Source organism: Primulina tabacum, chromosome 3, assembly GCF_025594145.1.
Source record: "Primulina tabacum isolate GXHZ01 chromosome 3, ASM2559414v2, whole genome shotgun sequence".
In the NCBI taxonomy this organism is placed as follows: Eukaryota; Viridiplantae; Streptophyta; class Magnoliopsida; order Lamiales; family Gesneriaceae; genus Primulina; species Primulina tabacum.
The window spans coordinates 15,209,837-15,280,072 of NC_134552.1; the positions used below are offsets into that span (position 1 = coordinate 15,209,837).

Consider the following 70,236-nt stretch of genomic DNA (forward strand, 5'->3'; position numbering starts at 1 on the left):
GTTTTACTGATTTATTTTCATGAGATGACTTAAAATGAAATATTTTTCATGAATCGACTCAAATTGAATATCTATTTCATAAAATTGATTTACGAAATATCTCATTTCAATTTTTGTGAAATTCTACCTATATAACATGAAAGTTGACTTTTTGGTACTATTGGTCGTTTGGCTCCGATTTCTTCAATTACTTGAGGGGCAAACAATAATGACAACCATCTTGGAAACTTATTTTCAAATCTGACTTGTACACAAGAAATTGGAGTTCGACATTTTACGGTGGTCGCCTCCTTGTCTCTAAATTATTTTCACACACACGGGTGTATATAGATGTCAAAATAAGTTATATCACACACACGTCTCGCCATATAATATTTACGACAATTGATATCATATTCAAATAATATATTTAAGCTAAATTTCATCACAAAAGTTAATTCAAAAAAAAATAATTATCCAGATTTATATATAAAACTCTCAAAAACTTTGTTAAAAAAAATTGAGTTTTGTACTCATTTAAAATCGATAAAATAATTCGACCAAGTTACGGGACGAACTTAATTATTTCTCGATTACCAAAATTAGGGTGAATGAAAAATTAATTGAGTTCAAATTTTATTTATCGATAACCAAAATTAGGGTGGATGAGAAATTAATTGAGTTCAAATTTTATTTATCGATAACCAAAATTAGGGTGGATGAGAAATTAATTGAGTTCGAATTTTATCCAGTAAAAAGATTGAATCGAAATATATATATATATATATATATATATATGTATATATATATATATAACGACTGAATTTCATTAATTCTCTTTGATTTTGCATTGAAATAGTTCATTATTTTGTGAAAAGGTAGGTGTGTGTGTGTGGGTTTTTTTTTTTTTTTTTTTGTGAAATGATGTATCATTTCATGAAATGACATGTCTTTTGATTCAAGGCTTCTCATCTATTATAAATAGGACCTCCCTCATTTGCATTCAACGGACAAAATTCTCTTCTTCTCATTTCTCTCTAATTTAGTTCTATATGAGGTCTACTAGTTTTGAAATGTTTAAACATTTGCGCTTAAATCCAAGTTTTGCAAGATTTAAAATCTTGGAATTGGATTTTTAATTTAACGCTTAGAATTCGAAATTAGAAAGTTTGTATTTCATATTGATAGCATTCTAAACATTTCAAGTTCGTGTGACTTTAAAATTTGTAGTGCTACTATTTTAAAGACATATTAGTTATATCTTGATAAACGAATTGTCAACAACCGTGAGCATTGAGGCGGTGCAATATCGTTTAAGGAAAAATAATTAAACTCTTGCCTCGACTATTTTCTTGTAGCTTTTTTGGTTCATTCATTTATATCCTTAGATTTCTCAATAAAAAATAAAAAAATATCTACCAACAAACTTAATACACACGATATACGACATCTAACATATATTAATATGATAATACTATAAAAAGTAAATTGAATGATTTGGAAATCTAATATGCTAAAATTTAGAGGTGTTAGATGAGACAGTATGATACATATGGTTTTAAACTTGTCTACATTCAAAAGTTTTTAGATTTCAGATTTGTACTTTCGTGGTCAAATTAAACACGGTTATCCATATTCCATCCATACATATTAATTATTTGACACTCTTATTGTCTGTTTGTCGTCAGTTTGACATGAAACTGGATTATAATGTCAGGAATTAAAATCCGTTTGACGTGAGATCGGGCTTCGGCCCAAATGATCTCATCCTCTTTCTCTTGTGAGTGGTTCGAGTTCTGGTTCTCCCCACTCCATAGTTTAAGAAATATTAAAAAAAAAAGTTTGATGTAATCGGTTTTGATATTGCGTCGAATACATTAGGCCATCTCCAACCCATAAATCTATTTTGGTGCAGTTTCTGCACCAAATATAACATTCATCTCCAACCCATTTACTTCAAATCTTACACTAAAAAGTATATTCCTAAAATATTCTTTTTGTTTACTATTTATTTATAAATTTAACAATATAATTATAATTAATGTTAACATTAGTATTATAATTATAATTTTATTTTTATTAATAGCTAAATTTATTTATTTGATTCTTATATATATTAACTCTAATATTTATAGTACGAATTAATACAAATGCTTCATTATTAAAATTGACATAATTTTAATACAGATAGTTTATTTTTAGAACTTAATATGAATCCAAATTCAAACATCTGAACAACTATATTTCTCCCACAAATGATCAATTAAAGCATTTCGTAGTGCATAGTGAGCATCTTTGTCTTTGATCCTTTTATATTGAGCGAGAAATTCTTGAAATCTGATATTCTCATCGATAATCATTTCTACATCCGGAGTTGGTGCTTCTCTCATATCTTCAATGGGTGCGCTAAGGTCACGTTCATCTTCGATAATCATATTGTGCATTATAATACATGATGTCATTATATCATGTAAATGATGTTTCTTCCAAGAACGTGCTGGAGATGCCACAATCGCAAATCGAGATTGGAGAACACCAAATGCACGCTCCACGTCTTTTCTACAGGATTTTTGTTTCATTGCAAAATATTTCTTTTTTGGACCGTGTGGATCGTGGATAGATTGTACAATAGTTGACCATTTAGGATAAATATCATCAGCTAAGTAATATCCTGTATCATATTTTTTTCCTCCAATTGTATAATGAGCTCGAGGGGCAATACCTTGTGCGATGTTGGAAAATAGATTGGACGATCCCAAAACATTTATGTTATTATTGGATCCGGCCATACCAAAATATGCATGCCATATCCAAAGGTCGTAGTCAGCTACTCCTTCTAAAATTATTGTTGGAGAACCACTACGACCTGCATATTGACCCGCCCAAGCCGTTGGACAATTTTTTCACTTCCAATGCATGCAATCAAGACTTCCCAACATTCCAGGGAATCCGCGTTGTTTACCAATATAAAGTAACCTGGTAACATCATTGGCAGTAGGAGATCTCAAGTATCGCTCAGCGAAAAATTCCACCACGGCTCGACAAAATCGTTGCATGCATTGAATTGCAGTGGACTCTCCAATTTTGATATATTCATCCGTAGCATCCGCGGGTAATGCATAAGCTAAAATTCGCAAAGCAACAGTTGTTTTTTGAATAGTCGATAGCCCGAGACGCCCCACACTATCACTTCTTTGTGTGAAGTAAATATCATGATTCTTTACTTCATCAACTATACGAAGAAACAGATTTCGAGACATTCGAAATCTCCGTCGGAACATTGCTTCGTTATATCTTGGGTTATCGGCAAAGTAATCGTTGAACAGATTACGGTCGGCAATTTTTCGATCACGGTGAATTACTATATGACCTGGTATTGAACCTCCGTGTGTGACTTCTTGCTCTTGGTGGATAATGTAGGAGCAACCAACTGTTGATCTTGTGCTACAATATTCAATATTGCATTTCGTGTATTATCCAAATTCTCAAAATCATCCATCCAATTAGTAGGTGTTTCATCTTCATTATCAGACAATGAAGATGAACTAGAGGATGATGCGTGAAATTGGAAATGAGAATTCATTTTCAAGTTTGTGAGAGCGTAGAATGTGGTGTGAGAATCTAGGATATTGCGTCGCATTATATAATAATTTATCAAAAAATATGACCGTTGGATGAGATTGCCTTATCTACAATCTGTCCGTTGAATTAGGTTGTGTTATCTACAACCTCATCAGTATTATGACCGTTGGATGAGATTACATCTAATCTTGCCCGTTGGATTAGATTACAATCTTATCATCATCTTGACCGTTAGATGAGATTGCCTTATCTAGAATATGGCCGTTGGATTGGATTGTGCTATCTACAACCTTATCAGTATTATGACCGTTGGATGAGATTACATCTGATCTTGCCCGTTGGATGAGATTACAATCTTATCTTCTTTCTACTATAAGTAAAATATATCCGATTCATGAGATCATCACAGCTTTAATTTTCATTCCAATCAAATCTTTATTCCAAGCAATTCAATGGCTTCAAATTCTAGAACTGCTTCTTACAATGTCGAAGAAGACAGAGTCTTATGTCATATGTATCTTGATATATCCCAAAATCCTATAATAGGTATCAATCAATCCAAAGATCAGTTTTGGACTCGTATCGAAGAAGCTTACAACATTAGCAAACCAAACAATCTACAAGTACGTAACAAAAGATCATTGCAGTGTCGCATGAGAAATATACTCCGTGAAGTTGGAAAACTAAGGGGATGCATTCGTCAAATTGAAACTCTCCGCCCAAGTGGCGCATCAGAAGAAGATATTGTAAGTATTTCTTATTCAACTATTTATTAAATTACAAGTTTAATTTCTTATAAGATAATAGTTGGATATTTCGTACAGTTAAATCGAGCAAAAGATTTGTTCATGCAAGATGCTGATTTTAGTAAAGGCTTCAAATATGATCATGTGTGGTATATTATGAAAGATATGAAGAAATTCTCGAGTGACATCAATCCAATGAGCGCACTAGCAAGAATGCATGTCAGAAGTTTGGACTCGTCACAGTCAGATAGCCAGACACCAAATACTCCAATACCAGATTCTCCTGGATTACCTCCGTTTTCAATTAATTTAATTAACGATGAAAATGCAGGCGACAATTCATCCCAGCGACCTCTTGGTGTTAAAAAATCTAAACTAAAGAAAAAAAGGGACGACAATGTGTTGGAATTGATATCTACAATGAAAGAAGGGCATCGCGATCTTATAAATGTATTACAAAAAGGATCCACTGAAATTCAACAAAGTTATGAGATGAAACTCCTAGCATTGCAAAATGAGCAGCTCAAATTAGCAAATCAACAAAAAAAAAATTGAAACTAGACAACAACAAATAGCATTGGCAACCCTTCAAGAGGAGAATAAAGTTTTGTACATGGATTTAAGCACGATAGATGATCCAAAAATGCGTGAAATTGTTCGAAAGGAACGGGCCAAAATTTTGAAAGAAAGAAATGAAGAACATGGACAACACGAAAATGATACATTTGGGAAATATTTTGGTGATTTTGGAGGATCGGGATCTAATTTAGGAGATTATTGATCATCTACATTATTTCTCATTTTTATGTTTTTATTTGCATTGTTATCTTTGTAATTTTCTATTATGTATTATCTTCGAATTTGTATTCCAATTATGTATTATCTTTGTATTTTGTATTTCAATTGGGTATTGTAATTTTAATTTCAAAATTTTGCTGTTGGTTTTTCTGATATTTTATCAATTATATATTTACGATAGTTCAAAAAGTCAAAAATAAAATAAAAAACTAGAAATATTTTTATAAATTTTCTAATATAATTATAATTAATTTTTTTGTGTTTAAATTTTTATTATGAATTATATTTTATATCAACACGATTTAATTTTACTCATCAATTATATAATATTGTTATTAAAAATATTTAATACATATTTATATTAAATAAAAAACATTAAAAAATAAAAAAAATAAAAAAGGCCCAAACCCAACGCCATTTTGGCGCTAAGTTTCTCCTCTGCGCCAAATTTGGCGCAGAGGAGGGAGGTTAGAGATGGTCTTAGTAAATGGATCAAGTACGATTTTTCACAATAGAATCAAGTGGAACAGTTTAAAATTTAAAATAATAATTAAAAAAATGCCTTGAACCGTTTGGAACGATCGGAACCGGGCCATCTATTACCATTAAGCATGGCTACCTGTGCATAATCGTTATATTTTAAGAAATCACAATAAAGTTTCAATTTTGATATGTTTTATATTACATCGTTTACTACATTTCCCTACTCGATTCAAAAGAAGAATATCGACTCCAATCTCAAAAGACCACTATTTCATTGAAGTATGTTTAACCGCCGCACTGATCTTTCGACTTTTACAAGAGTTCAAATCCACATCTTTTTATGAAATAAGAAAAATTTATGTAATTTTTTTCAAGTAGTGGTGACATAAAATATAAGCATGATCTAAGATGTGAGATGAAAAGAAAATAAAGCATAGATAATATTAAAGCCATGTAAGAGAAAACAACTTAGGAATGAATGTGCACGCTTGTTAGAAAAATATATATTAATGTAAAGAGTAGGTCGTTTGTGAGACGATCTCATGAATCTTTATATGTGAAACGGGTCAATTCTACCGATATTCACAATAAAAAAGTAATACTCTTAGCATAAAAAGTAACATTTTTTCTTGGATGACCCAAATAAGAGATCCGTATCACAAAATACGACCCATGAGATCGTCTTGTCTTACACAAGTTTTTGCATAATGATAAAAGATCTCTATAATAAATTTTTTATTTAAAAATCAAATGGAAATAAAAAAAAAACTAAAATTAAATAATCGAATATTTTTTAATAATAATATAATATAAATATTACAGGTTTGTAATTAACACAAGGAGTGATGCCATTTTCACTTTTTGTATATTAATTCCAATGGATAAAAACAACCAAAAATATTATACTTTGGAAAATTTTCCATATCATGAATAACAAGAACTTGTAATCATCTGTTCCTTTTTTTCCCCTATTTATTATAAGATTGGTTCTAATTTATTTATTTTCGCATAAATAACTACTATAATAATTTCTCGATAAATATGTAATTTTTTTTAAAAATTTATTATTCCTTAGAATTTTATCCAAACGCGGCCTTCGTGTTCCCCTATATATATGACCAATACCAACCGGTGACATCTCTAAATATACCCAGCTGAAAAACTACCCAGAAATTTTCAATTAGTTATAACCTTTCGACAATGGCCGGAATCTCTCAAGATTGGGAGCCAGTAGTGATCCGGAAGAAGGCGCCTACCGCCGCCGCACGTAAAGATGAGAAAGCCGTCAACGCCGCCCGACGCTCGGGAGCTGAAATAGAAACCATCAAGAAGTGTGCGTATTCGTTATTTATGATATTGTATGATATATATCTTCGAATATATATGGTTTATTTATGATCTTTTATATTTTATTTTTTGTCTTAGGGTAAATTTATATCGTTCGCCATATGAAATGTGGATGCTACAATAATTTCCCATCTCGTATTATTTTGATTTGGTAAAATTAGTTGTATTTTAGGGTTTTATTTTGCGTGTCGGATTTTGAGTATTATCGCGGTAATTTTATTCATGCCTGTGCTGAAGTAGATTCGCATGACCAATTATATACATATTATTCAATTGAACGACTTATCTCTTCCGGGAAAAATATATACCGATGTTTTTTTCTCAAATTGAGGCAATGCACTGATGCTACCCTGATAGTCCTGCAAGTCTTTCTTTAGCCACGACCTGTGTTTCGTGTGCTTCTTGAAGCCAACCAGAATGTTAATTTTTTAAATAATTACAACTCTTGTTCAAATTGGAATTCGTTCTTGATTGAGGTTTAAGGGTTGTGTATGCAACCTCCTTTTCATTTTCATTTCTTACTGCGAGATTATTATGTTTCTGTTATACTTGTTGTATCTTATGCAGCTTTCTATCGAAGTCTAGATTTTTCATTTAGTATAGGTTTTTTGTGACATGTGAAACCAAATATGAGCATGCCCTTGATTAAAATAGGGTGTAATTTTCCCTCAACACTTCCTGTTTGTCTGATTTTTCCTAGACAATTTATTCTCTGATTCTAACTGTATATTAAACTGCAGCAACTGCGGGAACAAACAAGGCTGCTTCAAGCGGCACCTCTTTGAACACTAGGAAGCTTGATGAGGAAACAGAAAATTTGTCTCGTGAGTCTAACTTAGTTGCTTCTTGTTATCAACTTGTTGAATTAGTTCAATCTTTATGTTCACTTCATGAGTTTCGTAGTTCATTCTTGATACTAAAAGATTCATGTTGTTTGCATATGGAACATTTCCCATCACACGAGCTAAGGCGTGAAATGTAATGGATGCTTGAGTCATTGGGCCTGAAATTAACTTATGGAGTTGATTTTCCTCTCTGGGTTCTGCTTGTTTTTAAGATGAATGATTGAATGGACATAGCCTCACTTGAAGCTACTCTACTTCAACCTAAAATGAAACTAACAAAATAAGGAAACTGGAAACAGGGCCTCACACTCGTTTTGGTGATAAATGGGTTGTATTGTTTTATTTTGCTTTAAACCTACCTTTTGTCATGCCCTCGCTTCCATACAGCGTTCAATAATCTTTAGGAGTCGTCTTTCGGTTAATTTCCAGCTTGGGAAGCTAGAGAGTGAAAGTAAATAAGAGAGAGGATTTATAGAAAACAAAATACGTAAGTTGCTAGTGGCCTCAATGTGAAAACCAAAACAAAATCATAGGCACACACCAATTTGTAAACACAGATTAATAGGCCACACTTATCAAGTTGTTAGTGGCTTCAGTGGCTTCAATGTGAAAACCTAAACAAAATTATAGGCTTACCTTTTTTTATGCCCTCGTTTCTTCCATGCAGGATTTCATAATCTTTAGGAGTCATCTTTCGGTTAATTTCCAGCTGGGGAATGTAACTCTTCCGACATAATATTCCTATTATTGCCTTAATATCCCTATTATTGCCTTAGTGGCCTCAATGTGAAAACCAAAACAAAATAGACAGATTTTTTGGAAATCTCACTTATCAAGTCTTATTATAGGCCACATACCCATTTGTAAACACAGATTAATCCACATTATTGAAAAACATAGACTTTGCACATCAATGGATCTCCCCAAATTCCAAAACATGTAAGCATCCACTTGTTCTACCTCCTTTTGTTTTTGTTTGTGTGCCAAGCTGCTGTCACCTGTGACTAGACCCCCCTTCAATTTTTTCCTGTTTCACCCTCTTATCATGCTGGCCCAGCCTTATCTCCCGCTTTTGCAATGAACCTAAATCTTATAAACCTGAACTTAAACAGCGGAAAGTTGTAAAGAATTGAAAATTCAAATGTGATATACCCTCCGATCTGCAACATTTTGTATTGGATAACAACCCAGATCCTTCTCCTTGTTTGTACTCTATTTATTTGCTTGCTATCCCTATTGCTCATTGTCGATTGGAAACCAAAAGCCTCTTTTCTTTTTATTCCTTCAGCGTTTTGAGTCATTTTAGTTTGGGACTTGTTAATACTATGGGTTTCCTTGAATAATGTGCAGAAGTGGATTGTACAATGCACAAAATTCTGGTTTCTTCTTTATTCCAGTGAATGATACTTTTAACTAAACAGTGTTTTGAATATCTAATTTTTCATGATAATCAGTAAATGATTCATTGCAACTTGAGTTATCAACATTAAAGCTCGTCTTCTTCTACTTTTACTTTGCAATAGATGACAGGGTTCCCACCGAATTGAAAAAGGCTATCATGCAAGCTCGAATAGATAAGAAACTGACACAGTCTCAACTTGCTCAGGTTCGTTATTTCTGGCTTTCCAGTTTCCTCCCATCTTTCATGTTCGTGTCAGCCTATAATTGGTAACTGAAGTTTTCATTACTGGCTTCATTCTGCTGCAGTTAATAAATGAGAAACCCCAAGTCATTCAGGAATATGAATCTGGGAAGGCAATCCCAAATCAGCAGATAATTTCTAAACTCGAGCGGGCTCTTGGTGCAAAACTAAGAGGAAAGAAATAAAAAGCAACAGGGGAATCTTTTGCACTTTCGTTGTTGACTTGATCCCAAAAATGATGTGCCCATGAACGCGTCTTTTACTCATATTTTGGCCACTGTAATTGCTATTAACTCAGATTGTCCGAAGCCTGGTATGGGTTCTCATGAAGCATGAATGTTATGTATTGAATCAATAAAATCGTCCAAATATGTCATCTGTGCATCTTTTCAAATCATCTCAATAAAAGGACTTGATCTCGAGTTTTAGATACCGCGTTGTAAGCACCTACATCCCAAATATTAAAAATTAGACAAAAACTTGTGTGAGATGGTCTCACGAGTAGTATTTTGTGAGATAAATATCTTATTTGGGTCATCAATGAAAAAATATTACTTTTTATGTTAAGAATAATACTTTTTATTAGGGGTGGGTACGGTACGGTATACCGTACCGAACTACAGTACCGTATACCGTACCGAAAATATCGGTATGGAATTTTTTCATATCAATACCGATACCGGAAATTCGGTATACCGCACATTCGGTATACCGAATTTTCGGTATGAAAAAAGTTCATACCGGTACCGTACTGACACCGAAAATTTTGTCTGTATACCGAAAATATTTCGGTATACCGACATTTTTTTCGGTATACCGAATTTAAATTTAAAAAAAATAATAATATAAAACTATTTTCGGTATATACCGAAATACCGAAAAAAAAAATATTATGTACCGATATCGATACCGAAAATTTCGGTACGGTATGATACCGTACCGAAATTTTCGGTATACCGATTTTTTCGGTAAGTTCGGTATTTTTTCGGTACGGTTTTTCGGTATTTAGGTATTTCGGTATTTTTTCCCACCCCTACTTTTTATTGTAAATATTGATAGGGTTGACCTGTCTCACAGATAAAAATTTACGAGATCGTCTCATAAAAGACTTATTCTAAAAATTAAACCAACTCAAAATGAAGAGAGTCGTAACAGTTTCCTGGTCAAAGGAAAAATGTTAATATTATTATATCTCAAGTAAGATATATTAATAAAATAATTGCCAAATATTATATGTATACTTTAAATTTATCAACATTTTAAAATACAATAATCGTGCGCACGTATTTTGAATTAATGTACTCCAATAACTCGTATTCAAAATAAGAAGGGCCACTGAGTGCTCGCACGACGCTCCATTTGGTCGGGACATTGTCCCATTGGCTGGCATGCATCCCACCAAAAAACAATGACTCAAAAGTCAAAATAACGATAGATTTTTGTGCCTAAAATGCCAATTTTTGACTCATCTTTCTCGACTGTGGAGTGAAATTTTAATCATAAAAACGTGAAAACGACGAAGAAAACAGCTTACACGATTCTTATCAAAGAGTGGATCGATCACCTTCAAAGTTCACGGGCTTTAGCAGGTCCTCGATTTTTAGTTATTGTTTTTAGTGAGAGAAAAACTAACAAAAATACAATAGTGAATAGGACATATAGTAGAGCCCTAAAATATAGAAATTGATGCTTTTGGCGCTCATATACGTAATCCCACAAAGATTATAAAACAAGTGAAATTCTTTATTTCTTGTTTTTTTAGCAGAGATAATGGATTTAAAAATGATATTTTTCTCTATGTTGTGGTGGGTTTTTTGCGAAACCTGCCCATTTGTTTTTTTATTTTTATTTTTGTAAAGAGCGCACAATACATGAGAGGGGACTAGACTAAAATTTTAATAGGAAGTGGTAACAAAAACTTCCATAAATTCTATTTCAAAAAAAAAAAAAAAAATCCATAAATTCTAAGGTAGGGAAACCAGTGCTATCTATTTTCCAATGACTTCTAATAGATGTAGCAAACTATGCTATCACATTTCCTTTGCACAAATGTGAGTACAACTAATTGAATATTCCAATAATATAGACTTGTTTTGACTTCTAACATGACATAGATTATAATGTAAACGTCCAAGTGTAATGATCTATTAAGAAACAATGAAGTTTTACGAGTTTTTAGAGTAGATAAACATTTAGTTAGTGATCATGAGTTCGATTCTTCCTATCAACACTTTCTCGGGCGAGCCTGTTGCACCAGACTTGACGTTCGGTTTACTTGATTAGCATGATTTGCAATGTATTGCGTTAATCCGGAGGTTTATCCAGTGCACACCAAAGAGTAACGGCTGTGAGTTCTCACATCAAATAAAAATTAATTCAGAAACCATGAATCAATCTCCATTTATAAAGAAAAAAATTCATTCTGAGAAATATAATAATAAGAAAACTAAAAGAATGGGAATCCTATATGATCTCATAATAGAGTTTGAGGTGATTCTTATACAACTTTGGTACGAAATTATTGCAAACAACTATAAATTTCGAAATAATAACTAAAGTTCGATACCATCAAAAGAAACTACACAACTAAATTAAATAGCAAGAAAAGGATTTCTGTTTTTTTTTTTTTTTACAATTGGACCTCAAGACACAATATTTCATCTTATCATATTTTGAATCTTGATTTCATATGAGATACAAGTCATCGATGGATTTGCGGATTTTTGTCGGCTGGAGTAAAATCGAAAGTACTAATTTAGCCAAAAAAGGAGGGTTTTAATGATCAAGATAGTGACCCTTTGATGGGTAGAAACGGGGGAATTGGTCAGACAAACAATAAGCTTAATCTCAGTCAAAGTACTATGTGTCTTTTCAGTCTCTCAACATCACATATATTAGTTTAAGTAGGCCAAAATTCATGACTAGACATTCACTTTTGCCAACATAAAAAACCAAAAACTCAGGAGAAAAAAATACAGTCATCACAAGCAAAAGGGTACTAGGTTGCCCTAGCTTCATTTGTTTGCTTTGTGGGATACCTCTCTATTTATACCCATGCCTTGAATCATCAAGTATATACCAAGAATACAATGTGCCACATGAGCTTGAAGTTCTTCATGTGCTTTATATTGATATCGACGATAACGAGGGGTCGATCGGAAGCTAGGATTATTAACAGTAAGAGTATGATTGTTTCGGAATCTTTTCGAGCTATGTTTCGAAGAAAGATGATTCTCGAGAAGTACCATGATATTGATGCAGGCGACGGCTACGTAAATGGTCGATACAAGCCAAGGCGGGCTAGTCCCGGAGGTCCTGATCCTCAGCATCACTTCATCAACGTCCCAATGCATTGAAAGTTTGAATAAATCAAAGAAATGAAGCAAACCGTCTCGCGGATGGAAAATTAAATTTAATGTATGCATTGAAGTTGTAAATTTATCTTTGAATTGCATAAATTATCAATTCTTCGTGATAATTTTAGCTTTTTATCGATTCCCATTTCCGTGCATAATTCGAGTGGAAACTCTAGTTTGTAAGATTTTGGATGAAATATAATTTGGCCTTCAAATTTCCATCTTAAAAATATAATGGGATGTTAGAAAACACAATTTTATTTGTGATTTGGTTTTTCGATTTATTAATTTATAAATAAACGAGCAACATAAAAAAATATGGAAAAAACTTGTGTGAGACGGTATCACGGGTCGTAGTTTGTGAGATGAATCTCTTATTTGGGTTATCCATGAAAAAATATTATTTTTTATGCTAAGAATATTACTTTTTATTGTGAATATCGGTAGGGTTGACCCGTCTCACAGATAAATATTCGTGAGACTGTCTCACAAGAGACCTACTCAAAAAATATTATGTGTTAATATTATATAATTCAATTTCAACAATTTAAAAACATTTTTTTTGACTATTTACGACAAAAATACATTTTTTTTGTTTATAGTAATAATAAAATAACATTTCAAAACTCCCGAGTAAATACATAAAACACCATCAATTTTAATAGGCCAAATATGATTGTATGAACACAAAAACTCCCGTGAAATGATTTTACGTATCAATTTTATGAGATAGATATCCAACCTGACTATATTACTTTTCACTTTAAGTATTGAGCGGGTTGAATAAACTTTTTACACTATATTTGAGTACATGATTTTATAGGGAATGTTAAAAGAAATCAAAAACAAATTGATAAAGAAAAAAGATATAATGCATTTTTATTTCTTAAAACATATAAAATTTAACTAGATAACATAGAAAAGTCAGAGATAATCAAAGTATTATTATCATATAATATATAAAGCTATAAAATATATTAATCCGTGCACATTTTCTTTTTAACCATACAAAGCTAGAAGCATTTGATATTACACAACATTATCCTAAAATCTCTTTAAACTTCATAGTGACTCATTTGCTACAAAAGGATTAGCACTTTTAATGATGGTTTACTACTTAAGATCATATTATGACTAAGTATTCCACTTCATAATTATCTAATAATCACAGAATCTTTGACTTTATCATAATTAAATTAGAATGATTCTGTTACGCATGAGTTCCTAGTTGGAAGATGACCTGGCCAGCGTAAATTAATTTATCCAAGCCACATTTTTTTGTTATGGTTGAGTTCCAGGTTTCTTATAATCGAGTCTTCAACCCGATATCTTATTTTATGTGATACCCCATGGATGGGCCCATTACCCTTGGCCCATCCCTAGCCCAAACGGAAGACAAGCCCATCAAGGGCCCATGTATTCTCCTATAAATACCAGGTTGGAGCGTATGATTATTGGATTCATTATATTGTTTTCAGCAGCGCCCTTAGCTGCTCCCCCCATATATCCTCAGTCTCTGACTTGAGCGTCGGAGGGGCTACGCCAGGATACTCTCCTGGCCCCCTCCTAACGGTCTTATTTGTGATTTCAGGCCCAGGGTAATTTTGAAGCCCGTGTCTGGATTAGTGACGCTTGCGTGGATCGGACCCTAAATTTCCCGTGAGTATCGCTTGGCGCCGTCTGTGGGAATATCTGAGTTGAGACGTAGAGATGGTAGGGAAGCGAGGGAGTGGAAGAGCCACCTCAGCATCATCGCGTCCTCGGAGGGGACCTGAACCATCTCGCGCTGAGGTGGGACAGGAACAACCGCATCTTGAGACGAGACATGAACAACCTCGTCAAGAGGCCAGAACTGAGCAGCCCATCCACGAGACGAGGGTCGAGCAAACCCGTCCCAATGAGAATGTGGGAAACTTGACCCTGGAACAGTTGGGCCAATTTATCACCCGAACAGTGGATGAGGCCATGAAAAGGAATCAAGAGTCTATGTTTGTAGAGGAACAGGCCGCCCATCAGGAGCGGGAGGAAAATATTGAGGTCCATCATAGCAGGGTTGAAGAGACGCAACCCCTCCAGAGTGGGGAGATTAGTGAGATGGGAGAGATGTGGAAAGAGATAAGGAGGTTGAGGGAGCAGGTGGGAAGCAGGGCGCCGGTACCTAAGAGAGGAAGCCCTTTTTCACTAGCCATCTTGGAGGAAGGGCTTCCTCCGAATTTCCGACAATCAAACGTTGGAGAGTATGACGGACATACAGACCCTGAGGAACACTTGGGGAGATTTGAGAATGCGGCTCTGTTACACCAATACTCGGACGGAGTCAGGTGCAGGGTGTTTCTGGGCACGTTGGTGAGGTCAGCCCAGCAATGGTTTAATACCCTGCAGCCCAACTCCATACAATCGTTCGAGGATTTCTCTGCAGCCTTCTTGCACCGATTTGCCAGCAGCAAGAGGCATCAAAAGAACTATTTGAGTCTGTTTGTGATGAAACAGCAAGAGGCTGAAACTTTGCGGGAGTTTGTCCAGCGCTTCAACACTGCAGCGCTAGAAATACCAGCGGCTACCCCTGACATCATGATAAGTGCCTTTACACAAGGACTAAGGGGAGGAGAGTTTTTTACGTCGTTGGTCAAGAAGCCTCCGTCGAGCTATGATGATTTGTTGGCTCGAGCTGAGAAATATGTAAACTTGGAGGATGCTCAACGATACAGGAGGATGGAAAACCGGCCCGGAGGAAGTAGGGTGGAGGGAGCCGAGAGAGGTGGAAAGAAGAGGGGTGCAGGGGAAAGAGAGGAAGACAGAACTAGTAGTAGAAGACAATTCTCATCCCATGTTCCCCTAGATAGGAGTCGGGACGAGGTGATGGAGGTGAGGGAGCCCGCGGGGAGGTGGGAGAAGTCGCGAAGGGTTGGGTGCAGTGCTAGATTGCCTTCACGGGATAGACGAGAAGGATCCTCATTAAGGAGTCGACAAAGGTCTCGCTCGCCCCCTAGGCGTGGTCAAGGCCCTCCATGGATAAATCAGAGGATGGGTGAGCAGAGAGGGGAAGGTGGATGTCAAGATGTCCCTCAGGAGCTCGTGAAACCGAGGAGGGGAATGAATGAGGATAACCACCCTACGAGAGGAATGATTCATATGATCTCGGGGGGTGCTACTGATGGAGACTCTGGGAGAGCTCGGAAGGCACATGGGAGAAGGTTGAAGAACTTTGAGATATCTAGGGGTGCAGACTTACCACAAGACCCCGTCATCAGCTTTGGGCCGGAAGACCTCCGAGGCGTTGTGACTCCACATAACGATGCCTTGGTGGTGACGGCCACCATTGCCAATTATGATGTGGCGAGAATATTTATTGATAATGGAAGCTCCGTGAATGTCTTGTTCAAGAGCACGTTGGATCAAATGAAGATGGGAGAATTTGAGTTTGAGCCGGTATCCACCCCGCTGTATGGGTTTGCAGGACACGCCATCCCGCCTTTGGGTCAGATTGTTCTTCCCCTATCCTTGGGGACTGATCCTCGGCGAGTAACAAAGATGATAGTCTTCACTGTGGTAGATACCCCATCAGCATATAATGGAATCATAGGGCGACCATCCCTGAAGGATTTCAGAGCCGTAGCTTCCACTTATCATCAGAAGCTTAAGTTTCCTGGGGAAAAAGGAGTTGGAGTCTTGTGCGGGGACCAAAATGCTGCGCGTCGATGTTATGGGGGGGTAGTGAGGGAGGAGGGGAAAAGAGCGCGTGTAGAGGTTCACATGATTAAGAGAGGAGGAAGTGAGTGACTTTGTCCCAGGGAGGTATAAAAGGAGCATAAAAGTTGGAGAAAGCGCAGGACAAGGCTTCAAAGAGACCCTGAAGTGCTTACCACCTCAGAAAATATTACTCTTGAATTTATTGTTGATGTATTTCATCTTTGCATTTTCCCATGTAATCAGTTGGAATTCAATAAAACCAAGTTCTTATATTAAGTTCATGGATGTTGTTGTATTGTGAGGATGAAATAAATTTTCTTTTCCTGTTAAGGCATCGCCTAGCAGAGGAGCAGAGTTGGGGTGGAAGAAAGATTTTATTTTCCTGCTAATGCATCGCCTAGCAGAGGAGCAGAGTTGGGGTGGAAGAAAGATTTTATTTTCCTGCTAAGGCATCGCCTAGCAGAGGAGCAGAGTTGGGGTAGAAGAGAATTTTTATTCTCCTGCTAGGACATCGCCTAGTAGAGGAGTTAGAGGGCGGGGGTGGTGAGTTTTTATTTTCCTGCTAAGGCCCGGCTTAGCAGAGGAGTTAGAGAGTGGAGGTGTTGAATTTTTATTTTCCTGCTAAGGCTCGGCTTAGCAGAGGAGTTAGAGGATGAAGGTGGTGAATTTTTATTTTCCTGCTAAGGCCCGGCTTAGCAGAGGAGTTAGAGTGTGGAGGTGTTGAATTTTTATTTTCCTGCTAAGGCCCGGCTTAGCAGAGGAGTTAGAGGATGAAGGTGGTGAATTTTTATTTTCCTGCTAAGGCCCGGCTTAGCAGAGGAGTTAGAGTGTGGAGGTGTTGAATTTTTATTTTCCTGCTAAGGCCCGGCTTAGCAGAGGAGTTAGAGTGTGGAGGTGTTGAATTTTTATTTTTCTGCTAAGGCCCGGCTTAGCAGAGGAGTTAGAGGCTGAAGGTAGTGAATTTTTATTTTCCTGCTAAGGCCCGTCTTAGCAGAGGAGTTAGAGTGTGGAGGTGTTGAATTTTTATTTTCCTGCTAAGGCCCGGCTTAGCAGAGGAGTTAGAGTGTGGAGGTGTTGAATTTTTATTTTCCTGCTAAGGCCTGGCTTAGCAGAGGAGTTAGAGTGTGGAGGTGTTGAATTTTTATTTTCCTGCTAAGGCCCGGCTTAGCAGAGGAGTTAGAGGATGAAGGTGGTGAATTTTTATTTTCCTGCTAAGGCCCGGCTCAGCAGAGGAGTTAGAGTGTGGAGGTGTTGAATTTTTATTTTCCTGCTAAGGCCCGGCTTAGAAGAGGAGTTAGAGGATGAAGGTGGTGAATTTTTATTTTCCTGCTAAGGCATCGCCTAGCAGAGGAGCAGAGTTTGGGAGAAATTAAATTTTATTTTTCCTACTGAGGCATCGCCTAGTAGAGGAGCAGAGTTTGGGAAAAAAAAATTTATTTGGTTTGTCGATAACGAAAGATGTTTGCCGCTGCGAAAATTACGGGGATCGACCATTCGCAAGGGAATATATCAATTTCTCAACGTATTGGACGAGGCGAAGGCGTGGCCGAGGGCTTGAGGGCGAGCCTGTGGCGCGAGGGCAAGCGAGTGGCGGGCAGGCAGGCTCTCGGCGAGCTGGCTCGGCTGGGCTAGCTCGGCAGGGCGAGCGGGAGGATGGCGAAGCGCGGCGCACGGGGCTGGGCGCTTGGATGCGTGGGGCTGGGCGAGCTTGAATGGGGCGGTGACCCGAGGACAGCACATCTAATCGAACTTTGAACCTACGATTCAGTTCGACTCGGGAGGGGGAGACTGGTGATACCCCATGGATGGGCCCATTACCCTTGGCCCATCCCTAGCCCAAACGAAAGACAAGCCCATCAAGGGCCCATGTATTCTCCTATAAATACCAGGTTGGAGCGTATGATTATTGGATTCATTATATTATTTTCAGCGGCGCCCTTAGCTGCTCCCCCCATATATCCTCAGTCTTTGACTTGAGCGTCGGAGGGGCTACGCCAGGATACTCTCCTGGCCCCCTCCTAACGGTCTTATTTGTGATTTCAGGCCCAGGGTAATTTTGAAGCCCGTGTCTGGATTAGTGACGCTTGCGTGGATCGGACCCTAAATTTCCCGTGAGTATCACTATGAAAAGTTGCTACTTGTTTGGCGTGTATAGTGACCAAAATTTGTTACTTTTGTTTTTTGTTTTTGTTTTTTTATTGGCAAAAACTTGTGTGAGACGGTCTCACGAATTGTATTTTGTGAGACAGATCTTTTATTTGAGTCATATATCCATGAAAAATATTACTTTTTATGCTAAGTGTATTACTTTTTATTGTGAAAATCAGTAGGTTTGACCCGTCTCATAGATAAATATTCGTGAGACCGTCTCACAAGAGACGTACTCTTTTTTATTTTATATTTCAACATTTCAAATAAGAGTAGTCCCTCAACATCACATAAGGAATTATGAAATGGTATCAAACTTTCACGGCGACTGAGCAATAAAAATCGACTATTTCAAGAAAGACCGAAAGACCGTTAACATCCGTCGCATTAAGCTTTAATTCTAAACTAAGTTTCTCATTAGATCACTCTTGATGTACTTCTGGCCGGCGCTACTATGAGAAAAGGCTTCAGCATAGATGATGGGGAGGGAGAATGAAAACGTAAACAGACCGGTGAAAGAGGCTTTGAACAGTCTTTTTATGTGAGGATTGGTTCAAACTTATGAATTCGAAAAGACAACCAATTTGTAACCGGCTTCATCCTCATTCTGGTAGGCTCCCCTGATATGCGTTGGTGAAAAGAAGCCCCCATGCCCCCGATAATTTTTAAAAAGTTAGATTTCTTGTGGGAATATCTATCACAGATCTTTATTCGTGAAACGAGTCAATTCTGTTAATATTTACAATAAAAGCAATATTTTTTACATAAAAAGTAATATTTTTATGAGTGACTCAAATATGATATTATAAATATAATCAATTCAAATGACCGTATAAATCTTTTTTGCTATCTACAACTATGATATTACTCTTATTTGAATAAAAAATCAAATTAGTTAAAAAAATATTGTACACATACGCAACACATGTATATACACAAAATAAAAGTTTGGCTTAGTTGATAGGTTGTTAATATTAATATTATTAAGACAAAAAATTGTGTGAGACGGTCTCACGGGTCGTATTTTGTGAGACAGATCTCTTATTTGAGTCATTTATGAAAAAAATATTACTTTTTATACTAAGAGTATTACTTTTCATTATGAAAATCGGTAGTCTTGACCCGTCTCACAAACAAGAGACCTACTCTATTATTAATTACGTTTATATAAAAAATGTAATTTTGATTACACGTATTATGAATATAATAAAAAAATAGGAATTTATGAAAACATGCAACAAGATGAAGAAAGGATGTAGAATAAATGCAGCAGGTAAAAAAAAAAGATGAAACATTAACACGATGTAGAGGTTTGAATCTCTAGCACAGAATAAGTTGAAAGGATTGCTTTTAATTTTCTTGCTGGAGCCGAATGTATGTACTTTCTCTAGCACATATATCTGTTTGATGATTTCCCGAAACATCTTACAAACCGTGAGAAATCATCATTTGTCCATAGATTTTAGCCACCCCCAAAAGCTTCACTTTTCTGTCAGCTAAAATGGTCGATGTTAGAGTAGGTGTCCGGCAAGCCAACTTGTGGCTAGGGTTTTATTGACTCTAATGTAAAACAATCTTTATTTGAATAATATTTTATGATCATATTATGACATTTACTTTATCTGTATACCCATGCAAGCTGCATAGATAAAGTCATTGAATATACAATAAGTACCATGAGGTCTGCCTTTCAACGTAAGATCATGAAACTCATTAGGAAGTGTACTGTATATTCTAAATTGGTTCCTAGTCGATTCAGCCGCCTAAAATAAGGATAAAGGTCGCTCGAGCTTGAGACTAGCATATGTGATGAAAACGTCATGTTTCATTGACAAGGGCATGGAGAGGTCCATTCATACAGATGGGTGATCATATGATGATGGACGGAACAACCCTCCCTCGTACTTTCCAAGTGGTTTTCATTTATCGAGTGGAATAGTCCGTGGTTATAGTTGTACACCATTAGTCCTTTGACCCGGGACAACATGGAGGCTCTGCGTACTAGCCTGCACTTTGACTCGTTTACCGATTCCACTAAGGGTCATAAGGTGGCGAGGTTGGGTGTAGTTTCGAAATACGTAGGAGCCAATATATTGTAGTCGGGAATTCACCGCTCACCTACGGGTGAAGATATCCTATGTGATCTGATGAATTAATAGTGCAAGAAGTCTCTGGCCAGAGCATGAAATGTTCTTTAGGGAAGGTGGTTCTCTAGTTGCATATCAGATGCCATTATTATACATTGTTATCGAATTAATTAGCAACTCTCGATATACCAATGGTTGTAGATTCGATCGAGATATACTTGGTTGAAGGGACCGTACTGTACATTAACCATAGCATAAGGTTCTTGCAGGCACTATCAGTGATACCTAGAGGATCATGGGGCGATGCTACTAGACGCTCTTACCATGATCCGATGGGTGCAATCAGAATTGAGTTCTGACATTCTTGATCAAAGGGTTGATGAAAAGAATGGAGCTAATTAGGGTAAGCTCGAATAAGAACAAATGTTGTTCTGAATCACAAAGAAGTTGTGAACCCACAACTAGCTGTATCCCTGAACCATTGAGGGTCACACAAATACTGATTGTTATCTACCCGAATATAATTATTAAATTCAAGGAGTTGAGTTTAATAATTAAATTCAAAGAGTTGAATTTAATAATCAGAAATTTAATATGATTAAATTTCAAGTCTTATAATAGTGATTATAAGATAGCACGAAAAATCGAATAAAAATTATTATTATTTTTAAATATTGCATTTGTTGAATATTTGATGTGATATATGATATCAAATTTATATTCAAATATTCAAAATAATATTATAAATATATATAGACACATATGTCGACACATACATGTTAATATATATATATATATATATGTAAATATATTATATATATTTTTTTAATTAAAAAAAATAAATAAATAAATAAAAGGAGACATGCATTTATGAGGAAATGCACAAGAACGTGAATGCATTGAATTGATAGGGTCACTTGTAATAATAATGTTTGTGGAAAAATTGGAGTAACCGAGAATATATAATAGCAGAGAATAGTTCTCTAAAAGAGTTATCTTTTATCTTTTGGTTCTCGGCTATTTTTACTAAAAACTTTTATTCATATTTCGGGCTTCTTAATTTGTTCGGAGAAAATCAGATAGTTGACTAGTGCCAACTATTTTGAGGTAGATTCATATAGTTGGTGTACCGGATTTTGGCGGTTCGTGGTAGCGGCAAAGTCAAACCGTGCGGTCTGATTTGGACAAGATTGTCGTCACCACGATCTAGGTCGTGTGGTAATCTCTATTTGTGTATTTAATTTAATTTACACGTATCACTAAAATATGAATCAAAGGCAATCGATCGTCCCCGGAAGATTGTAGATCTGAAAATATTTTAATTTCCGCTGCGTTTTAGATTTGGTTTCCGGGACAACCCAACAGTCGAACCATCGGACGCCAAAATGCTATACATCTCCTCCAAAACCCAGAAAAAATCCGTTTCCTGGAAGCAAAATCTCTACAAGCTCACGCCATTACACTGGGTCCAATGCCAATGGAAAATGTGATCTAAAGTCTACACAATTCACATTTGGCGGTTTATATATTATCGTGTCATTCGTTGGATGTCTTGGAAGGGATGCAGTTGCAGGAGAAGACTGGGTTACTTTGTGATGAACCTTTTTCTGGAACATCGTTACTGGGAATGTATGGGAGGAATGAATCTCTACATGAAGCTATTGCTATATTTGAATTCATGCCTCAAAGAACTTAGTGATCTGGAATAATATGATATCTGTATTTGGACAGATGGGTTTCTCTGAATATTGCATGTTTATGTTATCTGAGATGATGAGGAGTCAGATGGAATTGTCTCCGAACACTTTCGTCAATGTTTTATCTTGTTTTCAAGATGGTGACATGGACATGAGACAGCTAATACATGGGATCGTGATGAAGCATGGATTCAATACTGTTGTTTCTGTTTCTAATTATCTGATTAGTATGTATGCAAAGTGTGCCGACACGTGCTTGGCAGAGAAATGTTTGAGGAGGCTTCTGTTAGGGATATTGTTTCCTGGAACAGTACTATAATTGGGGCAATGGAAAGTTTTGTGGTGGACCGAGCAAAGCACTGGATATCTTCATTGAAATGTGCACTACTGGATTATTGCCGAATGAGACGACTTTTGTGAATGTTGTTAGGCCATGTTTAAGACTGCAGGCTACTTCATTCGGGGAATTCATCCATGCCAAGATGATAGAGAGAAGATTTGTATCTAGCGTGTATGCTGGTACTTCTTTGGTTGATTTTTACGCCAAATGTGATAAATTGGAAGAGGCACACATTTGTTTTGATGGAATAAAGGAGAAGAATTTGGTTTCGTGGAACTCACTTATCCTGGGATATTATAACAGAGGTTCTTTTGTCGCGGTTAGGCTGCTTCGAGAAATGATTCATACTGGCCATCGCCCTAATGAGTCGTCGTTTTCTATCATTGTTAAATCATTATCGCCGTTAGAGCTGCTTCAACTTCACTCGGCCGGTGATGATCATGCATTAAGCCTCTCTAATCAGCTTATATGCCAAGAATGGTCTGGTATCTGATGCCTTTAACTTTTTTTGAGCATGACAACACTACACTTCCTGTTACTTCATCAAATGCAATTACATGGATTTACAACCGAACTGGCCAGTATGATAAAACTCAAGAGTTATATGCTATAATGCAGGATCCTGACACCATGTCTTGGAATACTTTGATCGCTTCTTGTTCCAGGAATGGAGATTATAAAGAGGCTTTTGAACTTTTTCACCATATGCGTAATTCCCAAGTCTTTCCTGACAACTACACTTACGTTAGCCTCTTCAATGTTTGCACCAAATTGTGCAACATTGTTCTTGGCAGTTCTCTGCATGGCCTTATATATCATGAAGACTGATTTTACAATATGTGACACATTTCTCTGCAACGTCATGGTCAATATGTATGGGAAATGTGGGAGCCTCGAGAGCTTCGTTATGATCTTTAACGATATGGTGGAGAGGAACATCATTTCTTGGACAGCTCTTATATCTTGCACAGCATGGTCACACAAATGAAGCATTAGAAAGATTCGAAGACATGGAGAGAAACGGTTTCAAGCCCAACAAGGTTGCTTCTCTCGCTGTCTTCTCAGCTTGTAGACACGTTAGATTTGTGAAAGAAGGGATGGCATTTTTTAACGAAATGAAATCGAAGTATGGTGTTGAACCAGAAATGGATCACTATCTCCTGAATGTCGATCTACTGGCCAAACATGGGCATCTGAAAGAAGCTGAGCAACCGATTCCGGGGATGCCTATCCTTCCGAGTGCCCTGATATGGCGTTAGCTTTCTTGAAGGATGCAAGAAACAAACTAACATGGGAGGTCTTGTTGTTGGAGTATATCCTTTTAAGTGTACACCCAATATTGAGTAGGTCTCTTATGAGACGATCTCATGAATTTTTTATCTGTGAGACGGTCAACCCTACCGATATTCACAATAAAAAGTAATACTATTAACATAAACAGTAATATTTTTTTATGGATAATCCAAATAAGACATCCGTCTCACAAAATACGACTCGTAAGATCGTCTCACACAAGTTTTTGCCTTCAACATTTTCCATTTTTTTTACGACCGACTTTTCGTTTTATATTATATTATGAATAACTAAATATCTTGCTAAGTTGCAATTTTTAATATTGTTGTTAATATTTTATAAAATATAATCATTTGACTGAAGTCAAAATTTAATGTTGAATTGAGTTGAACTATAAAAAATGACTAATATTTGACTTAATTCAATTTGTTTGTTGTCCTTATCTATCAACACAACGGTTAAAACAAAATCCCATTATTCTTGGTCGAGTTTGTAATTATATAAACAAAATTTCTTCTTATTTACAAAAAATATATATTATTTCAACCCTAAAAACCCTTTAGACATTCTTCGCTCAAGAGTGTTGGGGGTAGGACTTAATTGGTAGCACGTGAAGGATCTGAAGTAATCCACACTTTACAACCTTTTATGGCTTTAATTAATTACATGTATGCAAGATTTTATTTATTTTTTTAATATGTTTTTGTTGAGAAAGATTCACCTATTTTTATTGGTGAAACGAGTCAACCATATTTATATTGTTAATTTTTATCATGAATTATACCAATAAAATTGACTCCTGAGATCGTTATATAATAATTTTTATGTTTATTTTTTTAGTTGCGAGAGAGCGATAATTCCAAAATCAGATTCTGGTAAGTAATTTTTAGTTGGAGGATCCTGACAATCAAAATCCGAGTAAAATTTGGACAAACTCTAAGCTCGAAATGGCCATAGTGATCCGTTCGGAACCGAACTATGCACAAGATCGGATCATATCAAAATCCGAATAATCCGATCCCAATATCTTGGGGTAAGTGAAGAAAAATCCAGTAAAACCTTTTACAGATGAACCCGGTCCAGTGGAAGCAAAACCGGAAACCACGGCTGGAAAGTGGCAATTTGTTTACACGCGCCACCCTGCGCAACTGATGAAAAAATCACTATTCAGTGTAAGAACCATGACAGCTCCAACAGCACATCAATCTCGATCGTCAAAATTATCTTCACAACTAAAATGACGCAATCCTAGCCCTTAAAAAAAAGCCTGTCGCGTGAACTTCTTTTCAACTCCTCCTATCCCACCACCACCACCTCACTTCTCTCTCCAAAGATAAGAGTGGAAATTTAGATTTCAGACAAGGATTGTATTTCTTTGCAAGGTATGATTTCAGACCTAATTTCTTTGTATTGTTCTTACTTGTTTCTTGCGTGTGTATTTAGTACGTAGCGACTTAGTTGGGAGAGAGATGAAGTGTGCCTGTATGAGATATACGTGCTGAGTTGAAGAATTTGATAGTGTTCTGGGGAAAGCGGATTTTGACAAAATGTTGAGTGGGGGAGATGAAGGGTCTAAAGAGGAGGAAAAGTTGGGTGAGCGTAAGGTTTACTCGAGAAAGTCGTTTAAAGGGTTGAAAAATAATAAAACCAGTAGTAATTCAACTAGAGAACAGCCAAAAGCTCTAGCTGTGGTTCCTGAAGGGTTGAATTCACTGAAAAGATTAGGCAACTCTAGTTTCGATGCGGGATCAGACAATTTTTCAGGGGCTGAATAGGGATGGGTTGCCTGGGAAGGGTGGGGTTTTGAGGCAGGAAGATAGGGTTTGGATAAGTCTGTCTATCAAGTCGAAATCTGAGGCACTTGAGCTGAGGAGAAAACTGGAGGGTGAAAGGGATATGATACGGAGTTTAATGAGGAAGATCGAGGCGAATACGGGAGAAAAGGATACACGCGTCTATGGTATTAGTGGTGGAAATAAAGTAACGGAGGGTGTGGGACCAACTCGCACGTCCAAGCCGTTGAAACACTTGAGTGTGTCGGTAATTGAGAATAGCAAAGGGGGAAGCGAGAGTGTAGAGAAAGAGAAGAGGACGCCCAAGGCAAATCAAATGTATAGAAATTCAGAGTTCTTGCTCGCAAAGGATAGGTTTCCTCCACCAGAAAATAACAAGAAATTGATGTCTAGTGGGAAGAAAGGAGGAACTAGCGATACGGGGCACAAATCTGTGTCCGCAAAGTTTCCGAAGCAAATACTTAAAAGTTGTAATGCGCTGTTAGAAAGATTGATGAAGCACAAGCATGGTTGGGTGTTTAATACCCCGGTTGACGCAGCTGGCCTTGGTTTGCACGACTATTTTGAAATTATAAAAAAACCCATGGACCTTGGTACCGTGAAAACCAGGCTAACTCAGAGTTGGTACAAGTCTCCTGTAGAATTTGCCGAGGATGTAAGACTTACATTTCAAAATGCGATGACAGTATAACCCAAAAGGACAAGATGTTTATGTGATGGCTGAACAGTTGGCCCAGTTGTTTGAGGACAAATGGGTTCTCATAGAGGCGGATTACATGCGTGAGTTGAAGCTTGCTGTGGATTTTGATGTGGGGTCTCCTGCACCTATCCCGCAAAAGGTTTCTCAACAGTCAAAACTAGCACCCGATAAGAGAAGAACTCTAGATAGATCAGAATCAATTACCTATTCTGCTGAGCCTAAACGAAAACGTGTGAACGCTGCTCAATCTGTTAAGGTTACAACTCCAAAGAAACCTAAGGCAAAAGATCCGAATAAAAGGGAGATGACATATGATGAAAAGCAAAAACTTAGCATAAATTTGCAGGGTCTACCTTCTGAGAAGCTTGAGAATGTTGTTCACATTATAAGGAAGAGGAATCCCTCGGTTTCACAGCAAGACGACGAGATCGAAGTTGACATAGACTGTGTTGATACTGAAACACTTTGGGAGCTTGATAGGTTTATTACCAATTACAAGAAGAGTTTGAGCAAAAACAAGAGACAGGCTGAATCTTTAACTCAATCGATCGTTGGTCCAGAGCGAAACACCCAAGAAAAGGTAACTTACTCGTATCTTGCAAGTGTTAGCATATCTTATTTTGGATGTTATTAATGAATATTTATTTTTCTCTTTTTTCCTAGATACCTGCTTCCGTTGTTACAGAAACACTAAAAGAAAGTAGAAAAGGTAAAAAATTTACCGTGTAAACATTATTTCGTATACATATAGTTGATTATTGTGCAATTGTTATTTTATTTCTTATCTTATTGACAAGTAGATGAAAAGAAAGTAGCCACACCTCCAGCTCAACTAGAAGAGCTTGGAGGAAATGATAAAAATCAAGGTGCAAGTAGCTCTAGTGCCAGTTCAGGATCTTCATCCAGTGGTATTCTTTGACATTTACCTTTTTTCTTTCTTAAATAAATTTGTCGACCAGTTATGGTTAATTTAGAATAGTTTTTTCACAATTATTATGGAAGCCTAGTGCACCTTGCTTATGAATATTATGCTTTACAGACTCTGATGGCGAAAGTTCTTCCGGATCTGACAGTGGTCGGTCGCCAACGTAGTGAGCCGAGGTAGAATAGTTTCTTATTTAGATCCTGTGAGAAGTCACTCTCTTTGACTTGGTGCTTATCTTCTGCTAGAAGACAAATTGTTTCCATTAGTTTCTTGATTTTGAGAACTCAAAGCGTGGTCTATGTTGTGCCTTAGCATGTCAGAATTTTTACTAATTAGCATCAACGTGCCTATGTGAATGTTACGACCCCGAAATGATTTAGCAAAGAAATAAACAAGGAGACAAGCAAATAAGAAGGAAATCAACGTAATAGAGTTTAATATATATGATGTGCTATATTTTCCCAGAGTTGGCTCTGTTCAAGGAATTTTACTTCCTTCAATTCCCTAGAAAAAGTTAGTTTAACAAGAGAAAACAAAATAATCGACAACCCCAACTCTAACCAACTCCTTTCTTTTTATAGTTCCTTTTTCCCATTTCCCAAGCTACGACTTCTAAAATTCTCTTCAGTACTAGCCGCTGATTTTGGCCCAATACCTTTAGGTCCGTAACAGTGAACAAGTGGAGTTTTCCCACCATTTTCATGCTTAGCAAGTTATGGGCTGCAGCGGGCAAATACCATAAATGTCATCTTGTTTTCATTATGATACATCGTCCATGTGGACTAAACTAACAAAATCTTTTATTCCATGCAAAATATGATTTAGCAGTAATTGATCATTCAATATCGGCACCATGCCTGCACTTTCAGATTTCACCAGATAGAACTTATGCCTTTGGCTCCTAACTAGTCAATTCTAGATCACAAATCCAAATTGCGTTGCCGTTTTTCTATGAGATTGGTTAAAAGGATGCATTATTGATCAATCAATCATATTATCTTTTTCAAAAGAAACCGGGAAGCTATTTGGCAAGTTTTATCTGTTTCTTTCTGGAATGTATCCTCTTGATAGGCTAAATTGGTTTTGGTATGGGGAAATGATGGTTTTAGGACAAAAACACCATGATAGAATTGTGAAGAGTGGAAAATCAGACGTGTTTTTCAGGCATGCAAGAGACGCAACATATCACACAATTCCTGTTAATGTTACTTTGAACTCAAAGTACACCCAATCCCGGTCTTATATAATTATTTTATCGTGTCCAATGGTAACTTGTCTGGTGATCTAATGGGCCTATATGTTTTAAAAGGTCCCTAATTTAATGCAATGCATTCGAGTTTAACATCTCTGCCGAATAATTTGCACAAATCATGGAATAGTTTGCCCGTTTGTTTGCTGTGGAGATGAAGAAAGGAGGAAGGGAAAAAGGAGAGAAAAAGGCGACAAAATAGTTAGCCCGTTTGTTTGCTGTGGGCTACACTTTGTGATGCACAACGATCACGTGTTTTATTTGAGTTGGGTCATTGCGACCGTCTATAGTATGTTCTGTCCTACACGAATGCGTGGTGTGTAAATAGCAGTGTGTAGCATAAATTATGAACTCTACCCCATTATAATTGTATATTTCTCAGGCTTGAGATTCTTACGTACTTTCCTTGTTGAATGATTAATCTTGTTTCACGTCAACTTGCAGATCTCATGAATCTCAACAATGACAATGGGGAGCTTCAACTTCTAGCAACAGTAAGTGTATGATTGATTCAAAATTTGCAGTCCTCCACTTGGAGTATTCATGCTTCATTTTGATTTACCGAATTAGTGCAATGCATGGTTAGATGACTGTCATAGACGTCAAGATTAGATCTGTATATTAACCGTAGTTGTAAGATTTGCTCGTCGAGTAGTTTTGTACATTGCTGACAAAAGAACTAGTCAGTTTGGATAGTTTTCCCTGGTCCCTAAATGTCAGTCGATGTAACAAACTAGTAATGGCGTCATCTGTATAAAATGTGTCCAGGATGGTGTCATTCTTTAAGCTTTCTGAATGTGGCTATATCTTATTTCATCCTATCAACAAACTTGTTGTTCCCTTTTTAAGTATTTGTGATTCATAGATCCTGAGGTTTGTAGTAAGTAATATTTTTGGCATAAAAAATATTACTTTTTTCACGAGTGACTGAAATAGAATATTTGTCACATAAGACGTTGAGTATATATTCTCTTGATTCAAGGGCAAGGGATTACATATTTAGGGTTCAAATCTTATGATCAAAGAAGACATGTAATGGGAAAATATACCTAATAATATATCTGTTATGAGCCGATCAAAATAGTTTGAACCCAATGTAAGTTCGGTCTAGTCTAGAACAAACAAACAATCGATCTACAAAATCACAAAAAGATTCATATGGACTATTCGATACATGAGATTTTACATGCACTTGAATCGTTACATCGAGTTGAATTTGAGCAATCCAACAATCCTATGCATAATCGTGATCATATTTATCGGGTGACAAACCTACTAATCCTCACAAGATTTGCATGCAACATCTTCCGAGGTACGGGTATCAGAATTCTTGCACAAACGAAACTAAGGAATGTAATGGAATTCGAAACACAATGGTTTTTTTCAAATACCAGCTCAGATATATTTATAATATACCGAAAATGATTTCTCCAAGCACGTTGAACGATTACACATCACACCAATTAAACACATACAAACCGTTATTAACATTGCATTATCCAGCAGCTTGAAAATCTCCAAAATCATCATCTGGTGTATCTTCTGGACTTCGTTTTTCAATCGATTCTGATTCTTTCGATGAATTCTTCTCCGACTCAGATTCTTTCACTTCAGGGGATTCCTCTAGGCTAAGTTTTGAAGGCAATCGCAAGGGAGCTGTTTCTGCCGCACGAACAGGTGAGAGTGGAGAAGGTGGAGGTGGAGGCAGTTTGAGACTTGATGTTTCTTTGTTGTTATTCTTATCCTCCACCGAGAGATTATTCAAACCTTGCTCGAAAAACTTGGATTTTATGCTGCAACTACCTTTCTGCCGTATCGCGAGAAAAATATATATAGTAACATATTACGGGGGTGTAAATGAAACCATAGATAATTTCAGAAAAGTTTGAAATTGTAGGATATTCATACATTCTTTAATTGAAGCACCAAAGTCTCCCCCTCTTTTAAACTGTAGTCAACTGAGGAAGTATTCTGGTATTGCTGCTCCATCTCTTCCGCGGTTTTCTTCTTATTGAGGTAACTTCAAAAGTTGAAGTTGAATAGTTATGCCACAGTTTCATCAGGTCAGGCAGGACCAAATACAAGAGCTAATTGAAGAAGGAAAATTTAAATACACAGCTTTCTAAAACATCAATATATCATGAATAGTCCACGTAATTTTTGAATTATTCAAATTTTGCATTCCTAACATCGAAACTCCGATATTTGAACATTTTCGACGACAAGCCATGAGATCTGATATGACATTTGTCATAAATCTAAAAAGAGTGTTTATGATGTCTATTTAATGACCGGCAATGTCACAGCTATACAGACTCCAAGATGTGTTTTCGGTAATTTGGCAAAACCTCATGGGATGTTGATAAAGTTGCCCTAAATAGAATTCATGAGATATCCTTTGTATCCAAATTTCTTCTATTGCTATATGAAAACAAAACACATAATACAAACAGGGGACATGAGTAACAAGGAGGTACTTCATATGGTCATGAAGGGCAGCTTGGAAGTCATAAGCTTCAGTTCTTTCTCTAAATCCGATACCAATGAAAGCATGGCGAAGTCGTCCACCTGCGAAAACTCAAATTCTCAGTCGGCATCATTGCCGTTTACACACAAAACATGCACACAGTAGATACAAAACCATGCCAAAATCCAACATGTGAATTCAAGAGGTAAAGTAATGCCCTATTCTGCAGTAATAATGGAGCCCAAAAGAAAAACAAATTGTTGCATATTCACATTTTTACGGGTACATCCTATTGATATGCAAGGTAACACAAATTAAACAATGATTACACTACTTTGAAGGTCACCTGAATCCTCATAACATATTAAGTTTGTCGTCCAAAGAAGTTGATAAACCCGAAAATTTGTTCTAGAATTAATAGTTAAGCCTGCACAACTGAGTTGTTAATAGGCAGTTCCCTCCCAACTCCAAAATGAAAAAACAAAACACCAAATTTCATGTACCCTTTTTTCAAAAGAGAGAAACATCGACACCTTAAAAATCACGGACTAAACACTTGGGTCTATCGTGGTGCATAATTGTGAAGGCACCCCTGTACATGTCAAGAACATTACATGAAAACAAAATGGACATGGGAGAAAATGTTGAGGTTGCACTGATATCTGTTCTTGCATGTCTCTGATACACCACCGACTCTTGGACACATCAATTTCAAAATTATAGGAACACGAACTGGGATAATTTATTAACAATAAGAATTTGTATTTAAAAGTAATACTTTAGCATAAATATAATAATTCTTAAAAGTTGGAGTCACGTATGAAAGTATGCTTAATATTAAGTTAGGAGAAGAAAAGGACACCTATAAAGCATAGCAGAAGGATGGGATCACATTCAGGAAAACCATGATAAGGTAAATATCTTGCACAGGACAACCTGAAAAGTGGTTGGCTCGTGCAATATTTGCAAGCAAATATTCTTCAGTCCCAAGACAACAATCGACATTGAGAATCTAGTAACTTAAATTATATTTGTATTAATTAAGATTAGCATAGTTCATTTGTCAATCCAATAAGAATCCTGATAACTTCTTGAACAGTTTCTTGAAATGTGATCCAATATCTAAGATAGTAAATATGCTTAAGAAGGAGAAAGAAGAATCCAAGATTACCAATATTCTCTTCTACCCGAAGAACAAAATATCTGCAAAAAACCAAATTCAAAGAAAGAGTTTAGAGCAGTGATAGCGGAAGAAACAAGCAAACAAGTTAAAATTGAATGACTACATCAATACCATTGAAATCCAAAAGACGAAACTCCAAAATATATATAAGTATACAACAACTGCTTTCTCAAACAGGTGATCTGAATGCATGGTATGTATCCCACCTGCTGCTATCAATAACAGACTCCACTGGATGTGGTTCCCCATCTCTCAAAAAGGCCTGAGCATACAAGTCCCCTACCATGCAAATAATAGTCATTAAAAGATGCAAGATCTAGAAAAGCATGAAAATTTATAAATTTTGGGTAAAAATTTTCAGACTTCAAGAAAATCCACCTGTTGCTTTATCTGCTAGACGAATAATGCATTCTTCTCCTTTACTTATAACTTTCAAAGTGCCTTCCCATGCCCATTTGTTGACATTCCATTCATCCGCCCTAAGTGAAAGAAGATTTTATTTTATAAATTCTTGACCTCATCAAATGACACCAAAAAAATTAAATATTGCTGTGTCTACAATGTAATGTATGAATCTTGTCGATAGGAAAATTTCGTAGAGTAGAACAAAAATATCATTTTTTATTAGAGATAGCACATAATTAATTTTTTATTGAACTAGGGCCCATAGAGTGGGGTGGGGCAGCATGGTATACCCTAACAGTATATTGCATCAGCTCGGGAATAAAATGTGATATGCTGGAGGTAGAATAGGCCAATATCTCCTGGATACAAGCAATTTAAAGTTTCCCACACTGACTAAACAAACACACATAAGATTTCAAAAAATACATCTAATGAAAATTGGAAAGGAAAATAGCAACTATGAAGAAACATTCAAAATTTTAGTCATCCAAAAGTTTTAACGACCAAGGTCCAAGACTTTCAAAAGTTATATCAGAATCAATCGGATATAAGTAAGCAATCTCCTCGTTCTTTGGTATTCATTTACTAATATACTGCAGTCGTGGAGTTCTGTAAATTATGATAGAATTGGCTAAGCGCAACAATAAATAGCCTTGTAGGGTTCTGGATTTTTTAACTGCATCAAGAACCAATGATCAGGAAATGTGATCATACAGTAACGTCAAGATGCAAATCTAACCAAAAAATGTGAATGTAGGAGAGAACCTGTAAGAAGCGGCACTTTTACGTGGAGGTATCTGAAAATTTATCGAAAAGCAAAATGTTAAGTTTGATGCCAAAGTAACTTCCAAAGCAACAAATGAATGCCAAAGGTGAACCTCAAATGTCGAGTAAGGAAAAAATTGTGATTAAGGTCATTTATCTGTAGCCCATGAACATCTAACTACCAGATTTAACATGCAAAAGGTCATAAAAGAGAGAGGACCTACAAGTGGATGAACTGTGATCCCAATAAAAGTCTCAAAGGAGGAATTAACAAAATAGATTTATCATTTGATCCAGTGTGCATTATTGTGTCCCCACTGCTACGAAACTAGCTTAAGGGTGACATATATAATGAAGTATACTTCAAGAAGCAAAAATGCCAAACTGACATCAAGAAATGTTCCAATCTCTAGACAAATTATGTAACAAATCTCCACTGATTGTATGGATTCCACTTTCCAGACAAATCCTTTAACCTTGTTGCATAATAAGAACCGTTAACCTCACCACCTGTCAACCAGCACATACCACTGACAGCTAGATTGTGTCTTAAAATAAAATATATCACACTTCAAGGGAAAGCAGGTGCAAGTTTTAACACATAAATTCTGTCTAGCTACAAGTACACATCCTATATAAGAATTTAAGTGAATGAGAATAATCAAACATGATGCGGAGTGGTAAGATTTTTCACACAATAAAAAATAAGTACTAAAACATCTTCCTTCTTCTCAATTAATTGTTTTTCTTTGATAAAACTAAACAAGCATAGGTTCACTGAATTATATTAGCTATAATTTATTAAGTTGACTAAATGAAAAAAACCAAAGGATATTTTAAGGAGAATGTAGCAATGGTTGCCACAAAAGAAAAAAAGAAAGAAGACAAATTTGAAGGAGAAAGGGCATCATTAAGATAAGTTAGTTGTCAAGTAAAATACAGGCCTTAAACTGAACCACAGTGTTGCAAAATCGATCAAATCAGTAATCAATGCAAAGCCAGTGAATTAAACTTGCTGGTGATTCGACTTCAAGAAGATAAATTCAGAGTGGATACTCAAAATGAGATGATAACATCACGATCCAAAATCAATTTCATCATTTTCTAGGTTCCTCGTGGCCTCTAAAAAAGTTTTTTGAATTCCTTCTCCTAGTCAACTCAGCATTTCACGCATGGTTCATCATACAAAAATAAACCAGGTATTCAGTATGCCAAGATCATCAACATCACAGGCCAAAAATGATAATTTCTACTCATTTTCCAGTAGCTTAATTGCGCGATAAATATGTAAATAAAATAACAACCGTGATAGGCAAATATTTTAGGTCAGGTCGTCAGTCTTATAACCAGAAAACTAAAAACAAAACAAAATCAATCCATATGCGTTACCCAAAACTCCAAAAGAGCTATAATCTAAAAAATATCAAAAACCATTTCACAAAATCACTCAAAAAGAAATCAAACTTTAGCCTACGTATTGATATCAGTGTTCACAATTAAGCATCAAAGGAGTGAAATGGATATGGAAAAAGGATTCACCAAGTAAACATAGCATTCCGAAACTTGAAACAGAACCAGCTCGATAACTTCTTCCGCAGCTGACGCCGCCACGGCCGTTTCTTCTGTTTTCTTTTCTTTCTCCATGTGATATATTCCGATCGATTGACAATATTAAAAATCGGAACCAAATCAATACAAACAAGTCAATAAAAATAACCTAATTGAATCGAATTTTGCTGAAGACAGTGTACTCTGGATCAGTCTTCTTTGATCTAGAAATGGAGAAGCCAATTGGGGAGAAAATGGTATATTCTTATTCTTCTTCTCAGAATGAGCAAAACGACGTCATTTTAATTTCACTCCCAAGCAGGACCATTTTTTTTATTTGTTCTGAAATGTTATAACATCTAAATATTCTGGTAACTAATTCTATTTTAGTTTTTATATAGTACATTTGTCTTTTAAATATGATGACGATGCTGCATGATATATTAAGAGCCGAATTCGAGCTGAAATCGAACTTAAAAAGGTCGATGGAAATAATAAGATAATAAATCGAATTCGAGCCGAACTTAAAACTTTAACCAGAAATTTGTTTTCACACTCGTGTATTAAAATTTGAATGTATATTCGAGTGGACTAAATTTGTTCATAGCTACAAGTTTATCCAATTTATCGCTTATACAATTTTTCTCGCTTCTAAAGAGAATGAAACATCACAATGATGCAAACCGAGGAAAGTCACAGGCACAAATATAATGGAACTGAATGAATTAGCCTGGTTTATTACAATGATAACATTTCTCAACAAAATTATCTGGACAATTTGAATACTAAAAATCTTCATGATATTCAATATGGCACAGTAGCAGTCACGGTAACGTGTCGAGGATCTGTCAAAACCGAGTGCGCATTCACAAAACCAACTTGTTTCAGTGCTGCGTCGATATCAGTAAGATAATATTCGTCGAGAAAAGGCTCTGTGCTCTTCATCAATGTGAACAGAACAGGTGGTAGCTCCTACATTTCATGCAAAATTAAAGAAACAAGTTTTACATTAAACTATGGAAAACTTGAGGAGATATTGTGGATGTTTGCATCATTGCGTTTTAACTTTTCTGATGATTTTGAATTGTTTTGGAAAATGTAATGGTCATGCAAAGTATGCAAGAGCTCGTTCTCCATAAATATGAGTTCTCTTGTGTTACAGATGGGGTGCACGTCGACTAGTTTAAGACTTTTGGAGTTGTATGTATAGACTTAAGAAATCATTCCCCTTGAACTAACTTTGGGATGAAGTTAGTCTCAAGTCCATGATCTTATAAACACCTTGTTTCAGAAACTTATCACCAAACCTAAACTTATATCAAGGTATACCATGAAAATTAACAACACCTTGCTTCAGAAACTTATCACCAAAACTAAACTTGTATCAAGGTATACCATGAAATCAACACTAGAGTTACCTGAAGAATCTTCGATTTAGGCTGCAAAAGCGAGAAAAAGGAAAAAGGTAAAGTATATTGTAAGCGATGTTGTCCTAGAACAAAGGGTAAAAAAAGAAAGGAGCAACAAAAACTTGAGGTTCCATGATAAAATAATTACCGAATTATCAGTGAGAGCAAACGTGCCACCAGGTCGAAGGAGCCGGAAGGCTTCTTTGATCATGTTCCTAATTGCTCTTTCTGGGCACTCATGAAACTGCATTCATGCAAAGGAAAAACATGAAAAAATCATTAGTTACAAAGTTCCCACGGTGAAGCAAAAATCCGAACCTATGCCTGCCTAAATGTTTTAAAAGGTCTATAGGTTGTTTGAGGCTTTCGGTTACTAGTGAAAACTTAAGTCTAATCCTTTAAAGGTCCTTTTTCGTTTACTTTTGAATGGTTGCTACACTTGTCTCCTTTCTCTGTTTTTGACCTGATTTTCTGCAGTGGAGTTAATACTTTGTTTTTTCATCGAGAAAAAACCAACAAGCAACGGAGGTTAGGCAGACTTCAATCCGTATCTCAGAGACTGAAACATCGTATGAAGAGAGGGGATGGGGGTCGGGCCTGAACACTGGATATTATAATGCTAAATAAGTAAAGAAAATATCAGCATGAAAGATCTACACCATCAAGAAATGACCTTAAAGGGTTGGTTATGGGCTTCGATTCGAAAATATTGAAAACAATTCGAACATGTAAACTAAGACGTCCAAGGCTTCATATATGGATCCAAGAACATATGCCATTCGTCTTAAAGTCATATAATATTCACATATACCAGCCATTTCTGGCCCATTCAAACAACTATATTAAAATTTTAAGACAAGAACAAGTATAAAATGCCTGGAAAAAAAAACCGTCATGAGTGGCCTATTATGGTGAAGAAAACAAGGAAAAAGGATTAAACAGAAAATGGAACTTACCACATAAGAAATCGAAACAAGGTCAAAAGATTGTGAAGGCAAGCCTGTGCTTTCACCATTTCCATGGATCCACCTTGTTGAATTTTTCCCCCTGATTCCTAAGTTTATCTTTATATTGTGCGACAGCAACAAAGTAAGGCGATAAATCAAGTCCCTGAAACATTGCAAACCGAGTAAAAACTAATCAGAATCGATCCATTTACAATAAAATTGGAGAAGTTCAGCTCCCAATTTCCATCTGACTTGGTATTTTTCTTACCTGCAGCACAGAATTTACAAGAATCATGGTATTTATTTTTCCTAGATAATGGAAATATAATTCATACTCACAGTGGCTTGGGCAGAGGTGAATTTGTCAGAAAGAAATCTCGTGCTCACTCCAACCGAACATCCAATGTCTAGGATATCACTAATTGTGGAATTTGAATATTTCTTATGATGGTTTTCAATTTCTTGAAGCCAATTTCCACGAACTATTTGATTTGCCTCTTCGAGAGAGGATGCATGAGGAATAGCCCGTTTTGCAATTGACATAGTTGCGGCCTCCGCTTCCGCTGCAGCCTGTAATGAACAAACGGCTTTAGAAGATCATTGCTTCTTTTTATTTGATCTGAATAAACACTACATTTTTATGACTTTCACGATTATTAAAATTTTGTATTTGAATAGGTATAAGCCAAACACATATGAGTCCAATGAAGACGGGATTAAACATTCAAAAACGGCATTTCACTCCAACGCAGAAGAGGATCAGGTCATACAAGGATTATACAAATACTTATCGATCATAATTGAGACCGTGGATTTTAAAAATCTGTTTACGAAATAGCAAAGCATAGAGCCACAAATACAGGACTGAGAAACACCTTTCCTTCTGCTAGACCAAATGGAGGTAAAAACCAACAATACAAGAGAAAAGCCATTAAATCACTAACCAGCCAAGAAAGATTTCCCTCGTCATATGCATGGAAAGGATTGAGATAGTCTGCGTTAAATAATGAACGGCCTTCCGTTATTCAACCATTCTTGGTCCAAGTAAGACACGAGATACTGAATAGAACAGCAATAACATGTAGAAATTAACAACTTCCCGGGAATCTACCTGGCAGTGGCACCTCTAAAGCATTTAACTTACCTCTAATAATCACGGCATTAATAAAGAATAATAAGAAACTAGTTAAGCATGAGATTGTTCTCAGACCCAAGATTTATGAAGAAATTAAAATCACCTTTTTGAAAAATTACTCCACGAAATTTGAAAAATCATGTCCATCATCACTTCACTATTAGTAACATTTAACTTACCTCTGAAACTAATAAGCCAACAATACTAGATTAGCTACATATTTCAGCAGGAAATGGAGCTGGTTTACCGTTCAGTGACTATGTACCTAGCTGACACTTCCTGGGAATCCACCTGGGCAGTGGCATCTCTCACTTAATCAACCATGACGAGTAGCTGTATTGCCAATCCTCATGATATGCGATGTTCTTTTCTTTTGTATTTATTTTATCTCAAGTCTTGCTGGTTTTGGCAACAATGTTGGCCTTCCAAAGGTTTTATATAACATGTTCACACAATACATATATGATCATTCAGCTCTAAAGAGCTCTACAAATTTCTACTGTGTACATAATCTTTTAGAATCCAACCACTAATTAAAAGTCTCAAAATATGCATCACGGCATCACGCATTACCAGAATTCAGATGGTATAACCGAAAAAGGAATCCAAGGCTTTAAATTTAACCAAAACTTTCGACCCTCGACTGACACTCCAATGTAGGAATCCAGATAAGTTGATAAAAATAAAACATAAATACACGCACAAAAGATAAAGATAGAGTAAAGTAGAGGTTGAGGAAATTACAATCAGGATAAGCAACAGAGGGATCCTCGATGACATCCTTCTCCTTGTACACGTCTGACTCCAAAATTTCTTGTGTCATATCTCTCCATGGGATGTTGGATTTTTCAGCTGTACTGTCCAAATCCCAATGCCAAAAAATTAGTTTTATTATATGATCTCGTTCGTCAGAAAGAAAAATCTCATGCTCGACATAATAAAGAATCATAAGAAACTATTTCTCGAGCTAACTAACGAACCCAAGATTTATGACAGGAATTAAGGATAACATTTTCCAAAAAATTACAAATGAAATTTGAAAATAATTAGGTTATATTAACCAGGATAAATAATCACTCTTCACCCCCTAACATTATTTATATAACTCTTAAGTCTTAATACATCCTATTTTTCCAATTTTACCCTTATCTAATATCCAAATTCACCACCACTTCCTGCCGCCGGCCGACAACCGTCTACTGCCAGCCACCGCCGACTGATAGCCGAACGTCGGCAGACCGCCGCCGCCGACCGACCGACCATCTCCGGCCGGCCGACCACATCTGCCGCCGCCCGCCGAAGTGGAAAGGCAATTTTATCAATTCGTCAAAAGATTCTTAATTATCTCATTCCTAATAATCATACCAAACATAAATATTATTTTATCATTATATATTATATTTCTTCTTCAATCATTCTTTTTATCATTTTTCTCTTAATTATTTCATAATTTTATCCCGCTTATATGTAAAGGCCGAGTCTAGTCCGACTTTGTGATGTCAATGAATTTTTATAAAAATACCATTTTCATTCAGAATATAATATAGTCATAACTTTAATATCTATTTCATTTTCAAAATTAAAAAATTTAGATAATATTTCAATAATTCACTTATTTAATATAATTATGTCATCTTTATTCAAATAATAATTAAAAATTATTAAAAAAAATTTATGAATCAAATCTATTATGTATTCATATTCATAATATTCATTATTTTATACATGTGTGTAATATCGTGTGTTAAAAAATTCCACCGCAATCAATAAGCATAAACAAAAATTAAGAGTGGGATGGGATGCTTATCGTCAACCTGATGATCACTTGTCTCGCGCCATACTTGAGGACAGAATACAAGGGTTTGAACGAAATGAGAGCTGCAACTAGGCGGGAAAGCGGCGTTTCACCAGTCCATTTGGGTCTCTCCAGCTGTCCCTCCTCAAATCCTTCGGCCACTTCGCTGCCACTCAAAGATGCCGCAGCCGTCCGTATCCTCGGAGAAGCGATTCTTTTCTGGGCCCAAAAATCTTGGTAGACCAATTTTGGGGAGCTAGTCAGCCAAGCATTCACGTTGTGGAGCTTCGAGATCGTTCCGACCGACATTGTTTCGGCTTCCCGGGCTCGGAGTGGAGGATTTTGAGGTGAATCGCGGCCGAAGAGAGTGTATATCATCATCCATCCGAATCCCAGTGGCCTATGATTCTTGAACGCGTGGACAAGTAATTGACAACATGGATAATAATATTCGGTCCATGTTTCTATTTCAGACCAGCTTTATTTAGTTAATTAATGAATAGTTGTATCACAATTTAATATATTTTCCAAAGGTCAAATGATTCAGAGTTGTATTCAATACATGAGATTTATTGATTTTTAATTAATTTTGTAGATTTTAAAAGTCTAGATGTAATCAATTAATATTTTTACATATTCTATAAAAGTCTAGTGATATTCAAAATAGACTTTCATAAAATTTTAAAAAATCAAGTGGTATTCAACATTGACTTTTAAAAACTCTATAAAAGTCTATAGGTATTCAATTTTTCATATACTTTTAATAACTTCATGGAATTCAATAACATACAAATATTAAAGCCTAAGGTACAACTATAAATTGTCAAAAATTGTATCTGGTTCAACCCAAAGATTTAGATGGATTTTTAAAACTTTTAACTCATACACAAACTATTTATTTTTCTCTATGTCGCTTCACATCACCTCTCTTCTTATCTTCTCTCCTCTCATCTATTTCTATCACTCTCTCAAATTTTCGAAGTGTATCTCTATATATATTTTCATCTTTCCTTTTCAAAATTTTCATTTTTTGGCTGATTGTTCATTCAATAATTTTTATTTTAATATCACATGAAATTTTTAATTCTAGAATTGATTTTTTGATTTTTAATTTATGATTTATACAAATTAATGTAATATTCAATAATAATAAAAGATGATTCAAAAAAATGTTGCTTAATTCTTAATAATTAAATAGTCTCGTAACAACTATGATTTTTTAAATTCATTTTATCATTTTCAATTAATATATAAGCTGTGATATTTTTATAAAAAATTATATTCACACAATATTAAATAATATTCTTTTCACATGTATATTATCAATTTAAAAACAAGGTTACATGTTAATCAATTGATGTATTTTAAAAAATTTACAAACATGCATATAAACCCACATATATAAACATATAAAGATTAAATGATTTAACTTCTAAATAAATAAATTTATTTATTAATATAAATATTGAAAATAATTTCAAACTGAATATGTTATATATGTCAATTAATTATTGGTTCAGAGAAATTAATAAAAAAATAATATGTTATAATTAAGTACAAAATTTATAAAATTCTATTAAAAAAAGTCCGCAAAAGTCTATAAAAATCTTGCAAAAAATCTACATAAATCTGTCTATAAATTCGTGAGATTTTGTAGTCAATAAAAATATATCAAATCCATAAAAGTCTATCGTTTGAAAAAGTCATCAAAATTTTGATTGAATACACCCCACTTATTATATTATTATTTTTTTAATAAAAAATTTTGTTATAATTAATTTTTAAAATTGAGACATCGATCCGAATTTAAAAAAATTATAATATATGAGTTATAAGTCATCAACTAAGTATACTTAGGGTTGAGCATTTCGGTCGGTTCGGTTACCGACCAAACCGAATTAGCCATAACCGAACCGAACCGACCGAATTAACTTTCATAACCGATGAAAACCGAACCGAATTAAAATCGGTTAATTCGGTCGCCGATTAGTTTTTTTAAAAAAATTGTGATTTAATTTTGATTATATATGTAATTTTTCTTAAACATTACAATCTATACAAATCCATAAAAACATAAAAGCACACACATCATAAATGTATAAGTTTTGTCTGAACACAATTAATACATATTATATCGATTTTAAAATTTAAAATTTAAAAAATATATAAAAATCGATAAATAATAACAATTTATTAAATAATAATATTTATTATATCGGTTAATTCGGTTAACCGATTTCAAAATTTTGAAAACCGAATTTTCGAAATTCGGTTCGGTCGATTAATTCGATTTAACCGAAATCTTGCTCACCCCTAAGTATACTATTATGTTATATTTTTATATTGCATGTAGCAATTAATTAAATGTTATTAAAATAATAATGAATTAAATATCACATATTGATAATTTATCCAATCACATCAATAATTTTGATCATTTTTATTTACATTATTATCCAATTATATTTTAAAATTTATTATTTGATTTTGATCACACTAATTTAAATTTTAAAATTGGAGTAAATATATGAAGCATTGTCCTATTTAAATTTAGATTTAAAAAATAGCAAATAATTCAGTAAATAAATATAATTTTTGCACATATTTTATTTCACTATAATGCAAGTGACAAGATTTAATTTTATTTCACATTAAATCTTTGACTAGAGTTTTCGATAACAAAATATTTTAGTTATAATTTGTCATATCACAATCCTTAGCTAGAGTATCATGTAGCTATATCGAGTTACAATAGTCCATGTGATACAAATATTTTAAATTTAAGGATGAGACTCGATTATAACAAACATATCTCATAAAAAAATGTTTCAGAACCTATAACGTATTTGTTCAACAGTGAATAAAGTTGGTGGATATTAATTGTTAATGATTATTATCATATGAAAATTTAAGTACCGTGTATTGTATTATCGTAAATCTTATGTGATTATCGATAATTTATGAAATTGTCATGTGATTATGTAATTGATGTATATCATGACAATGAAATTGAGAAAATGAATATTGAATATGAATTGACGTTGTAAGAGCTCGAGTGGAGAAGCCGGACGCCAATATAGTACAAAAGTCAATATTTGCACAGAACATGTGGCGCCCGGGCGGTAGAAAATGACCGCCCGAGCGCCAGGGTATGTGACATTTGTGTTCGGGCAGAACACTTCGCGCCCAAGCGGTAGTATTTGACCGCCCGAGCGCGATGTAAATGTTAGGCGGACAGAACACTCCGCGTCCGAGTGGTAATTTTTGACCGCCAGAGCGCGGTACAAGTGAAAGTCGGGGGCAGAATGTCTCGCGCTCGGGCGCGAGAATTCTACCGCCCGAGCGCGAGAACGGTGGTGATAAGAACGAGACTTCTGCTTTATTCTTTTTTCATTTCCTTACCGTGGCTTCGAGAGAAAATGAGGGAAACTCGATTTCTTTCGTCCAAATCGACTTCGAAACGCTGTTTAAACGCGAAACAAATTATATATTTGGAATCTTCGCGTCGAGGGCTTCTAACTGAGGTAAATTTCTTCTGGTTCCAGCAGCTCTAAATAACAAAGTGCTGGAATAGCATGTATTTGAAGTTGAAATTCCTATATGTGGTACAATAACCGACAATAAACTCATATTCGAAGTCGGAATTGAATTATATTATGATTTGGATTTGATATGAATTTTTGAAGTTTCAAATCATATTTGAAACTCATATTAATGATTTTGGATTATGTTATTGATTGGAATGAGTATGTTATTGATGTAGATAAAGTATTATACCGATAACTTCAGGCTACATCAACTGGAAACGAAGAATTGAGGTATGTTGCGACCGAGTAACATACGATAGGTATCTGTATTATATGATATAAGTTGGATTGGTTTGAGTGATTGGAATGAGAATATATGTCTATATGCCTTATTTGTTGAGTTTATGTGTAATACATGACATTGTGATTGTAATATCGATGTATAAAATAAATGTTTTGTTAACACACATCGTTTGATGCATACATCGATACATGATATGCACGTTAAGCTATGATCCTTGGATACCCTGATATGATTTGATTGGATTCAGGGGTTTGTGAACACAATGCTATGTTTGGTATTATATGACCCTTAAAACATAAACATTTGTGGCCCCGACGATTGATATGAGATTTGGGATTTGATGGCGCTTCGTCGACGCTATCATACGAGTATCCCTTATTGAGGCCGGTGTGCCAGCTCGAGCATTGATTTGATAGCGATTCGTTTGATTCTGACATGTGCTCAGTGGATGTGCATTTGACCTGATACCTCCACGACATACATGCATTGCATACCATATATCATTGTTTAGATGTTTGTGGTATATATGATGGTTGTTCCATACGGAGCTTTGCTCACCCCCAAGGGGGGATGTTGTCTTTGTGTGTGGACAATGGCAGGTACTCCAGGATATCAGGAGACCGGAGAGGGTACTTCTGGAGGGAGTCACAGTTTGAGTTGAGGTCTATATTTTGTTCCCATTATATATGTATATGTGTCTATATACCGGGGCATGTCCCAAGGATATGAGTTGTTTGTATATGATTGGTTTTGATTATGTGTGGGCATGTTTATGATGTGAGATTAAATACTATTTTTAGTATTTAAATTGTAGAAGAAATATTTTGGGCTCATTGTAAAGAAATTTTAAACTCGTTTTCCGCTGTAATTAGTTAACCCTAATCAAAGTGCATTGTAATAACGATTAGGAGCTAAGGGCCCCGAAAATGTTCAAAATTGATTTTAAAACAAGCTAGTTAAATTTTCATCAAAATAATTGATTCACACACACACACACACACACACACACACACACATATATTATCACAAGTCAATTTTCACTAAAAATTTGTATATTTTAAATACTCCGTTTATGTTAATTAATTTTTAGTACGAGAAATAAATTTTCGAAAAAAAAAAATCTGTAATTTCATAATGAAGTTTTATAATTTTTATTTGCTAACTAATCTGACTAATTAATCCCAATTACCAAAGCTGCAATCAATCTCCCTTCCTATCTGGTTGCCAAGTCTCAATCTAACATATAACAATTAAATAATTTTTTATATATTATATTTTAGAGAATATTTAATATAATATTAAATTTAGAGGCTAATCATTCAAGTGTGTGACTAGTTTAGTAGATAAAGAAAGACATTAACGTCCACCTAATAATTATGCTTAAAATAAAATAATATAATACCATAAAGTCTCACTTTTTCTCATTCAATTATATGCCAAGCATCATTTGATCAAATCCAATATATATCGAGATGTCAATTGGCAAGTCGCAAAAATTTTTCATGGTCCCAAATTTAACATCAAATTCTCCGAAAAATAAAAATTATTGTATGAATTAAAGACAGCCTTATACGATAATCAAAAGAAAAAAAGGAAAAAAAACAAGCATTAAATGAGATGAGTATTTAAATGGATGTAAACGATCCAAACCAAACCAAACAGTATCAGGCTTGAGCTTGGTTCGTTTAAGATTGTTTGAGAACGATCCAAACCAAACCAAACAGTATCAGGATTGAGCTTGGTTCGTTTAAGATTGTTTGAGGCTCGAGCTCGAGCTCGAGCAAGCTTTTATTATCAGGCTCGAGCTTGGTTTGTCTTGAAATTACCAAGCTCGAGAAAAGCTCGAGCTCGGCTCGTTAAAAGCTCGTTTAGCATGTTAATCAAGCCAGGCTCGAGCTTGATTCATTAATAGCTCGTTTATCATGCTTAACAAGCTTGGCTTGAGTTCGGCTCGTTTTCGAGCTCGTAAAGCATAAAATTGAGCTCGAGTTTGAGCTTGATTCGAGCTTGTTAAAAATTAAATATATCTATAAACTAATATTAAATCAGATATAAAAATGTAAATTCATTCATAAATAACCAAAACGACATAAATAAGAGCTAAAAAACATAAATCAATATATTATTGAACATTCCAAAATAATACATCTAGAATATCCATCATACACTAATATCACCATATAAATAACAATGAAATAATTTCACTCCTTTAATACTTCAACTAAGTCTGGTGAGAAAGTAGGGAAGACGTCAAAGAATCCATTAAAATCAGGAATTACAAAATCATCTTCAATAACAACAAGTCAAGTATCCTGCAAAGTTCATAATAACATTAGTACTAATATTTTTATTTGTCTTGTGTTCAATTCCTTCCATTGACATTAGCACTAATATTTTTATTTGTCAACTCAACAAATGAGTCGAACTCAAACTTACGAGCCACCTAAATGAGCCGAGCTCGAGCTCGAGAGCCTAATATCAAACATGTTTGCGAGCTCACGAGCCGAATATTTGTAGGCTTGAGCTTGGTTTGATTAGTTTTTCGAGCTCAAAATCGAGCTTGAGCTTGGCTTGATATGATTAACAAACGAACTCAAACGAGCTTTTTATCGAACCGAGCTTCAAATAGCTCGCAAACGGTTTGGTTCATTTACATCCCTAAGTATTTTGGATATATATCGTTTTTTTTATCGACAAAAACTTGTGTGAGACGGTTTCACGGTTCGTATTTTGTGAGACAGATCTCTTATTTGGGTCATCCATAAAAAAGTATCACTTTTTATGCTAAAAGTATTACTTTTATTGTGAATATCGGTAGGTTTGACCCGTCTCACATATAAAGATTCGTGAGACCGTCTCATAAGAGATATACTCTTTTTTATCAGTACGTCGGAACTGGTCATGAATTTGATAAATGTGTTACCATTTAGATTGAGTTTCAATTGAAATCGATGAAATGTATTATATAAAGAAACTTTCTATAGATGAAATTTGTGGACAAGAATATAGTTCTCTTTTAAAATATGTCCATGTCAAAGTTTTAGTGCCAAATCAACGTTATACTATTATTAGGCTAAAAAAGCAACGTATCGTTTCTCATCAATGAAGGGAATACTAACTGTTTGATATATTCAAGATTTTGTTTATTGAGTGAACTATTTTTATAGACAAAACAGATAAATGAGTCGATTGATCATAATTTTCTCATATATTCGATATTATTATTTTTTGAATGTAAAAATTTGTGTGAGGCGGTCTCACGAGTCGTACTTTGTGAATATAAGTAGGGTTGACCCGTCTCACAGATAAAGATTCGTGAGACCGTCTCAGTAGAAACCTACTCTTCTTTGAATTTAATATTTGTTATGTGAATAATATCAAACAAGATTGATTTAAAAAAGGCCGAGTGCATTATTTTATCTATGCCCGCAAAGATGGTGCTTGGGTCCTCGATCGTATGATCCATATAACAATATTTCAAATTTGGCACGCAAGAAAATGCCAATTTATTACAAGAAGATAAACAGCTAAGTTTATCTTTGCACAAGGCAATCAATCATCCTACTTGGGTTCATTCTATATGTCCTCTTCAAGAATCAAAGTTTTCCTTTTGTTCTTCTTCATCTCCCATCATTAAATATTCCATTCATTTTGTAGGCGGTGGTGCATCAGCATCTCCTATTAGCTTTTATAGCCAATCAAGTTTCAAGATTCCTTATTTCATGAAAAAGGTAAAATTTTGCTTGCTCCTGATTTTCACATCTCATGTGTTGTAATCTGAAGCTTTTGGGTTTATTATGTTTCATTTGACTCTGTCTGTGCTTAATTTGCTGATATATGTTTAGATTAAAATGGGTTTTTTGTTGTTGTTCTTCTATTTGGTGGGTGTTGTTGGTTGTATCAAGAAATTTGAAGCTCATAAATCATGTATGGGAGTTGTAAGTGGGGAAATTCGGAATGGATTTAGTTAACACAGTTCGATTCTGGGCTGTAAGTGTTGTGTTTTTTTCAAGTTTTCTTGTATCATTTCCGACAGGTATGAATTCTATCTGTTCTTACTTTTGAGTTGAGTTGCTTCAGATTTTGTTGGAGTTTAAGGTGATCTGGTTTTGTCTTTTCGTGTTCTGTTGATCCTATATTTGTCCTCGCACAATGTAAATGCAACTAACCATCTTGAAAGTGTAGGTTCCATCATGTTAACTATTCTGAAAATTTTAGAAGTACCTTTGATTCATGTTGCTGTAGAATAAAACTATACTGCTGTCATTGGGGTGGAAAATTTATGCTACTGCATCTTATGCTGCCATCATACTCAGATTGAAAAAAACGAGAATTTTTCGTGCAGCTTACTTAAATGTATCTTTAAATAATGTTTTTTTTCGGGTTTATCTTATGGAAAATTGATTTCTTGGGTTTTAGTAATTGCAGTGTTGCATAGAGATGATTCGGACAGGGTAATTTGAGGTTATTTTTAGTTATTGAGTTTGGAACAAAATCAGATGTTTTCGGGTTGTAAATAGCCCAGTGCATCTGATGGAGGAGAAACAATTGAATTTCAATCAACCATTTTTATCAGTAAGAAGAAACTCGCCTATAGTGAACTCAGAGAAAGAAGACAGAAGGAAAACCAACCATTCTTTCTCGGGTATACCTAGGCTACCTTCTCGTGTACCACAACTAAAATCCGGTCCTGTTAGTAATCCCGGGACTGTCCCGTTTCATTGGGAACAGACTCCGGGACAACCTAAGGAAGAGAGGAAACAGCAAACTCAAATTTTTTTGAGACCTCCAGCTGTCCCAAACCTTCCTCCGGGAAGAGGTCCAAAGGCTAGCCAACATGATTCTCATAAACATTTTCCGAGTGGTAGTGATGAAATCCCTCAACATTTCAAGAATGGTATGCTTCTTGAAGAAAATGCTAAGAATTTTGAGAGTGGTAAAGAGAAAGCAGTGGAGGAGAATTCCGAGTCAGGGGACAGTGATGAAGCATTTACTGATGCACTTGATACACTTTCAAGAACCGAATCATTTTTCTTGAATTGCAGTATGAATGGCGTAAGTGGCTTCGACAATTTAGAAGTGAAACTGGAACCATCGGGAAGCTTTTCGACAGATCCACAAACTCGGGAGTTTATGATGGATAGGTTTCTGCCTGCAGCAAAAGCAATGACATCAGAGGCGCCTCATTATGCACCGAAAAAACATGTAGCTCAAGAACAGCCTCAGCAATTAAAGAAAATACTTATGCAAGATCAGCCTTCCCTTCGTTACGGGCCTAGTTTCACAAAACGCTATTCCCATTATCATGACTGATGAAGAAGACGAAAGCGATGAAGAGAGCAACTATGATCAACATCCAAATATGCCTTCAGTTTGTGGGTTGTTACCTCGGTTTTGTTTCAAGAATTCACTCTGCCGTTTAAATCCTTTGCCTACAATGACCATGAGGTCCCGAGTACCAGAATCTCCCGGGTATAAAATGCAACCTAGTTCCTCATCATCTGGTTCATACAGCGAGACAGAGACCGAGGTAATGCTTATAATTTCTTTCCCCTGATCCCTCAAGGCTCATGTGTAGGAATCAGAGGCGGAGCCATGCGATCACCATCCTCCGTCATGAGTTATCCTGTAAACTTGTATATTCTTTTACGTTACAAGTACACAAACTACAATTTTGCCTCCACTAAATTTTTTTGAGTTCTGATTTCTCCCTCCTATACGAGACTGCTTTGTTTGCTTATTTATTTTGTTTCTCAGATGTTCCTTTCTGTTATTGTTTCAGCTGAGATCCGATGTTTCAGAACCGAGACCCATTGATAAAATCCAAATAGTTGAACTTAATGAGACTAAGAACAGATTAAGAAATGATCAGAGCCAGTTACACAGACGAAAGGGATCGACATATTTTGATGCACCTTTGTCCTTTCTTGAAGAGAAAGAAGTCCCCAGCATTGCTCAAGAAACAAAGAATGCCGGGATTAAGGACATCGGATTCCTTAAGAATGGGTGCAAAACCTTTGGGGAGTTTTTGGCTGACGACAAAAGTCCAAATGCATTAAATTCAGAATCTCCTATTGTCGAGAAAACGCTATACGTAGATACAGTTCATAAAGTTGAATCCCCCAAAAAGATTCCATCTCCAGATGTGAAAGAGACATTAATTCATCTCTTGAGGATTTCAACAAGTTGGATCCTAGGAACGGGGAACAGAAGCATCTTCCCCGTGCTCACTGAATTCGACTCCATAGTCGAATACTCTATTGATAAAGAAGATCTTGAGCTTTACTCAACCAATACCGAAGATGTACAATTGGAGGAAAAACAAGCAACTGATGTTTTAGAAAAGATTCTACCGAAAAAAGTAACTTTCGAGGACTCTCATCAACACCACTACGAATTCCCACCATTGCCTAAATCTCCATCAGATTCTTGGCTTTGGCGTACTTTGCCTACTGCCCCTAAAAAAACTACATCTCTACGTTCATATCTTCTTGAGGACACAAAGACTTCGAAACCATAGTTTAAAGGCGAGGGAAGGCGGTTATACAATGACCAAGCGTCATCAGTCGCGGTGTGCTGAGGTCCGAAAGATCCTATCATTTTACGTATTATCATCATGTCGTTTTTTGTATGAAACCATGCTTAAATATGCTCAATCTTGAACAGGAACTGCTGACACCTATACCGGAAGCTTAGGATATCGTATTGATTGCACGGCTCGATACGACGCCTTCGTTGAATCCATTTTCTTGATGAACAGAGGTATAACATCCCTTTTCACTACCATGTAATACTGTCCGATTAGGGAATAATGGGATCAAATGTACTTATATTAGCTATGAGAAAAAGCAATACATGTTTAAGATCATTCTTCTGTGCTTCTCAACAAAATAAAAAGTAAAAATAATTCTGTCTGCGTAATTTGACTTACTCATTTTAAATACTTTTCTTGTGTTACTTGTAAAAGCTTATCTATAATATATATTCTGAACAATATTTATTTATTATTTAAACAAGAATAAGTCTCTTGTGAGACAGTCTCACGAATTTTTATTTGTGAGATGGGTAAACCCTACCGATATTCGCGATTAAAAGTAATACTCTCAGCATAAGAAGTAATACTTTTTCATGGATGACCCAAATAAGAGATCTGTCTCACAAAATACAACTCATGTGACCGTCTCACACAAGTTTTTGTTTTTAAACAAAGAATTATAAATAATTATTTTTAAAAAAAATCTATTTATTTATGGAGTAGGTCTCTGTGAGACGGTATCACGAATCTTTATCTGTGAGACGTGCCAATTCTATCGATATTCATAATAAAAAATAATAATATTTTTAGCATAAAAAGTAATACTTTTTCATGAATGACCCGAATAAAAAATATGTTTGTGACCTTTGAGATCGTCTTACACACGTTTTTGTCTGATTTATGTAGCAATTTTAAGTCACGTGATGACTAACTTAGTGGTCTATTATTATTACCTACTAATTAACGGGTACGCAAATTTTTTACAACGAAATATTCTCCTTTTTTTACATGAATTCATAAAATTATTGAAATAAAATCCTTATTTAATTCATTCAAAAAATTGTTATACATTTTCCAAAACTCGGTTAATAGGAGCATATGAGTAAAACTAAGAAAATTGCGACTAAACGTAGAAATTAGATTATATATTTTAGATAATCTAAACAAAGAATAAAAAGACTATATAATTAGGATGGACTTAGTATTAATTAACAACTAGTTATTATGCACAAGCGATGGGTGTGTACAAATTTTTTTATCATTATCGATGGACTAAAGTGTAATTTAATAATTTATGCAGTGACTAAATTGATATTTGAATCGTTGAAATAAAAAAAATAAAAATAAAAGTGTATGTTGAAATATAAAAAAAAAACAAAATAACAAAAAACAAAAATGTAATATTAGTATCATGTAAAAGTAAAATTGGAAAAAAAAATTGATGTCTTCCTAAGTAGTTATTATCATATGCTCACGCTTAATAAAATAGAATAGATTTACCGCTGCGGATAAATTTCACATGAAAATTTGTCGATTATCACTTTGACAATAAATAAATAGGGAACAGACACACCTCAATTTCACATCAAAAATTTGTACAATGCGCAATAAATATTGGACAGAGACAAATGAACATCGGGGTCAGCAAAACATGGGAGACCTGAGATAAAGGCCACATCTCAACACAAGCATTATATTGCTACGGGACACTGTCAATTTAATTCTAATTCACGTGAATTTGTCACGGATTTCGTTGCGGGAGCTTCAAATATGAAAATCTATGTTACCCAACTTAGTAGGACAAATAAGGAGATGAGGATCCCGTGAAAGGCATCTCGATTTCTCGGAAGCGAGGACGTGGGAGAATAAATGTAGACTCTTGGATATTTCGTGGGTTCAATTCTAACCAACTATTTTGGAAAATTGCATAAAATAATTACATTAATTTTGTCGGATAAGTTGATAGTTGATCATTTAGCTTAGACATGTTTTTTGTTTTTCGTATATCCTGATCATGTTTTTACTTCGTCGGACCATTGTTTTTTTTTTTTTTTTTTTTTATCTTTTGCTCTGTCGGGATAACTCTCAAATCCCTTTTTCATGTCTAATTTTTGTTGTGATGTCAGATGAGTTTTTGGGTCAATGAACCTTTGTACATAGTTTTTTTTTTATAATATTGAACAGTCCATTCCAAAAAAACAAAAGAGTAATCGCAAATTATAATGGTATGACATAATATTCGTACAATAATTATATATATATATATATATAAATAGACTGTTTTTTCTGATTAATTCAAAATTAATGATGGTTAATCAATTCGGCTCGATTTTGTGATTCATTTTCATAATAGCATACATATACATATCCATATTACACCTTTCTTTAGAGAGAGGATATATCCATATTATTCAATTTGGTGACACTATATTGTTCTACACAGCGGCGATTTATTGAGGGGGGAAAAGAACAGGTGACCCAAAGAGAGTAAGCTAGTGTTTGCAAATAGTTAAAAAAATAATATAAACTTTTTCTTTATAAAGTTTGTATTTGCAAACACTATCTGTATGCGTTTTACTTAATTACAAAGCATAAAACGAAATCTTCGAGAGCATCAAACAAAAAAAGGACTGTTGACTTTTCCCTGTAGTGGTGTATCCTCTCAAGTACGTGACAAGGAATTCTCAGTAAGCGAATGCAGTGCTTGTAGTCTTTTTTTACGGTATCAAACATATACTTCCCTTCTTCATCCCATGGCTAATCTCCAAAAAATGAGACACGGGAACGATTAAAGATATGAAAATTTACCGTAGTTTCGAGGATCAATAATCTAATCTTGAAGTAGTGAATGATGAAAGTAGTCCAGCAGCTTGTGAAGGTAATATGTCACCAAACCTGCCGACTTGCCCGTCCGTTAGCATGGATCCCAACTTCATTGTGCTCTCCCCGAATCTGCTACCGACCTGATTGAGGGCACAAAGTCTTATATATAATACACAAGTACACATCACCAAGATGAACCAAGCAGTGAATACACACAAAATCAGATTTTAACCAATGAATATATTCATAAATGATTGGTAAAAGCAAAGAGTTTTGGTTCTCAAGCGTTGTTGGACAATATATGTAACACACTCATCCATAAGAAACTGGTGAAATGTACTGTAAGATGTAATACATATATTTTAAAAAAAAAAGATCATGGCAACAAATTTTGTGAGGTAAGATAGTATATAATCCATGATAAACTAAACAGTGGAGTTCCTGTCACATCACATTTGGCTTCAGTGCAAGTGTGTGGGGTATTTGTTGTATGCATGCAGCTTCTGTGTAAGTGTGTGAGATATTTGTATAAAATGTAGAATTTCTGCTTGAGTATTACAAACCTGACAAAGAAAAGTTTCTTGTGCTGTAAAACATGCTTAATAAATGCATCTATATCTTAAATTTAGGCACCAATTGTCCGGCATTCTATACAGTCGTCAACCGCTAATCCTTACTCTACATTTTCAACTCTTCATTACAGATTGAAAGCATATGAAATCCAACACCGTTTTTTATAATCTGACAGAAGCATAGCAGCAAAAACTAAGAATGCTAACTGTACCAGTGTAAGCTTCCTAGAACAAAATATGAATGCAAAACGCCACAGAACAGAAATTATTACCTGCATGAAAGACTTCAAAAACGGTGCAGCCACCCCTAAACTTGAGTTCTCATCATCATTATTTCGAGATATTTCATCATTTGTGTAACTTCTCCATGAATTTCTGGAGTAAACGTCATCCAGAGATGTTGATACAGATGCCCTGTCAGCATTCTTTGTGGACAATGCCGGAGCACTGGAGAACAAATGCAAAGCTTGAGAAACATTCTCAATGCAACAAGACAAGTATTTTAAATGGAGCCAAGTCAACAATTTCAAGCAAATGATGATAAAATCAACATAACATGCAGTGAAAAATTCTGTCCAGCCTATTCAAGGTTGATGAAAACACATAAGAGCAACTGCTTTTTCCTCAGGTGCTCACCTGATGGGAAGATACTTGAAACGAGGTACTGTTGAGCAGCGCATTAGATTTGATTCGGAATTAGAGGGAAGCCTCTGCACAGTGTCCACATGGATTCGATTAAGTTGCACAAAAAATCCAAAGACGACAGCATGTCTCAGGTATGCCTGCCTCTTGTTCTCCCAAAGATATGGCTCATACCTTAGATGTGTAAAAACAAATCAGAAATGGAGATTAAACCACAGCACAACATATTTTTAGCAGCATATAATATTTAAGACCGGAGAGACAAATAAATAACATGCATAAAACAAATCCAAAATGGGGACCACTCCAAAGCTAACATACCGTGCTTATTTAGAGCAGCATGTATATTCAGGTTAGACAAAACGAAGAAATATTGGACTCCTAAAAATATCACCACTGCCTTAGTCTATGATTTGTTCGTATATATAAATTCAAACTGTAAGAATTAGCAGTCAACAAGAAAAACAAACAAATAAAATATCGAGCTCTCTAAACATTTGCGCATGTAAGCGGAACATCTTTGGAGTTTATCCTTTATAGAAAGCTTACATACTAGTTAGAGCAGTAGAAAAAAATACAACAAATGTGTGGCACAGTATGAATGGAAAGTTTCTGACGAAAAACTTTACCCTACTAAATCACTAATGAAAGAAATTTAGATTAACATGTGACAGCTAAATTATACTGGGAAGTTTCTGACAAAAACTTCAGCATCGGTCGTGCAAGGTCAATTTCTTAATGAATTAAAACACTTTAAGAACAAAAAGCATTTCCAAGAACTCACGTGAGCCAGTCTATGGGATCCAGTCTTTGTGAAATACGATTTACCAAATGATTCACACGTTCGCTTATAACTGACTTAGTTTGAGCTTCCTGCTTCCTTCTAAAAGGAGATATAACTCTTGAAATTTTAGATGAATCCTCGTTTGCATGAAAATCACATCCAGATAAAAGATCAGCAGTAAATTTCAAATCCAATAGAACTTGCAAAACCCCTTTCTCTGAAACTTGAGATCCACTAGCATCAAGAGGCATGAAATCTTCATAAATTCCAATAACCTAGGAAAGCAAAACAAAAATTACATTCATGCATACCAAGAAAATAGTGAACTAGAAGCAATATTTCCATTGCTATCCCAAAATTTTTAAAATCCATTTATTTCTCCACGGAGAAGATGCAATTTTCACACACCTTGGCAATGCAATATTAATTAAATTCTAAATCCAGTTCCCTCTAGCTACATTAGCTTACCATTAGCCTAAGTCCGCATAATTTGCAGAGAACCTCCAGCAGAGTTCATCAGATTTCTTACCAAAGATAAATACATCAATTATGAAACCGTGAGGTCGTTTAAAGCCACTGTCACAGTAGATGAAATATGAAACAATAAAAGGAAAACTGCATACCTTATCCAATAACCTGGATGCGAAATTCTGCAAAACTCGCTTGTCAAGAACGTGTCCACCAACACGATGAACTTCTTCACATGCATAAAATAAAAATGAGGTCACATAAAGAGAAGGCATAGAGGGAAGAATTATCTTCATCTCTGACTGGCCTTCACTCGACTGCTCTTGCTGCTTGACTACTGTCTCCTCCCAACCCTATAGTTATTGGAGAAAAATGTTATATTTCTTCAGTCCTGTGTTAAATCTATCTAAATAAAGAAACATTTTCTCATTCAATTTCATGAAATTGAAAGATAATCGTGAAAGTTGGTCAGAATAAAAAGAAACAGAAAGAAGCAGAAATAATTGAACTAGAACGCATATAAGTGCTCTATGGCAAACAAGGGAACTCATATTTATGCAATAAGCACTCGAGAATAAAAGTTACAAGAATAAAGTGTGGAGGATTTTGCAGGCAATAGAATAGGTTTCTTACTCTGACTGGAGCACTTGATGTCAAGACATCATCCCGTTCGAGATTTCGAGCGAAAATATTTGACATTTCATCAGAAACCCATGATATCCACAAATTGTAGGCTCTAATACAAAGGTCTTGGTTTGTTTGTCTGAATTCTTCAAGCTGTGGGCTCAACCTTTCCTCTAGTCCAAACAAAGCAACAGTTGCTAGAGAAGTATGTTTTCTATTTGGATCAAACATCTTTTTGCTAGGACTATCAATCTTTGGTGAGTCGATGGTTGTCCTAGTATGCTTAAGTGCATTTGCGGATGGAGTAGTGATGTCAGTCACAAATTCATTCGTCCATGACCTAGGTGAACCGAGGACAATAGGGATGTGTTTACAGTGCTTCTGAAAAGCAAAGCTTAGTCTCCCGATAAATAATGATCTCTCGACATGTACTGTAGGTGAAGACACAGATTGATCATCCTTTCTTTCGTCTTTTAGGTTACAGTATAGCAGATCCAGCTCCTTCTTAAGCAGTGCTAATATTGCTGATAGACTATCAAAACACTTATTTTGTACATGTGGTACCAAATCTTTTAACCTACTTGATGCCTTAGGACTATCCAAAAAACCGAGGAGATCTTCAAGAACATTCTGACAGCGACCGTCCACGATATCTTTGATTCGGCTGACTTCAGGGCCAAAATAAGAACTCAGACATCTATAAAAATCATTTTCTTGGAAATGCTGTAATTTTGAACTTGGAATAAAACTTGGCTTTTTACCATCAGGCGTCATGAACCAAACTCCACCACAGTTCCGATATCCGTTGATATAAGCTTCAGAATCAGTGTGATCACCAGGAGACTGCACAATGGACTGAACTGACTTTGCTACATTCACCTCACTCAATTCATCAAACTTGACTCCGATAATAGTTTTCATCCTTTGAACAAACGCATCTTCAAAAATATCATCCCATAAGTCTGAGTCTTCACCTAAGACAAGCTCACGGATTCTTTTCCATGGCAACTCAATCTCAGAACCAAAAACACTCTTTAGCCACTCTAAACTGCCTTCCAAAACCTGCTTGCTATCCATAGTCTCCCTTATCAACTTCTCTGCCAAAGAAAGCTCATACCCACTGCCTATGACATCAATCAAGTATATTCCATTAATCTTACTCATGATCTCCTTACCACAATTCCTCAACCAATCAGAACAAGTCTCGGAAATAAAATTCCCACCTAATAATACCATATCCGTCTCCAACTTATCCCTGAATGAATTCCAAAGCCTCACTTCCTCGTCAGGGTCCGGTATTCCCCCGAACAACTGAGAAGCGGGAGGGGAATCCAAAATGGTCTTATAGAACAAAGGCATGTCATTCAAAACTTGCAAGAATAACTCTCCCACTTGACCTAAACTAACCTGAATTATCTTTAAAACATCACAGAACACTGATATTACATCAGAGCTATCAGCATTGAGATTATGACAACAGGCACTCAGCTTTTGGAATAAACATGATTTTCGTGAATCTAAAAATAGAGTCAAAACTTGTACAGGTTCTAGTTCATCAATGATGGCAACAGCTGCCAATGCATCTGCATAAGCTTTGATTCCAAAACTAAGGGTTTGATCAAACAATCTCTCACGACTCCTCTGAGAGATCTGACTTTTGAAGCCTTCAACTATTTGCCACTGGTGCTGCAGCAACGGGAAATTGGAGAGAACACTCCTGTTTTCCTTCAAGTTGAGCAAGTTGAAATGAACGTGCTTTGCGCGAATGTAACGGGCTGATGATTCTAGGAACATGGACTCGTCAAGGCAGCCCCAGATGTTTTCCGGGGTATCCACCAGGTACTTGACTCGGCAGGCGATTCCATAAATACGAGCTCCAGCGGGGTTAAAAGAGACATAAGGCAACTTGGGAGAATCAGAAGGGGAAGAGAGAGCGTGGAGGACAGCATTGTGTATGGTAGATATGTTGGCGGTGATGGACTCACATGATGACTTCATAAGGACTATGGAATCGGCAGAGTCAATAAGATCACGGTAGCGATTCCCGACCAGTTGACGGAGCTCCTCACGTTTGTCCTGGATCTGTTTCCTAGTGGCTGCCTCAACATTTCGGATATCTGAGATGGGTTTCGTCCGGAACAAAGACTCGGCATCCTGATTCCTTGGAACGCTACTGATACCCTGATCGGATTCCGTCGGTGGCGATGGCTACCGACGCCCTAGAATTTAAGTCTCCGTCCATTTCCCACCAGCTTTTAAACAAAAAAAAGAAAGAAAATTACTCTCGAAAGTGAGAACCTCAATCCTAGCAGGAATTAATGCTGAGCAACAAACTCATTTCAACTGAAAAATATATCTGGATTTCAATAGTAATTCCTCGAACGAGAGGCCACCGATATCCTTGTCTATTGCTACCAATACCACCTTTCCCTGGATCTCATAATCGACATTTGCAACAGCTCAAATCTTCATTCATGATGTGAATGTGAAATCATAATCTGAAAAGCATTCAGTCCGCCAACAATCAAAGCCGGTGGTCGTGTGATGAATCTGAAGGCTCCTACGGTTGCATCTTTCTGTTGCTTGGAAACGGGACAGTCAAAGCTCTGCCCGGTTTAATGTAAACGCATAACCAAACCAGGGAACAGGCCCATTAACTGTGGGTTGGTTCGGTCTTGAGCCGGCCCACATTGTGTTGGGCCACATACATAGTTGGTGGTCAGCGAGATATTAAATTTTTAAAAAAATCCGTTAACAATTTTTTTCCAAAAATAAAAAATAATGAGAAAACCATCCCCATTTCGCAAAATTATGGCAAAACTTGTTCATCAGATCATACAGTGAGAGAATTGTCCTCGTCGCAGAGTGGAGGATGAACGATAATCCTTGGTCCAAACATATGTGGTATATGTTTGATCTTATTTAATTGATTATACGCAAAAGTAGACCGAAGATAACTAAAAAAAATAAAGAGACTTGTATATTTACGTCAGTTAGTTTTTCCATTCTTCTCGAGCAGATCATGTCACGACTTCTCAAGACCACGGAAGTTCAAACATAAATAGTAATTACTCATGTTTTCTTCATAAATATCATTATTTTTTAAATAAAACGTTGTGAATTAGAACTTCAAACATTAACTTTAAATAAGAATTAATCTAATTTTATTATATTTTATATTAAAATATATTATACATAATATAAAGTTATATTTAGAAAAAAATTAATTAGGACGGAATGTTTACTAAGTATTCCATTTATATATATTTAGGCCGAATTTTGATTTATCCATTTCATAATTTAGTTTCTATATTTAATATATTTTATCTATCAAATGTGATTTGTCTTTTAAATTATTAGTTTTTTATTTACTATTAAAACATTCAATTGAATATTCTTTTTTTATATATAAAATTTATTTGTCTAGTAAATTTTAAAAATATAAAGTATATATGGGTCGGAGAATATGATTAATAAAAGCACTGGCACTTTCTTTTACACGGATTGTTTAGCCAAAACCCAGGGTACAGAGGACAGTGGTTTCTTCTAATCGATCTTCAAAAATTTGAAAACTGAAGAAATAAGGAAAGAAATGAACATCGTCGTCGCGTCAACTGCGGTCAGATCCGTTTTCCGAGCACCAACCGTTCGTAACGCCGCCGCAAGGATCGCCTTCGAGGCAAAGTTCACTCGCTCGGCGTTTCGCTTACCTTCCAGAACTCCACTCGCACACCGCGTCTTTCGGTACTTCAATTTTTCTGTAAATGCAAATTACGAACTAATTCGAGTTCAAATTCCAACTTATACTGATAAACCGATGGTTAATTTCTGAATTCCTTTAATAATCTGTTTTTTTCTCTTTTGCTTTGGACAAATTGGAATAAGGTGTCCTGCTGAGATGAGTGCGTGCTTGGAGTCGATGCAACCGTACCATACTGCCACTGCATCGGCATTGATGACGTCTATGCTCATAGTTTCTCGCTGTGGTTTTGGCTGGCTTCCTGAAGGTACTATCCGATAGGTTTAATCATTCTGTTTTGGAAAATTTGTTCATTGGTGGGGATTTTGAATATTTATGAATCTTCGGCTTAATGCTCTGTCATGCTTCATGTGTATGACTTATCTATTGATGCATATGATACCAATTATTATCACGTGTGTTTGTGTGTGTGTTTTTATATCTTCATCTACTCTAGTCAAGGGGAACAAACTTCTTTTTCTAGTTTGGTAGGGTGGAGAAGGGAAGATAGGGCAAATAGAAGGGTTAGGAAATTTGTTGGAGTTACAATCTTTCCTATCTTGAAGGAGTAGGACAAATAGATATTTACTACAAATCTCTCAATTCTTATGTGTATTGAATACTTTATAGTTGGTAAGATGCCGGAAATTCCATGTAATTAACATGTGCATGCAAAAGTTGAAAAATACTTTGGCTTTCTTTACACCCTCTGATTTAAATAATAATAATACCTTTTGTTTGAATCATGTGGTGCAAGGGGATAATATTTTAGTATGTTAGTCTTTCAAAATTTTGTAATTGTAATGTGTTATTCTCATTTACTGTTAATGTTACAAATATATCAAATATACTTACATCTAAAAATTTGTGACTTATTTATTGTTACCGAACAATTACCACGACATTACTAAATAAAACTAGTTATTTCCTAAAAACAAGTTTTTGTATATGAGACATAATAAACAAATAGTATTTCGGTTGTGAACAATGTCTAGTATCTGTTTTCTTTTTGGATATTTTATATCTTTTCGTTTACATATTCTAGGACCGATTTTGTCACTATTCTTTTAACTTGTATGTGTTAATTTTAATTTTGTTTTCTTGTATGGTATTGAGTGTCATAATGCCAATTAAACGTATAGTATTCTTTCATCCTGTGCACGTTCGATGATGTGAAGGATCGTATGCATGTGTTTGTGACTAAGTTTGGCTTCTCTGTTGTGCTCTGGATGTTCACCACTTTCTTTATTTCTTCTTGTTAAATGCAATAAATAATACGACAATTCAACAAAATTATGTTCCACACCCTTCATTCTTTCTTCTTTTCTTTTTATGCCAAATGAGGAAGTTTTTCCTCCATTTTGTGATATCAGACAACTTGAGAAGTTTGTTGATTTTGTGACTGTCTTTCACTCTTGTAGCCTTGTGCGTTTTATTTTCTTCACCTTTATAAACCGTTGGTTTGTGAAATTTATTTTCATTGTGCTTTTCTGCATTTCTTATTGAATTTAGAAGATAATGAAGGGCTACCTTACTATTGGATTTTGATTCTTGATTTAGGTATCTAGCGACGTCTAGAAGGCCCTCCTTTGCTGCCTTTGTCACTTTTCACGTCTTTGGTAAGGTAGTATTTCTGGTGTCCTTCTGCCATCTGAAGGAAGCATTACAAAACCGTTATACTATGTTAGGATTCAAGCCAATTTATTAGCTCGCAAAATTTCCTTCCCGTGATCACAATGTATATGTTGTACACCTTCTTTCTTCTATTATTTTTTCCAAGACAGCTGTTACTTTCCATTTTCCAATGCCTATCCTGATTTTGATAACGAAGTGCTCCCGCCTTTCATTTGTCTTTGTTACCCTTGACTAGAGTACTCGGAGATACAAATGAGAAGAAGAATTAATTGATTCTCTTTCATAGCTTTGTTATTGAGAAGGCATCATCTTAAATGTAATATGCTGTTTTTGCTTTTTATACACGGATAAAAGAGTATTATTCTGAATGAACTCTTTTGCAGAGATATTGCACTTGCTTGCTGGTTTATATAATAATTTCTTGCATGAACAAGCACATTCTTTCACACTGTTAAATATTGGACTCAATATTGCTGAGACTACTTACGAGTGCTCTGTGATGTTCGGTGATTTAAATTTCTAGTATGGCAAGGGTCAATGGAAATTTTTGAAGCAAAACTTTCAAGCTTGCAATGATGTTATCCGAACGACATTAGAAGGCCAAGGAATGTAATAAACACGGTTTCCTTGTTCCAGCAATGGCGTATGCAAAGTGAACTAGTATTTGATTGCTGTGGACAAGGGTCCCTTCATTGTTGGCAGCAATTGAATGTCATTTTTTTGCTTGATAGAGCGGGTTTTCAAATTGTAATTTTTTAAGACTGACCTGATCTCTCATATTTTAATCAGCTTGCAGCGAAGACCTGTGATCATCACTATCTCATCCTCGATGCTTCAAGCAAGAATTACCAGACATTTCATCTTGGTCCGCCTTCATAGTTTCGGTTTCAGAGGTTATTAATTCAGCTACGAATCATTAAGAGACGATCTTTTACCCATTTTAAGTTTCAAAAAGAGCTCACTCTACGTGGGACGCTCCGAATCTTTTGTTTTTAACTATAATTTACTAGCTGTCCCTGAGCATGGGCTGATCTTAAAGAAGACTATATGGTGGCTATTGTTTTCTTCAGTTTTTCAAAAGTAGGATCAAGAATGATCTCTCAAACCCCCTTAAAATATGTCTATTTGGCTATTCTGTGTAGGTAGGTATTGTATCTTTTTACCTGCAATCTATTTGGCTATTCTGTATCTGTTAAGTTTCCCTCTTGGAGGAACATTATCGAAAATCCGGAATCTACAAAATTATCTTCCCGTGAAAGAGAATTTCTTTCAAAAATCTTTTCTACCAAATTTTCATATTGAAAATTCAATATGCTAGAGGTCAAATTTTTCTCCATGTTTGAAAAACCACAATTTTTAACTAAAACGATATTTCTGAGGTGGGAAATTAAATCAAACGTTCGAAGTATGTTTCGTTCGATTAATGTCATTATTTATTTATGATATAAAATATCTGAACAACTATTTATTATTAATACATAAATGCTTAATTATGTTTTAAGTTAAATTTCATGAAATTTTTCATTTTTTGGATGATATTTAATTTCAGACCTATTAAATTTTAATTCCAATAAATTTCAAGGTCAAATATAAATTTAGTTTAGGAAAAAGGCCTTTTTTCATTGTCTATATACTTTAATATATATATATATATATAAATATAAATATATTTATATTTATTATATTATATTATAGTTATAATAACTCGACGTCCTATAATAACAAGACGTCCTATAATAACAACTTGAAACATAATATAATTTTGAATTTGTCTAAAACATCATTTAGTATGTATATTTAGTTAATTATATAAATGTACATTTTTTTAAATAACATGTGACAAAAATATGTTTTAAGATTTTTTCTCTTCAATATTAAATATTATTATATCGAAATTTTGTAAAAATATAAATATATTATATTCATAATGTATCATACATGATATTCTTCTATTATATTACATATGCAACGTGTGTATCTCAACCTCTGGTGTATATAATCATGTCAGGGTTTAATAGTTCATTGATTCCAAATTTGTTACACAATCGATGGCTTTATCCCAAAAAATTCTATATATTGTGTATAAGATAAAACGAGAAATTGAGGGGGGGGGGGGGGGGGGAATAAATCTATACAAATGAAAATTACAATTTTCTTTTCATAAAAATAAATAAAATTTTCTCATTATCATTCGACTGACATGCTATTTTTCAATCAATACAAGTTAGACAACATAATATAGGTCAAGCAATTGAGATCGGACTTGTAGCCCAATGATATCATTTTCTATCGGATTAGCCGATTCATCGAGTTCGATCTTCTCTTCTTGCGTGTTGTAATAAAATATATATATATATATAGGTCAAGCAATTAAAAATAAATAATATAATACTGGTAATAAAAAGCTAGTGCTATCCGTCGGGGATTACCATCTGTTATCTTTTCGACAGAAGAAATGTGTAGTGTGGCGGGGGCGCCGTTGGCTGGAATCAAGTGCTCTCATGTGGCTACTCCGTGGCTATTTTTCCGATCAAGGACGGCCCTCAGAAGCTTTATAGTTTCGGCATCTTCTCCTGTGACCGAGTCAATTCGAGTGCGATTTGCGCCTTCCCCCACCGGGAATCTTCACGTTGGCGGTGCCAGAACTGCGCTATTCAACTACTTGTTCGCCAGGTCCAAAGGCGGAAAATTTGTTCTTCGAATTGAGGACACTGACTTGGAAAGATCCACCAAGGAGTCCGAGGACTCCTTGCTTCGTGATCTTTCTTGGCTTGGTCTCGATTGGGATGAAGGTTGAGTTAGCCCTCCATTTTTTTAAGGTTTCCCTTCTCCTACCAGTACTCGTCTTCCCCCTCCACCCAAAGATTCTTTTATCACTTGGTTGAAGTCGGTTGTATCTCGTTGACTGCCCATATTGGCTTTTTGATGCCAAGTCCTTGGCTTGCATTCTTGTTAATCGTTTATTTATCTTGCGATGGAATTGTAGGCCCTGGTGTTGGAGGGAACTACGGTCCCTACCGGCAGTCTGAGAGAAATTCTCTTTACAAGCATTATGCCGACCAACTTCTGCAAACTGGCCATGTTTACCGTTGTTTCTGCACGAACGAGGTGATCATTTTAGAAATCTCCAAAAAATGATGACTTTAATATCTCAGATAGGATTTTTGAATGTTTAATTTGTTTCTGCTATCCATATCTCCAGGAGCTGGAAAGTATGAAGGAGATTGCGAAATTGAAGCAGCTTCCTCCTGTATACACAGGCAAGTGGGCCAGTGCAACAGATGTGGAAGTGCAAGAGGAGCTGGGAAAGGGAACTCCTTATACCTATCGATTTAGAGTTCCCAAGCATGGATGTTTGATCGTCGATGATATCATCCGTGGTGAGGTAATTTAAATTATGATTTTGTGAAAACTGTCATCATGCCCTCTATCCATGTGCGTGCCTTAATGACATATTTGCAAAATAGAAATTTTCAGGATACCTTATATTGATCATCCCTTTGGACAGGAGTTTTTAGAAGTCCTAACCATTGCCAAGTTTTTATTCATCATTCTACTTGTTTGAAGTGTTTTGCGGCGAAAGTGTTAATGTCCAAAAAAATTTATTTGTCCGGTCTCTTAAAAAGAAATAAGATACACATGACCCAGCATGCCTAACATGTTGTCTGTGCTATACAGTATACACAAACCCTCCAGCGCACAATAACATTTACGTAAGTAAAGCTATTCAATCATTTAAACAATCAAATAACCTTCACATATGCATTGAAACACTTGGTATCCCTTGGTAAATTGAACCATTCAAAGCAGAACACGAAGGAGACCAGTTTGGGATGAAGCCTCTAGGTTGTTTGAGATCCATAGCCTCCTGTTTTCCAGTTCCAGGAGTTTGGTCCCTGCCTCTGGATATCTGGCCGCTTGCCATATTTCTGTGTTTTTTCCCATTGCTCTTTGACAGTTGTTTTTTCTTCTCTCTTTTCTTTTCACCTTTAACACAGCTAAGGCTTTAACCAACATTTGTGGTGTCCTTAAGATATAAATAATTTACCTACAGTTTCCAATCAACACATTTGAACGTCAATGATATGGATCAAGTTATATTTTTAATTATGGTAAATATTTTTTTACATGATCTTATTTTGATTTAGTTGAATGGTTTTCTCAACCATGTTTCTACACAAAATATTCTCACAAATGTAATATGAAACATGGTCGGAGAACTTTCTGGAAATTTTCATTGCTTTATAGACTGCGAGGTGATGGAGAGTTATGATATTTCTTGTCAGTTTTGACGTGGCCATGGTACTTTTGAGATGTCAGAACTTTATGGATTGTGAGAACTGGTCGGTAATGAGCACGCATTAGACTGATGTACTGGAATACCCTTTTTCACAATCCATAAATTTTAACATCTCGAATATGACTAACTTAGTAGAATACCGGCTAGATTCTTGTGAGATTTGTCTCGATCACATTTTTTATTTGGTTATAATTTTACTTGATATTTTCATTCAGGTAAGTTGGAACTTTGATACCCTCGGAGATTTCGTGATTATGAGAAGCAATGGACAGCCTGTTTACAATTTTTGTGTCACGGTTGATGACGCTACCATGGCTATCTCACATGTTATAAGGTTAAAATACAGGCATATCACTTCGAATGCCACTTATTTATTTTTTAGTTACCATTATGGCTTTGGTTTTCTGATCAGAACTTGTTCTTCAGAGCAGAGGAACACTTGCCAAATACCTTGAGACAAGGTTTGATTTATAAGGTATCAATCTGCATGTCGTTCTAGGAAGTTTGAGGTTAAGTTGTAGTTTTATAGTTGTGATTTTTGTTGGCGTGTGCATTGAAACAAATATATGAAATATTTACTTCCCAGGCTCTGGGATTCCCGATGCCTCAATTTGCACATGTTTCCTTGATTTTGGCACCTGATAAGAGCAAACTCTCAAAACGGCATGGTGCAACTTCAGTGGGTCAGGTAATCCTGCATAGTTTTATCTGAATTTTTTTTCCATATAATAATTTTTGGATTATCATATTTAGTCAAGAATCTACGATTATCAGCTTAGTAATACAATCCCATGATCTACTCTGAGTGATTTGCTAGTCATATTTACCTAAACTAATGTTTTCTTATTGTAATTTTGTATTTTCATTTTAAAGTTTGCGGAGATGGGATTTCTGCCTCAGGCAATGGTCAACTATCTTGCTTTATTGGGTTGGGGCGATGGTACCGAGAATGAATTTTTCACTCTTGACCAACTTGGTTAGTCAATTTTTTTTTTCAAAACGTTTTGCTCGTTATTCCTTGTTGTTTTTGGGTCTTTATGCACCAATATGTTCAACCAATGACTGCTTCATATCTTCTGACATTATTTGCAGTTGATAAATTCACAATTGAGCGTGTCAATAAAAGTGGAGCAGTTTTCGACTCTACCAAGTTAAGGTAATGGTGGTTTTTAGATAGTATTCGGTTAAGGTTCCTACATTATATGCAAAAGGTATTGCTATAGGCATTTTTCTGAAATTCTCGGGTTTCTATCACGAAAGATTTGCTATTTTCAATTGATTACTGTTGCTCATCTTTCTGCATATGTTGAACAATAAAGGTGGATGAATGGTCAGCATTTGAAATCTCTACCATTAGAAAAGCTGACCAAGCTTATTGGTGAGCGCTGGAAGAGCGTTGGCATTGTTACGGAGTCAGAGGGGAGTTTTATAGAAGTACTGTCATTCTCTTCAACTGTTCCGATTACTTATTGTCTTTCACAAACAATCCGTTGGTCTTATTACTCGCATTTAAATCCCATCGGTAATCCATACTATCAGGAAGCTGTACTGCTGTTGAAGGATGCGATTGACTTGATTACTGATGCCGACATTTCTCTTTCGAACTTGCTGTCTTATCAGTTATATGCCACACTCACTAGGTAATTTAGACTCCGTGAGTTTTCAGTTTCTTGATTTCGTTTGGCATCATTCAGAATATGCAAAACTCTCACTTTAGCCCATTCTGATTTTAAACTGTTCTAGATTTTTTAGTGCAAGTCATATTCTGGGAATTTATGCTTACATATAAAATTCAAAGCTTTTAAAATTTTAGCAATTCACCACATGCTTGCTTGACCAAAATTAATGAGGGAATGTAAAGCTGGTTTCATTATTTAAAGTGGCAAAATTTTACAAGCTATAACCCTCATAAAAGTGGAAAACTAATATAAGCACTTTAGCTGCTGTTCCCTCGAGAGTGATACATTGCATTGGTTCATTAACTTGACCTTTGTTCTATTGAAATTGCACATGAGATATGAGAAAATCAATTTTTCTTTATCAGTAAAGTTTTGACTCTCATACTAATGCATGAGCTGATTCGAGGTATAGCTAACCTCCAAGAATTTGAGAAAGGAACGAAAGAATTTGAAAAGAATTCGGAAGAGAAAATGGCATTAGAAAATGAATTTCTCAGTTTGAGTTACAAAATACATTGGATGCTATACTTTCTTTTCGTCCTCTCTTTTATACACTCCAACTGCAACGATTTGTAACTAACTCATAGCTACTTGTATCTACAATTCAATTCATCATTCATAGCACACACTTTGGGAATCTTATGAACGATTTTGTGAATAATTTCTGCATGTAATCTAAATCTTTACGAACTGCCATGATTATACTGATGAAATTTTGTACTACGATGACTGCAGTCCTGAAGCTAAACCTGTCTTAGAAGATGGTCTATCAGAAATTGCTTCCAGTTTGTTAGCTGCCTATGACAGTGGTGAGCTCAAAAATGCGCTCGAGGAAGGTCACGCTGGATGGCAAACGTGGGTGAAGAGTTTCGGTAAATCACTGAAACGCAAGGTTTGCCTTTTTCTGAACAGAGATTATTACGCTTATTTCTCTTCATCTGTGAACCATTTTACTTATAGTGATTTTCAATCCAGGGGAGAGCACTCTTCATGCCCCTCCGAGTTTTGCTAACAGGAAAGTTCCATGGGCCAGACATGGGAGCTAGCATGGTTCTGATCTATAAAGCCGGTTGCTGTGGTGTCGTGGTTCCCCAATCTGGGTTTGTGTCGTTGGATGACCGGTTTAAAATGCTTCGAGAGGTCGAATGGGAGTCCTTGAAGAGGGATAATCCTGTTATGGAGTCAACTGTGGCTGTGCCTACCTGAAACAAGTTACTTTTCCTTCTTAGTGTGTGCTTTGGAGGAAAAGTAATAGATGAGATGCTAGCCTAGGTTAATTCTTTCAAGCTTTTTCGGTGGTAACTTTTTCATTAGAATCTGAAAAAAAACAGAGGAAAAAGCTCATTGTATCGCGTATTTATTCAAAATATTAATTAATATAATGCTAAGAAAATTTCGGTTTGGAAAAAAGAGGATGAAAAATAATGCCAAAAATATTTGGCCAAATCATTTTCATCTCAATTAAATAAACTACTTAGATCTGATTTGTGATATGATTATATATGATTTATAGATGAAAAATGAATATATATATATATATATATATGTATATGTATATGTATATGTATGCATAAATATTTTGTTGAATTTGAGTCTAACATTGTATTAAAGTGTTGTCCATTTGATTTGGTTCGTCGGGTCAACTCTATCTGTCGTTAATTAAAGGCTGACTTTTCTCATCCAGTTTGACGGAAGTTGAGATAGGTCGATTACGTTGGATAAAAAAATGTAATAATTTAATTTTTCATCGTTTACATCAAACAATCTGAAATTAAATTTATATTTAAACTCAAATTATTAAGCAAGTTTATATCATAGCTTATTACAAATGTTAATATTTTATCATTACATTTTTCAATGAAAAAATAATAATTGTTGGACTATTTTTTTGATCGTCATAACTAAAGATGTTTAATTTAAATATAGAAATAGGTTTGGTGGATTTTATGAACAATTATTTTTAATTTGTTTTTATCAGTATCATAATCAGATTAAATAATGTAATGGATAGGATAAGATAAGATAAGATTCCATTATTTAGATGGCAGAAGTGTGATTTCAGTGAAACATAAGGGGGAAAAGTAACTACAGTAAAACCCTAACGCAGAATCTTGACTGATATATCCGAGTCAAATTCTGAAAGGATTCTGATCATCGTTCTATCATACGGTGGATTCGAGACGAATTAATTTTCTATTTGGGTTTTTAATCGGTAAATTTTGTCTTGTATTGAAAGTTTTCTTTTAAATT

General features: G+C 35.4%; 8 protein-coding genes, 1 long non-coding RNA gene and 2 pseudogenes across 15 annotated transcripts in view; 8 read left to right on the forward strand and 3 right to left on the reverse strand.

The window, feature by feature from the left end:
- Positions 1–2,201: 2,201 nt before the first annotated feature.
- On the reverse strand, positions 2,202–3,619 carry LOC142538477 (uncharacterized). Its single transcript, XM_075643793.1, has 3 exons — positions 3,513–3,619; positions 2,923–3,423; positions 2,202–2,709 (listed from the first exon to the last, which is right to left on the reverse strand). The coding sequence occupies exons 1-3, from the start codon at positions 3,617–3,619 to the stop codon at positions 2,202–2,204; spliced, it is 1,116 nt and encodes a 371-aa protein (XP_075499908.1).
- Positions 3,620–4,013: 394 nt separating this feature from the next.
- LOC142538479 (glutathione S-transferase T3-like) lies at positions 4,014–4,862 on the forward strand. Its single transcript, XM_075643794.1, has 2 exons — positions 4,014–4,307; positions 4,386–4,862. The coding sequence occupies exons 1-2, from the start codon at positions 4,014–4,016 to the stop codon at positions 4,860–4,862; spliced, it is 771 nt and encodes a 256-aa protein (XP_075499909.1).
- Positions 4,863–6,718: 1,856 nt separating this feature from the next.
- Positions 6,719–9,800, forward strand: LOC142540732 (multiprotein-bridging factor 1b-like). Its single transcript, XM_075647082.1, has 4 exons — positions 6,719–6,921; positions 7,676–7,759; positions 9,304–9,386; positions 9,488–9,800. The coding sequence occupies exons 1-4, from the start codon at positions 6,789–6,791 to the stop codon at positions 9,605–9,607; spliced, it is 420 nt and encodes a 139-aa protein (XP_075503197.1). The 5' UTR covers positions 6,719–6,788; the 3' UTR covers positions 9,608–9,800.
- A 4,964-nt stretch (positions 9,801–14,764) lies between these two features.
- LOC142538480 (pentatricopeptide repeat-containing protein At3g58590-like) lies at positions 14,765–24,087 on the forward strand (annotated as a pseudogene).
- A 999-nt stretch (positions 24,088–25,086) lies between these two features.
- On the forward strand, positions 25,087–29,528 carry LOC142540733 (transcription factor GTE4-like; annotated as a pseudogene).
- Positions 29,529–29,831: 303 nt separating this feature from the next.
- Positions 29,832–40,763, reverse strand: LOC142540734 (uncharacterized). Its single transcript, XM_075647083.1, is given in 16 exon segments — positions 29,832–30,507; positions 30,609–30,720; positions 31,178–31,268; positions 32,339–32,370; positions 32,557–32,629; positions 32,729–32,829; positions 33,521–33,552; positions 35,060–35,158; positions 36,448–36,507; positions 36,626–36,721; positions 37,434–37,535; positions 37,537–37,587; positions 37,764–37,994; positions 38,369–38,418; positions 39,304–39,416; positions 40,374–40,763. Coding segments are annotated over 16 exon segments (1,917 nt in total). The 5' UTR covers positions 40,736–40,763; the 3' UTR covers positions 29,832–30,195.
- A 6,852-nt stretch (positions 40,764–47,615) lies between these two features.
- On the forward strand, positions 47,616–51,106 carry LOC142540735 (uncharacterized). Of its 6 annotated transcripts, none has more exons than XM_075647090.1 (5): positions 47,616–47,733; positions 47,843–47,916; positions 48,614–49,715; positions 49,968–50,766; positions 50,852–51,106. In XM_075647090.1, the coding sequence occupies exons 3-4, from the start codon at positions 49,491–49,493 to the stop codon at positions 50,703–50,705; spliced, it is 963 nt and encodes a 320-aa protein (XP_075503205.1). In that variant the 5' UTR covers positions 47,616–47,733; positions 47,843–47,916; positions 48,614–49,490; the 3' UTR covers positions 50,706–50,766; positions 50,852–51,106. The 6 variants fall into 6 exon arrangements, with proteins under 6 accessions (XP_075503205.1, XP_075503202.1, XP_075503203.1 ...); XM_075647087.1 differs by having other exon boundaries at positions 47,621–47,754; positions 48,605–49,715; XM_075647088.1 differs by having other exon boundaries at positions 47,625–47,733; positions 48,605–49,715.
- A 2,107-nt stretch (positions 51,107–53,213) lies between these two features.
- On the reverse strand, positions 53,214–59,247 carry LOC142540737 (conserved oligomeric Golgi complex subunit 1-like). Its single transcript, XM_075647091.1, has 6 exons — positions 56,643–59,247; positions 56,165–56,362; positions 55,542–55,816; positions 54,752–54,931; positions 54,388–54,562; positions 53,214–53,683 (listed from the first exon to the last, which is right to left on the reverse strand). The coding sequence occupies exons 1-6, from the start codon at positions 58,629–58,631 to the stop codon at positions 53,543–53,545; spliced, it is 2,958 nt and encodes a 985-aa protein (XP_075503206.1). The 5' UTR covers positions 58,632–59,247; the 3' UTR covers positions 53,214–53,542.
- Positions 59,248–61,932: 2,685 nt separating this feature from the next.
- On the forward strand, positions 61,933–63,197 carry LOC142540736 (uncharacterized). Its single transcript, XR_012819150.1, has 2 exons — positions 61,933–61,991; positions 62,797–63,197. It is a non-coding gene; the product is annotated as an uncharacterized LOC142540736 (long non-coding RNA).
- A 1,207-nt stretch (positions 63,198–64,404) lies between these two features.
- Positions 64,405–69,234, forward strand: LOC142540738 (glutamate--tRNA ligase, chloroplastic/mitochondrial). Of its 2 annotated transcripts, XM_075647092.1 has the most exons (12): positions 64,409–64,799; positions 64,994–65,115; positions 65,210–65,392; positions 66,523–66,641; positions 66,734–66,782; positions 66,894–66,995; positions 67,181–67,283; positions 67,400–67,463; positions 67,627–67,741; positions 67,847–67,947; positions 68,722–68,878; positions 68,962–69,234. In XM_075647092.1, exons 1-12 carry the CDS (start codon positions 64,463–64,465, stop codon positions 69,190–69,192), a joined length of 1,683 nt encoding a protein of 560 aa, XP_075503207.1. In that variant the 5' UTR covers positions 64,409–64,462; the 3' UTR covers positions 69,193–69,234. The 2 variants fall into 2 exon arrangements, with proteins under 2 accessions (XP_075503208.1, XP_075503207.1); XM_075647093.1 differs by lacking the exons at positions 67,627–67,741; positions 67,847–67,947 and having other exon boundaries at positions 64,405–64,799.
- Positions 69,235–70,044: 810 nt separating this feature from the next.
- Positions 70,045–70,236, forward strand: part of LOC142540741 (ADP,ATP carrier protein 1, mitochondrial-like) — a 3,076-nt gene continuing 2,884 nt past the window's right edge. The window contains exon 1 of the mRNA XM_075647095.1: positions 70,045–70,198. The gene's annotated coding sequence lies outside the window, so the exon portion shown is untranslated. The remainder of the gene's footprint in view (positions 70,199–70,236) is intronic.

What these genes read in the sequence shown, in the direction of transcription:
- LOC142538477 (XM_075643793.1), bottom strand. Translation starts at nt 3,619, where the DNA reads ATGCGACGCAATATCCTAGATTCTCACACCACATTCTACGCTCTCACA. An exon ending in TCCTCTAGTTCATCTTCATT is followed by an intron (nt 3,424 to 3,512) that starts GTCTGATAATGA and finishes TGAATATTGTAG; the next exon opens with CACAAGATCAACAGTTGGTT. An exon ending in GGTAAACAACGCGGATTCCC is followed by an intron (nt 2,710 to 2,922) that starts TGGAATGTTGGG and finishes ATTTTCCAACAT; the next exon opens with CGCACAAGGTATTGCCCCTC.
- LOC142538479 (XM_075643794.1), top strand. Translation starts at nt 4,014, where the DNA reads ATGGCTTCAAATTCTAGAACTGCTTCTTACAATGTCGAAGAAGACAGA. An exon ending in GCGCATCAGAAGAAGATATT is followed by an intron (nt 4,308 to 4,385) that starts GTAAGTATTTCT and finishes TATTTCGTACAG; the next exon opens with TTAAATCGAGCAAAAGATTT.
- LOC142540732 (XM_075647082.1), top strand. Translation starts at nt 6,789, where the DNA reads ATGGCCGGAATCTCTCAAGATTGGGAGCCAGTAGTGATCCGGAAGAAG. An exon ending in AATAGAAACCATCAAGAAGT is followed by an intron (nt 6,922 to 7,675) that starts GTGCGTATTCGT and finishes ATTAAACTGCAG; the next exon opens with CAACTGCGGGAACAAACAAG. An exon ending in GGAAACAGAAAATTTGTCTC is followed by an intron (nt 7,760 to 9,303) that starts GTGAGTCTAACT and finishes ACTTTGCAATAG; the next exon opens with ATGACAGGGTTCCCACCGAA.
- LOC142540735 (XM_075647090.1), top strand. Translation starts at nt 49,491, where the DNA reads ATGACTGATGAAGAAGACGAAAGCGATGAAGAGAGCAACTATGATCAA. An exon ending in ACAGCGAGACAGAGACCGAG is followed by an intron (nt 49,716 to 49,967) that starts GTAATGCTTATA and finishes TTATTGTTTCAG; the next exon opens with CTGAGATCCGATGTTTCAGA.
- LOC142540737 (XM_075647091.1), bottom strand. Translation starts at nt 58,631, where the DNA reads ATGAAGTCATCATGTGAGTCCATCACCGCCAACATATCTACCATACAC. An exon ending in CATCCAGGTTATTGGATAAG is followed by an intron (nt 55,817 to 56,164) that starts GTATGCAGTTTT and finishes TTGCTTTCCTAG; the next exon opens with GTTATTGGAATTTATGAAGA. An exon ending in GATCCCATAGACTGGCTCAC is followed by an intron (nt 54,932 to 55,541) that starts GTGAGTTCTTGG and finishes TACACATCTAAG; the next exon opens with GTATGAGCCATATCTTTGGG.
- LOC142540738 (XM_075647092.1), top strand. Translation starts at nt 64,463, where the DNA reads ATGTGTAGTGTGGCGGGGGCGCCGTTGGCTGGAATCAAGTGCTCTCAT. An exon ending in TTCGACTCTACCAAGTTAAG is followed by an intron (nt 67,464 to 67,626) that starts GTAATGGTGGTT and finishes TGAACAATAAAG; the next exon opens with GTGGATGAATGGTCAGCATT. An exon ending in CAGAGGGGAGTTTTATAGAA is followed by an intron (nt 67,742 to 67,846) that starts GTACTGTCATTC and finishes CCATACTATCAG; the next exon opens with GAAGCTGTACTGCTGTTGAA.